Source organism: Aulostomus chinensis, chromosome 1 (assembly GCF_037954235.1).
Source record: "Aulostomus chinensis isolate RoL2024-O1b breed Wild chromosome 1, RoL_Achi_v1.0, whole genome shotgun sequence".
Taxonomy (NCBI): domain Eukaryota; kingdom Metazoa; phylum Chordata; class Actinopteri; order Syngnathiformes; family Aulostomidae; genus Aulostomus; species Aulostomus chinensis.
Genome location: NC_141320.1, coordinates 60,881,317 through 60,953,405, shown reverse-complemented (window position 1 = coordinate 60,953,405; position 72,089 = coordinate 60,881,317). Strand labels below are relative to the sequence as shown.

Below are 72,089 nucleotides of genomic sequence, written 5' to 3'. Positions count from 1 at the left end.
GCCATCAGGGTGAACTGCGCCTACACTGCCTCTGTTTTGAGCACATGCTGAGGTTTTTTTTTTCGGTGCAGTTTTGTTGACCACATTCTTGCTATTTAACTGAGAATATCAAATGCGGTGAAACATAATGTTCTCTATGTCTGTAAATTGCATTTAGATTCCTCGCATAGCGGCAAATTACAACCTCATTCGATCAAAGTTTGAGGTCTCCTGGTTCACTTCATACACAAGTCTTTGACAAAGTGGCTACACGTGTTCATGTACAACACATATAAAGAATGACAACGTCTCCAGAAGGGATCGTTGCTTCTATATCGGATTATGCCAAATGAACATGAAATTACTCTTGCCTTTGCTGAGTATTTCTCATCTCTTCTTTTGCAGTCAGCGCTGCTTCACCTTCAAAGTTCAGCTGAAGATAATTGAAGTCTGAGTTCGATAAACCACCCTTTAATGTCACACCCCCACCTACGACTAAACCGGAAACGTGATGCAGTTCGTTAATCCAAAAGGCTGTAATTGTCTGTGTTTTAGGATGTCGGCGTGTCGCTGTGACTCCTTAGCTTGAAATATTGTACAAACACAAATAGCACCGTGGCGTCGAAGGTATCCTCTAATTCCTGCCTTTAATATGAACCAAAATAAGCCAAAAATGTTTGTGTCGGTGATGGCAAACTTGAACATTTGCTGTACGACGCTGTCATCTGTAAAGACTGTCGCACACTAGCGTCACCATATTCAGCCGACTTGTGTTTTTCCTGCTCTTGTAATTTGCTCTGTATAGAAATATACTACAGTACAAATACGCATTTTTGATGATTTTCCTGATTGAAGACAGAATTGGCACAGAGGGAGATCCAAAACTGAAACATTGAACTCATCTTGAGCACATAATGTTCCAATTAACACTCAATAACTGCTACAAAATTGTCTCTGGCCACAATCTGGACAGGTTATTCTTGCATATGGATGTATGAATCAACGACAATCCAGTCCTCCTCAAAGTCACCAAACACTCTGAAAACTACAATCCTGCTGGCGGGCAGCAGGTCAAATTCAATCCAGTTCAAATTTTACAGCCATTTATGTGTAATGGCCTTGCCTGCATTGATTTCCCAGTAAATTCCAGTATTACACTGTGAAACACAACAGCTGAAGCCCGTAAAATGATAATGGCATTATTTACTTTGAAAGGCATGCAGTTTTGCCAAACCAGGAAAAAAAACAACAACAACAATGTTGACAATCACAAATTAACTTGAACCGAACCCACGCTTGTCACCTGTACCTTTCGCTGCCCAAACAACCCTCGCAAAAAGCCCCCGTCAACACCTCAAGTCATCATAAAACATGAGGCCATGACACAGCTTGTAGTGGCGTTATTAAAAGTCCACAATTAAAAGTTCATGTAGCATTTTACCTTGTTGCCTCAGCGCCATTGACCTGTTCAATGTCAATTTTGGGTTGGTATTTTAGAATCGCCTTTTACTATTGTAGCTCTGTTAATTTGTGCAAATGCCTCTATGGAACAATGAAAAAACATTTGTTGCAGTGCATTATCACCCTCTATTTGCAGCAGACTCTCTAATGGTCACAGTCATTCAAGAAAGTTGTGGATTCCTCTAAATGGGGAACGGTGTTTAATACAATTTATGAACTTCGAGATTACCTGACCGAGAACCGTACATTTGTCATTCACTCTCCTGTCTCGTCCTGCAGTTTCAGGGCATTTATTTAAGCCCGGTCAATTAAGAGGAGAGTACTCGCAATAGGACACATTTCACTGTCAAATCAATAAATGTTCCAGCAACAACAACAAAAAAAAGATCTCCATTCCATTCTTGTCGGGGCAGCAAAAAAAGTTGCATTTGAATAAGCAGAATGACCTCTACGCTCGGTGCTCTTACACTGAAAATCCTCCAGTGGAGAAATTGGCAGTAACTGTCACTGTGTGAAATCCTAATTGGTTATAAATCAGAATCCAAGCTTCTTGCTGACTGGAGAAATTGCAGCAAACTTTATTTCAGTGTTTTGGAAATTTCTCCTTAGAAAGACGAGAACGCCAACCTCTACGCGAATATTCTCAAACTAAAAGAATCCAAAGAGTTAAGGATCGAGCACTAAATAAAAGCTAAACTCTGAGATTATCGGCCATCGCCTCACCTGTAACTTAGAAAAACCTACGGTAGCCTGCAGGGTCATTCACGTCTGATGCACAAAACCGCACCTCCTTCTCTGAAAAATAGGACAGGAGCATCAACCATAGCTGAACTAACCACTTTGCTGCTGTTGGAAGTCGCAGATACACTTTCAGAGGCACTTGAACAGAAATATGTCAGCGAGATAAAAAGCCAACGACCTTTCAAAAAACTGCTGGTTCTCTGAATGGAGTTTGGTGCAGAGGTCTATTTCTCCATCAATCATCAATCTCCAAAGTCAGCCATTACTCCTTTTACAACCAAGCCAGTTGGGAGCTGGTGTCCTTATCTGGAACCAGTTCGTTCAACAACCTGCGAGCCATCACGACACTTAGCTGGTCTGGAACCAACCGTCTTCATTTTAAAGCAGGGATTCCAAAGCCAAGCTGTAGACTGTCGGGGTGAAGGGCTGCCTCGCTGTCTTGAGGGCCTCCATGGGAATCCTAAGGAGGGCGCAGCTTCTGGAACATCCAGCTGGAAACGGCTGTGGCAGGGTGCAACAGGACTGTGGAGCAAATACCAAGCTCAAAAAGTGAAGTGCAGGGACCAGGGGTGGGACCTGACACAAAGTGGCCGTGGTCCTTTGAGGGAAAACCCCAACTTGGATATTCTGGACTTTAACCGGCATGCTGATGTACCGGAGCCTCGAACATGGTGTCGGCTTTGTTCGAGGCTCTTGATCAGACGTTTTTGGAAACCCATGTGAATCCTGGTTTCGACTCCGTTGGTGTCGTGTGTGTTGTGCTGTGCAAATGCACTGAAAAGCAAACGCAACCGGGTTACGCAAGACAATTATTTTTAGGTGAATATACGCTAATGACAATACAGTTATGAATATTCTATTCAGTTTCTGCCTATTTAAATACTACAAACTGCTCTTTTAAGTGATAATTTGTCTCCTCCTGTGTACTGTGCTTTCTACTGATTGTATCATAAAGTATAGTGGAAGAGCTGACTTGGTGGAAAGTCTGGCCTGGAGGGAAATTAATATCACGCTGCACAATTTTGGCTAAATTTCTTATCTCTATGGAGAGCAGAGTACAGCTCAGTATATCAGTCAGACAGAAAAATGACCGGTATTCTACTAGGACGTGAATCTGCAAAATAGTTGACTCGGGGGGTAATTCCCATTACACATAGACACCTGTTCAGTAGATGGTTGTAAACTCTTGACATAAATACTGTCGACACTCCTCCTCGAACTGCTTGAGCAGGAGAATAAATTCATCGCCCCTGCACTGTTCTGAAACAGTAAATTTTCACAGCTTTCTTGTGTATCGTTTACCTCGTTTCCCCCCCCACCCCCCACGCCCCGAAATGTGCTCGTGTATTTGTTGCAAAGGTCCAGTTCTCCCCTGATTGCAATCGCACTTGGTCTCTATCAACCTCCCATACAAGAACCGTTACTTCTCATCCACAATACTTGACTTGTTGTCACACCGACTCGTTCACTGCTTACTTTTATACCATTCAAAGCCTCTTACAGACAGAGATCTTTATCACCGAGGGAATAATCTTGTTTAAGACCATCGATGGGATCATTAAACAGCATCAGGAAGTGAGCATTTAAGGCCATGGGTTTACTTCGGTACGGTCAAATTGGGATACTCCCTCTGGGATCAATAAAGCATCGATCTATCCATCTTTCTTTACTCTCAGATACCTCTGCACGTGGCAGGTTGTCCTTGGTTGCACCAGTCTCAGCTGTTCCCAAAGTCAGAACTGGGAGGTTTTTCTGCGCCTGCTGCACGGAGCCGTCTGACCTGAAACAGCAAAGCTTCGTGACCTTAAATGAGTTCAGAACTACGGTGAAATCCATTGAATTATGATCGATGTTGCAAAACTCTGCCGTATATTAGATGTTCGATCTTCCTGTTTGTGGCCAGGTCTGACTAAATCTGCTCCTCTTGTCTGTGTTGATCATCTAACACTTGTAAGGCAACTCAATCACACCGAGATGCAGACAGAAGGCGATTTTGACCTGACGTGACGGCAACCAGGGCCATTATTAAACTCTGGTTTTATGAGGATCATTTTTAACAATGGAGGATTCCACCTGACACACTTTTAGTAAAGTTCAAAGACTGGGGAGTTTGAATATTTCATGGGGGAAAAAAGTGAAATACAGTCGAATGAGAGCGACGCGTAACTGTTGGCGGTCCTCGTGTTAAGGTCAATATTGGGACTATTTTTTTTTGAATGGCTTTGAAGTGGTAAACTGAATAAACAAGACGAACCAACGCATTTGGCTCCAGAAAGTTCCTTGAATAAGTTTGTCGGCTGGTATTCAAACATAGAGGGGGTTGTCGTGACAGCGCACGTGTGTGTCGGTACTGTTAGTGTGAGTGTGTGTGTTTGTCTGTAATAAACAGTCGCAACGTCCTTGGAATTGCTTGTGTGTGTGTGTGTCAGTAAGATGAAAGAGACAACGTATCCCTGTTGGATCTGCACACACACACACACACACACACACACACACACACACACACACATCAGGCAAAGCACAATCGAACTCTCGCTCAGAGCGGATATGAACATGATTCAAGGAGTCACCTGGGAGTGTCATTTCTAAGTATCTCCAGTGGGACTCGCCTCAGGTAATCCATAAGCAATTATTCTGGGGAGACAACAGACAGGCCTGTCATATCCGTTCTCCTCTGTGCAAAAGCACTCAGGCAAGAACAAAAGCTGCCACAAGCGGGCTCACACCCACACACATATATTCGCACATTTGTATATGGATGTGCAAACGTGTGTATTTTTCCTCTCACCTTTCTTCCTATCTCCCTCACACACAAATGCACTTATCTCCCACACGCTCACATTGTTCTTCTTAGCACGCACAAATTCACACCTTTTCCTCCGGTCTTGCATTTCTTTCCCCGTGTTGTCATCACCTTCTCTTCTCACGCTCTCCCCGTGGTTTTTTTTCTTTTCCACTGACCGACACTTAGCGGCAAAGTGTTTATGGCTAATCGGGGCACCACCCGTGTTACAGACCAAGAGTAAAGCTATGTAGGCCCGTGTTGTATTGATCACCCGGATCGAGACTGAATCGACCAAATCCAGAACTGGCAGACAAACTCTACGTTCTTGGTCTGAACTGACTCCATTTTCTATGAACACGGTATCTTAAATATTGCTTGGATACTCTCTGGCTTTTAGCGTCTGAGTGTACCAATCACCATAACATGGCTGTGAGCGAATGACCAGTCAGACCAGTGCAGTTGCGTTAAGCTTCTCATATCAAAGGTGCAACATGTTTGCAAGATTTGGGGATTTTTTTGGGGGGGATTCGGGCCAACACGTGTATTTGATATTTACACACTGAACGCATGGAAACATTGTGAATATGAAGAAATAGTTTGGAAAAGCCCCCAAATTCCGTGTTTTACGGCATCGCTTCCTCACCCTCTAAAACAGATGGGCCAAAATGCCAAGACTCAAGCCAAACTGGGCTGGTAAACATCAGCCAGCAGACCGATAGCAGCCAATATCTGCACGCCCGTAAACACGCCACGTCATCATGTGACACATTTTCACATCCCACGTGTCCTTTTTTGTACATGTGGGCTTTCAGCTCACTATCTATTACGTAGTTATCTCTGTACATGTTGAGTCATTATTTCCATTATGTGTTTATGCTAAAGATCTGGTTGGATGTTTTAGATAAATGGTTAGGGTTTGAAGAAAGACTCTATTTTGTTTTAAGACACTTTCATGCTGGGAGCAGGCACCACCACCCCCCCCCCCCCCCCCGCCACCGCCACCGCCACCGCAATTAAAGCCTCATTATTTGAGAATTATACAGAATATTATACGTTCCCAGTTTGTCTACTGCTCAGCAAGACGCAAGTGAAATACTGTCCCTCCAAACATCACACGAAATTAAAGCCCTGTTTGTTCCTCCGCCTCGCCAGGTACCAAAAAAAAAAAAAAAAGAAAACCTCTAGTTGTTCCCTCATCAAAGTGAGAGGTGATGTATTGCTGACACAACGTTGCTCCCTTGAATCTTAAAAGCAGATGAAACACATGAGAGTCCTCAGACGACCTGCGCCGGCCAACTGGGAGTGCCTTCCTCACTCTGGACTAGTCAAGGAAGAAATGAGCAGAAAGTCTCAAACGTTGCCCAGCTAACACCCTGCCCTCCGCGTCTGCTACCTTTTTAATTCCTACTTTTATCTTTTCTTGTCGCTTGGTTGCTCTTCCCTCTTGTCTCCTTGTGTATTTTTCTTCCAATTACTCGAGTGCACAAAAGCGCTCGCCCTTTTTGGAGTGCCATAAATTATTGTCTCTTAATGACAGTAGTCGGCGTGGTGGTGAAGGCATGTCTGTCCAAGTTTGGTTCAACTAAACGCAAGATTTTGTGATTGAGAGGTGCAAACTAATTGGATTCTTGACTGTATGAAAGGATGAAATTACTAGACTATGAATGATTGATACGGCCAGGAAGATGAGCTTGAAGAAAAGAAACCCAGAGAGAAAAGAGAGGTGGACGAAGAGAATTAAGCAGGCAAAACACATGACAGTGGATCGTTTTTGAGCCAAAACTCTTTAAAATTTAGGAAACGGGGGTCGACACTCACGCGTGGTCTGGTCTGCTGGTGGGCAAAGTCATTTGACAGAATTTTAAAGTCTGCACACAAGAGGCCTTGCAAATTCTAACAGCAAGGTTATCGCTGCTATGTGACAAGAAATAAGTGAAACGCTCTCAGCCAGGCTCTCACCGAAGCCCTCCTGAAGGTCGTCTTCTTTAAAGACCTCCCAAAAAACTCTGTATCTGAGCCCTCCACGCTCCGCGGGGTGGACCGGAGCACCGGTAGATCTCTCAAACAAACATGTTTGAATCACTTGACACCTTCCATCTCGAAAAAGGTTTTTCATTTCTCTGTGTATTCACTGCCAAAGAAAGCAGAATAAAACCGGTCAGCCCTCCTTCTGATCTGATGTGGATCGGTAATCTGCTGCCCCGTGTCTGAGAAGGGAGTCGAACGACTTTGTTGAAGAAAAATATAGAGGGCACATCCATTTCAGAGGCTTCCATAAAACAGGACCTCACTGTAGCTTCTTGAGCCTAACAGGTTTTCGAAGACCTTTTTTTCCCCTCTTTAAAATTGAGCACTTCAAAATATCCTGTGCGTATTTTCGCTAAGGTCCAATATCTCAGTCTCGGTGACTTCATTAAATTTAGTGATGTTCCTTAGGCGATGTAATTTCTATTTTACCACAGTATCAGAGGTGGAATTTGCCCTCAAACGTACGTTCTTTGGAGGAAACTACGTTTGAAAGTTCAAAATCATGAAAATGATGTTGGAAACTTTGTTGTTGTTGTTTTTGTTTTTTTTAATGCACATTTCCAAGTTTTTGCAAAGAAACTGTTTTTCAAAAATTCCAACTTTCTCTCAGCAGAACCCCCCCTTCTGAGTGTTAACCTGCGCTCTCATTCCTTCATTCTGCCTCACTTCCCATGCAAGTGTTTGTCTTTTGCAAAATGAGGGCACTGACACGCTTCATGAGCTCAAACGCTGCACACTGTCCAGGTGTTTTTAGTTATTTTCTCTAGACTTCTCATCTTCCCCCTTTACCTTTTTCACATTCTCATCCGCCACATCCACATAATTTGTCCGACCACCAGCCGCTGCGCCGTTTCCCCTGATCTGTTCATCACACACCCCACTGTTTCCCGTCTCGTGTACTCACACACTCCGCTGTCAACCTCTGTGTGCTCGTCACACACACCACTGCATTTGTCTGTTTGTTTCTCCCACACACACACACACACACACACACACACACATAGCTGCTATCTGGTTCCCCTGGTGCTTATAGAGCCTGTGACCACCAAAGCGTTTTTATTTTTTGTTTTTTTCCCCCACAGTGAAAACACCTAGCTGGAAGCTCTTGAGAGCATGTCGGAGTCGCAGGAGAATTTTCAGCTGAGGTTAAAAAAAACGATGGCGCAAGGTTCTCGCTCTCAGTGGCCTTGAAGGAAGACTGGTTTTGTTTTTAGTCGTGCTGAACGTCAGGCTGAAGAGGCAACAAAGGGATACCTGCTGCCTCAAAATCCCCTCAGGGAAGCTAGGCTGCAATTAGCACAGACTCTGCGAAGGCTAATTGCAGACTGAATAAGCAGACAACCCTCCGTTTGCCTTTTTGACCTTGACGTATCAAGAGTGAGACAAAAAAGTGAAGGATTTTCCCATGTTCTAACTCATAGGAAAGTTCCATCTTGCAGCCAAAAGCCCTCGCCAAAAGGGGGTCATACTAGAGCCAGACCAGGCCCCGAGGCAAGCAGCAACCTGGCTGTCACGGATGTCAGTTCCTGGATTCTTTCTGGCAGCAGCTGCAGTGAGGTGGTCATCAGCTTGACCCTAAGGTGAAACAACTTGGCAACAGGATGTCATGAGATGATGGTCGACTGCCTTCAGCGGATAAATCTCCACCACATAGCAAACAGAAAAGCATAATGCCGTCTGATTGCTGTCAGACCTCGGCCAGAGAGACCCTCGCTAATGCTCAACCTGAAACCTGTTGCCTGCAATGGCGAATAACATCTCATTAAAATGGAAAATTACCTGACAGGGACCGTTTCAAATGTTATGTTTAAAAATGCCACGATAGTCGTATCATTCCCCTTTGAATAAATGGAATTATTACCTGGTACGCACACAAAAAGACAGGCTCCACAGAATTATGGAGGAAATGAATCAAGTCTGCGGGTACCCGTGATGTTGTCGTTACATGTCCTGCTTAAAATCTCCTCAGGACACACAGACGGAGACGATGCAGCAGGTTAAAAAAAGACCCCCTTCTCAGAACATGTCGCCCGGTGTACGTGCACGGTATATTTTAAGACTCTGACATTGCAGATCCTGCTTCAGACTCGTAGCCCGAGGACCCACTTTCACGTAGCAAGCGAAACTCTCTCTGACCTTACCTGGTTCAAGCCTTAAAATAGGCACCGAATGTCTTATCTCTCTAAGAACCAAACACATTAACAGAGATTTCAAGGAATCAGAGGGCTACGGAGCTCTAAATGAGTTTTAGTTCCTCCTGTTAATGAAACCTCAGTTCCGAGGATCTTTTTTTTTTTTTTTTTTCCTCTTCTTTTTTATTTTCCTTTTAATGATTGCAATGATCAGATTCAGCTCATTGGAATTATCTGTAAACGTCCTTCTTGAGTCACAGAGACATTCAAACACCAATTACTTCCTGTAATCCAATGACATTTCTGCAGGGCTTGATGCTTGTTTTACTGAATCGTAACAGTGACATCTGCTGGACGTTTTGTAGAATGAATTTATAGTGGAACCTGACAGCAAGACTCCTGCATAGCAATTTGCTTCAATAAGTGAGACGCCATGATTGTATTTACAGTTTTCTCTACTAGATAACGTAGAACTTTTGTATAATATTGTCATTTTGATCCTTTCTCATGTTGCTTTACTTTTTATTTTTGCCTTTTTGTCTAACAGGTGAAACATTAAACAACCCCCCAGTGCTCCTTGCCAGATTATCACTGCAGCATGTTGTCCCGCAATTTTCTGGGACTGAGTGTGTTTTCTCTGATTAAATTCGGCTGCCTTCCTGTGTACGACCTCTGGATGGGAGTCTTTTTTTTGTTGTTTTATGACAAAGAATCGTCGGAATCTATAGGCTTCATGTCATCGTTACTGTATATCTGCACCAATTCTGCCCCATTTTCCACAACCATTCCAGTGGGAGTTGTTGACTATTATTGCTCCCCTGCTTGTGTTTCAAAATGCTGCCATTGCCTATTTGCTTGAAATGGGCTTCTTGCTGGCGACAAGTCCACTTACACACATGAGGCTGTAGCGCACACACATTGCTCCCCTGAGGAGAACCGAGGTTGTCTTTCTCATGGTGCTGTGGCTTGTCTGCAAAAATCCCTTGGGGATTGTGCCCCCCCCCCCTCCCCCCCTCCCAACAGGCCATACAGCACACCGCTGCAGTAGTACATCCAGCAGGATACTCAAGCAGCTCTGCTGCTATGTACAAAAGTAGGACAGTGTTGGCCTAAAGGAGAGTAAAGTGGTCTTGAGAGGGAAGGTCAGTGGTTCAAATTCCAAGATCCGTGAGGGAAACTTGTAGCGCTAAAAGTTTTTGCCTCTTGCCAAAATATATTCAAGGTGCCCTTGAGCAGAAAAAGGTAAACCCATGACGCAAGCTGCCTTTTAATTGCTAACGCAATGATACGACGCTGTACGTGAGACGACGCAAGCTCAGCAAATCCTTCCCTCGATAAAGGTTAATACAATAGTTGGTCCTCAACCTTTAGCGATACCTTTCAGTCCAACAGCAAAATCCCAAGACGCATTAATTTATGTATTGATTGTTTAAAATGTCATGTAGAGTCTTGTATGAGAAGGCAAGAGGGTCGGTAAGCACATTTAACTGCTGAACTTGGCTGAAATTGTATTAACTTGGAGGAAAAAGGTCAGAATAAGAGGCCAAGAAATTAGATTTTTATAAAGCAAATGAAATAGCTTGACGGTTGCTTGATAAATTCTCACTGCACGACTGGCGATTACTTTTTTGCCTCACACTGAACTGGGCTTTTTCATTCAGTAACTTGTGATCGCACACTGAAAATGGGATATCATTATGTCATTCGTGTAAAATTTGTTATAATGGTTGTATCATTTTATTGTCATCCACATTTCATGCTTTCGGGGGGGTTTTTTTCCCCTCCTTTGCATATGAGATATTCGACGAGTCAAATTTAATTCACAGAATATGGAATAATAGTCACTTTATCCTTTAAAGCCCCAGATGTCAAATGTAGCAACTGTTATCAACGCACTTAAGAACAGCGTAATCTCCTTTTTGCCTTCAAAATACTTCAAGTATTCAATAATTTGCAGATGACGCCCCGTAAATTGTTGGAGAACTTCTCATTGCACTCGCTCACACAATTCAACTGAATGACGACTGAGTAATAAAACACTGACATCTGAAGAACAATTGCTTTTGGAAAACCAGGAAGTGCCCCTGATGTTTACAGGAAGTTTACATGATAAACCCAACTACTTCCCTTCTCTTCCACAGGAAATTCGTAAACTTGTGAACTCAATAAGTCGAGGGCTAAACAAAGACTCTGACACAGCACCATCTTTAACCGTGGCGTCTGTGGTGGATTGAGTTTCCGCTGATGCGATTAAATACAAAAGATAGCCAAGTGATGAGATGCCACATGTTTTTGTAACCAAATGTAGTTACTTAAACGTTCAACAGGTAAGGTGAAGAGGGTTCGAGCTGAGCTTCGAATGTAGGCTTCATAATTTGACCTCTACTGGCATTCATCTCTTGTCCCCAGAGGCTTCTCAAAAGATGGAATCCTAGTCAGAAGTTGGTCTCGTTGAGACCTCTTGCGTTCCCCAGAATGTGTTGTTTCCCAGAAAGAAAGGCTCCTCACATTCTCAGGGAGTGGGAGACATGGCAGACCAGGGGAAGGGAACTCAAAGGGGGCTGCAAATCCTAAGTGATTACTTGGGGGGGGGGGGGGGGGGACAAATACAACTTGAGATAGAAACGTCATTGCCGAACGGCTGCAAAGAAAAAAAGGGGGGGAGAAAACCCCAGCTCCTGAAAGGGAAGAGGAGGTGGACAGTATCAGAGGGGAAAAAACTGTGGGAAATTCACACACCACACAGGGGGGATGGTTTCTCTGGAAAAGCTGGATCTCAGGAATTTATAGACCCTTCCAAAACCTGAACCTGAGACACCTGTTTCTCACTCGGGGTCCTCAGTCTTACGGGTGCCCATCACACAAAAGAAACACACTTCAGTGTGAAAAGAAACATTTATTTTTTTGACCTTCCCATAGATTTATCTCAGACAATAGTGAGGCAAGCACTCGTTTCCTGTTTTCCATAAAAATGTCCAAAGAGACGGAACACACAATGACATGGTCATAATGTTCGAATGGAAACATTAAATTAAGCAATATACCCATATCAGATACAACGACAAACAGTTCAATGTATTGCCAAGGAACCACAGAACTAAACCATAAAGTGTTATTTATCCTTTGACATTTGCGTGGAATACCTTTTAAAGTGTACCAGAGACAAAAAAAACCAAAAACAAAAACCATTGAGAAATACAAATATTTCTATTTACACTGAGGAGCTCCAATACGCCTCTGTCGAACATATTTATGTAACAATGAATTGCCTCCCCTCCTGGTGGTTTTATAGGATTTTTTTTCTTCCATCAGGAGATTGTACTTTTATCCTGTTTAGTAGCACATCCTTTGCTCGGTTTCCATTCAAGTTTTTCCGCAATTAATCGATCATTTTCTCATAAACTGGTTGGAAATGCAAATCTTAGACTATATTTACCAGCGTAACCACATTGAGCAGTTCCCACTTTTTGTGTCCCTTTTTTAAAATGCATAATGATGATGTCAAATCCAAATCGTTTCTTCAAATTGGGCCGACCCCCCAGGTATTAAGTGGACAAACCCTCAAGGTAATTCTCCAGTGAAGAGTGAGGTACGTCTTAACGTCGTGCAACAAATCTGAGGACGGCTCTTTGTGTCCGGCTGTGTGGCCTCACTGAAGTGAAGGAAACTTGCATTTGCTACGAGATTGACTTCTATTCTTTGTAAACAATATCGATTAAATAAGACCTCAGTGTGAAAAGGACGTGGAATTCTTTGAAAACAAGAGACGCAAGCAAATTAAGTCCCTAGGACAACGTGGGGCTACAACTGCAATAAAACTCACGTTATGTGTCACACAAAATCAAAAGGAAAAAACTGACTGCCACAAAGGAAATGAACACAAGAAGTCGGACAAAAACTTCCCCAATATAAATGCATGTTAATTGCACCAAAATGAATAAAGATACTTAAGCGTTTTCTACAAAATAATTATGTGCAAAAAAAGAAGGGTGTCATCTACGTAGAGGGGAACTCTGCAGTTAAAACTTCTCAAATGCTATTTCCTCTTTTTAAAAATACATTTTCAACCTAGAGAACATTAGAGACATCTGAATAAACAGCAATGGCTACTTTGGTTCCTTTTTAAAAAGGGGGGGAAATGTGTGAATTATGTCTAGTATCCTTCCATAAGCTGTAGGGTATGTGTGTTATAGCATATTAAAGTGTATGAGCAGCTCACTGTCCGGGATTTTCAAAGTGCTCTATGTTATTAGTTTATTTCTGGCTTATTTCCTTGTTGCCATAGTACAAATATTCCCATCAAAGCCCAAAGTGCCTTCAAGTACGACTTTCTGGTCCTTTAGTCTTGTGTCCTGTGTCCCTAATTATCCAGGAGTCAAAAAAAACAACATAAATCACATTAGCTTTTGAAACTATGAGCCTTCGTACACGCTCATGTTTAAGAGTTGGCTGTGTACCAAAGTAAACCCAATTCAAAAGAAGAAAATGTTAGAGGTTTTAGAAAGACTGCTACTTAGGGAGACAGTCCTTAGTCTCATTAATTTCTCACTGCCTCTGGGTCGCTAAGTGCACAGGACCAGAATTAAATTTGGACAAATAGAGCAGATCAGTATGAATTAAAGACGATGGCTAAGTTCAGCTTCAATATAATTAAGACCAGTTTATGCTGATTCATTCTGCTGCATTCAGTCTTGAGGTTCCAGTCCCTCTAGATGGTCCGGGATGGGTAGACCGGTGAGAATTGTTAGACACTTATTCCACACGTTGAACACAGGACACACAGGTTGGACGAAGGAGACGTGAAACGTGTGCAGGTGCTGGGATCCCACGGCGTCGTAGAAGGTCAGGTAACCGGCGTCGTAGTCTAACAAGACCCCGACGCGCCGCAGGTGGGGTGAAGGCTCGATGGCCAGCTCCTTGCTGTTGTGGCGGACCACCCAGGAGTTGTTGCAGCGGCAGAGCACCCAAGAGGCCGAGTTCTTTCCGATCCACTCGTGCTTGGGAGCTGACTTATATGCTATCCCTACGGCGTACCTGAGGAAGAGTGCGGAATTTTGTCGATTTTTAATATTTCAAAAACATCCCTGACACGTTCTTGAGAATTAGTTTCTCACCATGTGCTCCCTCCAATCAGAGCCTCCCAGTAGTGTCGCCCGCTATCGATGTAAACGTTCCCCACCACACCGTAGCTGCTCTGGCTGGAGAACCGATCCTGACTGTGTCCCTTTTTGGACGTGGTTTCATCCCGTTCCACTGTCAGGTTATCGTGGGAGACTTTCAGCTTCTTGTGAGCAGATTTGGGGTCCAGCTTGAACGGCTGGCCTGGTCGTTGAGAAGGGACACTTTAATATACAAAGCCAGCATCGTTACGGGACAGCCTATTTATTTTCTGTTAATTTCGTATTTGCAGATGAGGGGGGAAAAAAAGAAGTTAAAATAATGAAGCTACATCTGCGTGCGTGTGTGGACATTAATTTTCGTAATTGTCTTACTGTTGGTCTTCAGAGTCCCCGGTTCACTGCTTCTACTTCCCGCTTGGTTAATAGCCTTGACAACAAAGATATACTTGGTTCCACTCTGCAGACCGTGAACTGTGTAGTGGTTCTGCTTGATGTTGGGAACAATCATCCAGCTCTCCAATGAGTTACACAAACCTGGGGGGAGGAGAATGTTTCAGAAAAGATGGACGAAGGATTCAAGTTTAGGAAAAAAAGTGTGCACCCAAAAACACACTTTAAAACAGAGTGAGAACCGTCCTTTTACACAATGACAGTGCAGGTGAAAGGGTGCAAGAGCCAGCCATTCACACCCTGTGGACTTCACAGCTTTCATAGGCTCCTTCCGTGTGTGTGTGTGTGCGTGTGTGTGTGTGTGTGTGTGTTCACCACCTCTGAAGGCTAAATGCAGGCCACTTAATCTTTTCCTTTCGAGGCCGTCTTGCAGAATATAGTTCGATTTTCCTTCCTGGTCTCTGCTGTGCGTTTGCTTTCATGCAGGAAGTTCCAGTCTGCTTTTTGTCGGCCACCCAGAAACCGTACCGCCAAGAATAACTGTCCAGATTCCATAATGAGCGCCCTCCATTCTTACATTCAAATATTACAATGTCACATGAACATTTATCGGCCTTCCCTCTTTGTGGTGACATCGGCTGCTTTGAGCCAGAAGCAAAACACATTAACTTGATTTATAACACTTGAAGAGCAACATTGGAACGTTCTTTGTTGTACTTGTTAAATAAAAGAAATCAAGTTTCATTCAGTCTCCGTGCGTGAGTGCAGGTTAAAGACAAATATTAAGCAAACACTGGAAAACAGCAAGGAAGCGTGACCACTAACCCGTTTGGATACCGTTCCAAAAATAATCTCGACTGGGCAAAGAAACGCCGGAAAATAAACGCAGATATTTAGTGTATGGAGTATATGGAGTTACTCCCAGTTGGACAAGTTGAATTGTTCATCGCCGGCTGGTGTCGGCCATGTTGCGCACTGCTCGGAGGCCAAGAGGAACTTTGCAGACGGTGAAATCCCCTCAAAAGCCAAAGTTTTTTGTTTTTGTTTTTTTACGTCTTCAATCTTATTTCACCAATACAGTCTTTTTTCCAAAGGCAAAAACCACCTCATCCATGAGGCGTACTGTGTTTCCAGGGCACTACAGCTGGAACGCTTTGTCCGGAGGGGGAAATTCTGTTGCGTGACTTCAATGCCAACTGCAACACCTGACATAATCAGATGTGAAAACAGGAGGAGGCAAAACGCGCCGCATATTTGGGAGCAGACGGATGTGAAAGAAAGAGAGGAAAGAAAGAGAAAAAAAAGGGGGGGGGAATAAAGAGTCGCATTAGTTTAATGGCTGCGGCGGGAGGGCTTTAAACCGATGTGACACGGGGAGAAGGCGGTGACGAAGGTGTTACCTCGCAAAGATTTGAACTCTTTGCATACAGAGTGAAGAAATGAAGCAGAAAAGAATGAGGGGAGGGGGAGTTTAAGAGAAAAGAAGGATGCTGGCAATGTTTGAATCGAGTAAAAAAGCGGTTTTGATTGAAAAGGGAGCAGGGAGGAGAGCTCGTCTTTAGATGCCATGACCCCATTTCCTTCCTTGTAGTTTTTGCTCACTCACTCGTGGTTCGTGTGTGCGTGTGTGTGTGTGTGTGTGTGTGTGTCGGCTGCACTGTGCCTGCAGTTGTTCTACCAGGCATTGTGTCACTATCTGGGACACATTTTACAGCTGTCATCTCTCCTGGTACGACGTCTCACCGCTGGTGGCGTGTAAAGACATAAAAACCACTGTATATCTCCAGCAGGAGTCTCAACACTTGCGTGCAGTCGTCGTCATCATCATCCGCTGCCTCGAGCTGTCAAAGCAGATCTCATCCTTCACATGCTGCGCTCTTAAGGGCCTGTGGGCTCATTTCAAGAGGCCTCATTCCCAGGTTCAGCTCCCAACTGTTGGGCCAATCATTCCAAAGAGTCTGAGCGTCGGCTCTGCTTAGGTTTAGGCAAAAAAAACACCAAAAAAAAAACAAACACGAAAGAGGTAGAGGAAACATTTTGGCTTGGTTGTCACGGTTACGGATTACTTCGTTACTCACATCCCCGTCTCCTGATTACATTTTGAGTATTTCTTTTGATTCAGGGTGTGTGGCTGTCAGTGTTTATATCAGGAACCTTTGGTTGCTTGGATTTCTCTGCCTCTTACTGGCAGGTGTTTTGAATTCAGCGCTGTTACAAACGTTTGTTTTCATCCTTGATGACAACTGTCGACGTTCTGGTGTTGGTTGGCAAAAGATGTTGATGTTTGAGTTTCGGTTGTCAAGAACCGTCTTTCTTTGTGTTGTTGAAAACCGTTGATGTTTTAGTTGATGAAAACACTGTGGGGGGGGGGGCAGGTGATTTTATTGAGTTCATGTCTTTTGATGAAAACGTATTTGATTTGTTTCTCTGCGAATCAACTAAAAGCAACACCGTTTTCCTCGTGATCTTTTTTAGAATTCTCTTTTTTATGAAAATCCTCAGCGGACGCTCGGGTTTTATTGATAACTGACAATGTTTTGAATCATAATCATCTCTATTTTCAGTTTCAAATAATTGCATGTAATTTTTTTTCTAATTAGTGTGATGTCATACAAGAAGGCTAAGAAAACATAATGACCTAAAAAGGGGGGGGGGGGGACTCAAAAAAAAGAGAGAAAATGAGGGTCTTTAGTTATGAGGTTCTTTTCCATCCATCTTAATCCCCTTATCCTGTTTCAGAGTCGGGGGGGGGGGGCTGGACCTGTCCCAGCTGTAACTGTTCAAGAGGCGGGTTCACCCTAGAGGCGGATTCGGCCCACTCCCTCACACTCGTTTTTACCCTGCTGTCACACATCTCTCATGATGTTACGAGACATTAATATCTCATCTCTAAGATAATAAAAATAAAGGTCCGCCTCCACAATAAATCTGCTCCTCATACGTACTGGCGATGTTGGACTGTCCGGTGAAGATGGCGTACTGGAGCTCGTAGGAAACCACGGTGAATTCATCATCGGACGTCCAGTGGACAGAGATGGTGTCGTAGGACGCCGTGCACAGCTCTTCCCTTATGCACGGCGCGCTCGGTGCTGCAGAGAGGAAAACAAAAAACAAAATGGAGGCGCGTTATTTAACGTCTCCTCCGGAAAACAACCTCAAACCCAGTGAAAGTTTGTTCCAACAAACATTTGTACATTCGAGCCTTATGGCCTCATTACACACAACATTAAAGATGTTCTTTCCACTCCGACGCTTGAATGAGCATTGAAAGCAATAAGGGAGGCATAATAAAATATTCAGCTCACATTAATGCAGCAGTAACAAATATCCCGGCCGTTTTTATTTATTTCTTTATTTTTGAACAAAACAAATGGGACTCTTTGCAGCACGCTTCGGTGAGTCTTTGCTGTTCGACAGTGACGTGGATAAAGAAACAAGCCTGCCTCTCATTGAAAACACAGAAGAGTGAGGTATAAAAATACAAAAGCGCCGCTTAAATTGATTGTAAATCACTTCCCATCTCTTTCTCTGTGTGTCGCTCTCTCTGTCCAGCCTTCTGTCATGAGTGGCTGCACACAGTGGAGTGATTCAGACTGATTCACTTAGCCAAAAGACCCTCAGGCTACACCCCCCCCCCCCCCCACCTCCATTGTGCATCCTGCAGAATAAATACGAACCAGCCATTTTCCTTCACGAGGCCTCGTTCTGCGCTCTCTAATTGACACGTGACATTTGAAGAAACCCCTCGCAAACTGAGACATCAAAAAGTGAAATATAATTAATTTTAGAATTAAAAGGTGGCGGCGGCGGCGGCGGCGGTGGGGGGCGGCATCGTGCACTTCAAAGGAATTAATTTCAAAGAAAAACAAATCTGAATGTAAAACTGTTATAATCATAATTAGTCAGTTTCAAAGTCAGCGAGGACGAAGTAAAGCATCCTTGCGCCTCTTCTGGACAGATTACCTCACGCGCTGAAAGCTTAAAACGCAATTTTTTTTTTTCAGGTTATTGATCACAAATTAATCAGACTTAAATTAAGAATTTAAAGTGTACCAGTGAGGTAATCCAGATTCTCCAGCAGCTTCTTCTCCCGGGTAAAATCCAGGGCGAAGGTATCGAACGTGTCTGTTAGGTGTATCTCAGGGATCAGCACTTGGGTTGATGCAGTCGCCATGGAAACCCTGTTATTAGAAAAGCAACATTGGAATATGTTGAGGTTACACTCGGGAATATGCTCCTCTTGATATCAGAAAGGACAACAGGAAACCAGGAAAAAAGATCTCTTTTGCATCTCCCTAAAACTTGCGGATCAGTGGAACTCCTATTTCGGCTCGATTTTCCTCACAAATCAGTCATCAGAAAGCAGGAAGTGGAGGAGTGGGTGCGGTCTGCCTGACCTCTCGTTGAGGCTCTTGGCTGTCTGCAGGAAGCGAGCGTGGTCGGTCTCTTTCAGCGTCTGATCGGCCTGCGTGATCAGCGCCGAGGACCTCTCGATGCACTGCTTGCAGTTGGAAATCTGCTGGGCGAGTTTACGAAGCCTCTGCGCCTGGATGGGAGGATGCGAAGGGACGTCTGTTAGAGGATTTCAGTTTTGGGATTATTGGCAATCAGAATATACAGGAAATGACCGTAAAACCTTTTGATTTGCAACTGTAGAAATACATTTCTTTTATATCTTTTTCTTGAAAAGATCATCTCTGACACCCAAATCTCAGATCGCATCGCCATCCTCGTGAGTAGATTTAAGGGACAGATTGAGGGCAGTGTGGCAGGACTGAGCTCAACCGGGGAAAAAAATACAAACAAATCCACTGAAATTCGCTTCACTAGAATCCTGTGAAAGTATAAGGAAGAAAATAAGAAACAGAGACAGAAACTTAGCGCTACTGATCATGTAAAATTAAATCTTCCCTGATGCAATCCCCAAATCCTACTACGCATTACACGGCGGGAAAAAAAATCCCTAGAGTGTTCCAAGTCTCATTAGATGCAGCTTTAAAAAAATCATCATGCTCTAAGAGTAGATTCACTTGGCCATATGCTCTGAGGTTCTACTTCTGGCCGCTGCGTCCTATTTTTTTTTTTTTTTTTTCCCAGTGTCGACTTGGAATACGTTGAAGAGTTTTGCATTCCAGGCTGCTGAACAGTACACCGTCTGTTCACCATAAAAGGATCCGGTCAAGTACTTGGAACAAAGTATGGCATTTTCCCCAAAATGAGGTCAGATGGTAGCCTGGAGTGTTTTCAGTGCGTGTTTATGTAGAGATGAATAAATGTGATGACACTAACAATCCAATCATGCTGATTTACACCGTATTCGCGCTGTCGTGAAAGAACAAGGTTGTTAATTTGACTGGAATATGAGATTAGCGGCGCGTCTTTGCCCCTTGATGGTTTCGGCATGCTTTTATTAAGATTTTGCTGTCAGACTTTATTAAAAGTACTAAATACAAGCAAATACAACGGCGTCCCGGCCTCAGAGCGTTGGCCTCACCTTCCCCTCCTTGATCTTACTGCCGATGATCTGCCTCCTCTGCTGGATGATGTCAATCAGAACGTCGCACTCATCCATGAGCTTGCCCTCCTGGCGGGACGCATTCACCTGAGAGACATGAACAAAGAGAGAAAGAAAGAGAGAGAGATGAATGGAGGGCTGCAGGCTGGAGGATACAGAGGGATGTTTATGTTTGGCGGCGCTACATCATGTCTGCTGGGAGGACAGGATGTCATTTTCATCCATCAGTTTGACATTAAGATGTGGTATAGTCGCCTACTTTGCTTCACATTGGCTCGAATGACACAGGAAGCCCTGTGGTTATGAGAGACCAGACGTGAGATCTGCTGAGCAGCAGGGAATGAACCCTGCAAGGACTAAAAAGACGTGTAAAGTGCATGTTTTGTATGAAAAGCAGGATTAAGACCACTGTGCCAGGTAAATAAACCAGGAAAGTAATCCACAAAGAGGTTTAAAAATATCAACTATAAAACTCAGCCTCCCCCTGCCTTCGTCTCTGTCTTGACTCAGCCTCCCTCTGCCTTATTCTCTGTCTTGACTCAGCCTCCCTCTGCCTTATTCTCTGTCTTGACTCAGCCTCCCCTGCCTTATTCTCTGTCTTGACTCAGCCTCCCCCTGCCTTAGTCTCTGGCTTGACTCAGCCTCCCTCTGTCTTATTCTCTGTCTTGACTCAGCCTCCCCCAGCCTTCATCTCTAGCTTGACTCAGCCTCCCCCTGCCTTTGTCTCTGTCTTGACTCAGCCTCCCCTGCCTTAGTCTCTGTCTTGACTCAGTTCCACCCTGCCTTAGTCTCTGTCTTGACTCAGTTCCACCCTGCCTTAATCTCTGGCTTGACTCAGCCTCCCCCTGCCTTAGTCTCTGTCTTGACTCAGCCTCCCCCTGCCTTAGTCTCTGTCTTGACTCAGCCTCCCCCTGCCTTAGTCTCTGTCTTGACTCAGCCTCCCCTGCCTTATTCTCTGTCTTGACTCAGCCTCCCCCTGCCTTAGTCTCTGGCTTGACTCAGCCTCCCCCTGCCTTAGTCTCTGGCTTGACTCAGCCTCCCCCTGCCTTAGTCTCTGTCTTGACTCAGCCTCCCCCTGCCTTAGTCTCTGGCTTGACTCAGCCTCCCCCTGCCTTAGTCTCCGTCTTGACTCAGCCTCCCCCTGCCTTAGTCTCTGGCTTGACTCAGCCTCCCCCTGCCTTAGTCTCTGTCTTGACTCAGCCTCCCCCTGCCTTAGTCTCTGTCTTGACTCAGCCTCCCCCTGCCTTAGTCTCTGTCTTGACTCATTTCCACCCTGCCTTAGTCTCTGTCTTGACTCAGCCTCCCCCTGCCTTAGTCTCTGTCTTGACTCAGCCTCCCCCTGCCTTAGTCTCTGTCTTGACTCAGTTCCACCCTGCCTTAATCTCTGTCTTGACTCAGCCTCCCCCTGCCTTAGTCTCTGTCTTGACTCAGTTCCACCCTGCCTTAATCTCTGTCTTGACTCAGCCTCCCCCTGCCTTAGTCTCTGTCTTGACTCAGCCTCCCCCTGCCTTAGTCTCTGTCTTGACTCAGTTCCACCCTGCCTTAATCTCTGTCTTGACTCAGCCTCCCCCTGCCTTAGTCTCTGTCTTGACTCATTTCCACCCTGCCTTGGTCTCTGTCTTGACTCAGCCTCCTCCTGCCTTAGTCTCTGTCTTGACTCATTTCCACCCTGCCTTGGTCTCTGTCTTGACTCAGCCTCCTCCTGCCTGAGTCTCTGTCTTGACTCATTTCCACCCTGCCTTGGTCTCTGTCTTGACTCAGCCTCCTCCTGCCTTAGTCTCTGTCTTGACTCATTCCCACCCTGCCTCAGTCTCTGGCTTGGCTTATCATGCCATCAGCATCTGAGTTGATTGCTGTATTCACACAGGCCAAAGCAAAAAGCAACAATCGAGTAAACGAGTTTGATTCAGACAGACTGAACAAGATGGGTGTGAAAACGTCTTCAGTCTTGGCCTCGACATGGCCTTGCACTGCCGTGGCCTTGACCTCTCAAAGTCATGAGTATTGGTGCTGGTGTAGTGACACAATCAGAGCACTAGGTGGCAGCAGGGCTTCTTTGCTGCTGAAACGGAGTGAATTCCTAACCAACAGCATCAGTTCGACAGCTTAATTGCTTCCTCCCAAAACTCCACTTCTGCTGCAGGTGCTAACATGATGTGTCACTCCTCACGGGGGGGGGGGGAGGCACTTCCTGGTGGGCTTGCCAGCACATTTTGAAAGTGTTTTCTTGCTGCGACAAAGTGGCAGAATGAAAGGGAGTGTCAGTTATTCACACACTCCTTTCCTTTTTTCATACACAAACAAGCTGACGAGCGGTTTGATACCGACATCAGAGGACAGGACTTCCCCAATACCATGGATATCCTTTGCTTAAAGTGCATTTATGTGAATGTCTGCAGGATAATGACGCAAACAGATGGATGCTTCGCTTATGGAGAAGCTGTAGCGACGCCGTTTGTCTTCTCAGTGCGGCTAATTGGTTTCTCTAACATCACTGTGACAGCTCCGCATGGATGCCATCGTCTGTGCTATTTTGTACGCCGATTACATGGATCTCAACGTGATGGTTTGAATTCTGCAAGCTGCCAGAAAAGACCTTACACAATTTACTGGCCAAGAAACATACATTTGCCTCACAAATACATGAATATTAAAGTATATGTGTATTTTTATACACTTACATCAAAACACTCAACTTGTCAACACTTCAAATTACTGTACACTCATACATTTTGATGCTGATATTATTATATATATGTATATCTGTAAAAGGCAAATCACAAAGAAGGCGTGGATATGTGACGGTACAACAGTGTATGAACATTGGTTTTATTTGATTATTTTCATTTTTTAAAATATTTTTCTTAAAGTGGAGGTGTGGCAGAGATGGTTTCCACCATCATTTTTTTCTTAATAAACTGTCATGGCTCATATGACTCACAATGACCTTCTGTCGTATTGCTCATCTCTCTGGAACAACCGCCAACAGGCTTTCATGGAGAGGATGTCTCACACACACACACACACACAAATCAAAACATCCTACAGCCCACATTACACATTAAAGATGTAGAGCTTCTAATGACTCGTCGGAGCACATGCCAGATTGAATCTTGGGATTTTAAGCACTACATTCCCTTAAACACACACACACACACACACACGAGTCTGAAGGAAACTTTCCAAAACTTCTGTGAACGCTTTGAATCCTTCGAATGATTCTGTTCAAATGAACTCGTAGTTACATGCAGAGATGAGCACTCCTACACCAGCTGTACCCAAGTTAAAAAGGCGGCGCAGTTCCTAGACGTGATGATGAATCAGTTTTGAAGTATCCGTGTTATCTCATCCAACATCTGGAGCCTCGAAGATGTCGGCAAATCTCAGCAGCCATCTCCAGAGAGGCTTTTGGAAATGGATTAATGTGACGTGAAATATTCTGAGAGCTGCCTGCCTCTTTCATGTGGCATGTGAACTTCTAACAGCCTTCTCTTTACACGTTTATTTTGAGGTCACAATCAAGTTCCATCACTGTTTTCGCGCAGCATGACCCTTCTCGCCTCGTGACAACTTGCTATCACCGGACAGCTATTTTTAGGCGAAAATTCAACTTGCAACCGTAATGCAAAAAGAGGACCACAAAAAGAAAACAAAAATAGGTCAAGCAAGTCTTGCCTTTCGCATCATTTATTCATTTCTTGTGTGATGGTGAAAAGTTTTATTTTAAAAAATTCCTGCATCATCAGCATGGAAAACATCCCTGCGTGATGTAGACATACTGAAAAATGCATAAAACACGACGACAACAACCCAAACTGCATCTTTCCTTTCTTCTTTTTCCGTGTAGTTTGTGAAGGCCACGTCAGGCTGTTCTCCATTAATTCTACATTAAGACGTAGCTGCCTCCTCTAAAGCCTGTGGCACTGCTTTAGTTAAAAGCTTCTTAGCGGGGCAGCATAATATGAACAGGCAGGCTTAGCACAGACGAGAGCTAAACACACACATTATTCTAATCACAAAAGACACAAAACCTCTAATTGCAACACAACGGCTGCTATTGTTCTTGCTTCTTTCTGTGCACGCGCACACACACACACACACACAAAATTGAAAATATCCGGTTTTACAAGCGTGGAGAATTGACTGATGTTGTTGTGACAGGAGTGGCAGATCTAATATTCTCATCACAGACAACAAAAAAACATACATGTTCATCGTCAGGTACTAAATTTCCTTTCTTTTTTGACCGTGAAGTGTCGGAAAGTTGCAGCAGCTAATGCTAGCATTGCATATGCTCTTTTTTTTAATGATAGTTCAATTCTAGATTTGCTTATTTACCGCTAAGACAAACAAACACAATGAGTTAATGGTATTTTTCACCGCGTGCAGCTAGCAGACTGTTGGTTTAGCTGCTATGCTAAGCTAAATGATCCATATCTCAATGTGAGGTCATTATCTGAGCCACACATGAGGCTCTGTTTTAGAAAAACAAATGCGTTTTTATTCAAATCATCCATCAGTTAATTGGAAGTATTGATTTAAATCTACAATCACGAGACAAAATAAGCGGATAATGAGAAATTGCTTGAGCGTAGATCCAAACATGAAGAGGGGAGGTTCTGGTGGAGCATCCCAACATCTCTGGGTGACTCACCTCGACGTGCTGACAAGTCTGGATCAGTTTCCCCATCAGTGACTCCAGCTCGTTGTTCCTCTTGATCAAATTACTCAGGTTGGAATCCAGGGCTTGCTGTAGCAAACACACAGCAAAATATATATATTTTTTTTAAAAAGAGCAGAGTAAGAGAGGATTGATGAAGATTAAAAAAAAAAAGGAGGGGGGGGGTGCAACAACGACCAAAGCAGCAGCTTTTTAGAGAGTCAAAGTTTGAAGCAATGTTTAGTTTTCTGTCTCTTTTCTTGTTTGTTTTTTTTCCATTTCCTGTCCACGTACCTCTGAGTGCGGGTGATACCCTTCATCCCTGTACTGCCTCCTCATCCTGCCCCGTCCAAGCCTCCGACCGACAGTCCTACACTAGCAGAGGATGTGACTGGGACATCCACTCCACTGAGTACCAAGCCATGCGCAAACCCAGCCAGGCAGCAAATTAGGCATCAAAAGCCCCCCCGCCCCCACCCTCAACCTCCAACCTCCTATGAGAGCGTGCAACGCTCTCGGCTAGCGAACCGGCAAACAGGTGACAGTACGTCAAGGCTGTCCCATAGCACTCCTCCTCCTCCTCTCATCCCTTCCGTCTTCTGCTGCTTTTCATCCATCTTAGCCTTTCCTTCCAATTCCGTCACGTATTTGCCAAACGGTGCACGCTTAAGCTTCTCCGATGCTACGTCTCCTCCAGATTAATCTGAGCTCAGCTTCGACGAATCCGGAGATTTCCCTGCACGCCTCATCACTGCAGCAGAACTTTACCAATTAGCTTAATGTGCAAAATTAGGAGCTAATTCACTTAACCTTTAGCAAGAGAGCAAACACAGCGGGATCTGATGTGTTTACTCAATATTCCTCTTGCCTATTTTTAATCCGCAGCATAACAGTAAACACCAAAGATGCTAGGATTTGTGTGTGTGTGTGTGTGTGTGTGCTGTAGTGCCACAAGGGTGGGGTGAGGGCTTAATGGATGGCCTTAATACGGCGCTGACACACAAAAGCAGCATAAAGGTCGGCTCTGAAAGAAGTATGAGGCCGCCGTCACACTATTCAGAGAGATCAAAATAAACGAGAGGATGGCGATGGACGACAGCCGCAAGTCTGGATCACGGCCTGCAAAACAACCCACGCGAGGGGGGAAATGTGGACGCGTGTCTGCATGCGACCGTCGTGCAAACACGTATGTTCGAACCAGCGGGAGACGGAAACGAGCCGCAGCCAAATGTTCAATCATCAGATATTTCGGGACATGTAGTTTTCAGTCAATGTCGTTTTTCTACGACATCGCCACCTCTTCAAACCCAAAAATGAAGAAGATAAAACTCTTTCCTTGCGTGTTTCACAAAGTAGAAAATAAGACGAAGGCATCTTCAAATATCCTTGCAAACTTTTTTCCTTCTGTTCCAAAATCCCTCAAAATACACTGAAGGGGTAGATTTTTTTTTTTTTGTCCTCGCAGAGCTTCCGTAGACGGAGAGGGGAAAAATAAAATAGATGCCAGCTTTTCGGAGTGAAACGTAGCAAAGTAAATCTAATGTCCTTGTGCTGTTCAATGCACCATACAAAGCTACTTGTGATACTTTCAAAAGAAAAGCTTCAGTGTGCGTGAAGAAACACGTGCAGAGACCATATCTCCTCTTCCTGAGGCTCAGCTCAATCTGCTCCGGTGTTTCAGTGCATGATACGAACAGCTGTGGGTGGCACCGAAATCCCCCCGAAGCAGCGCTGATGAGCTACATGTCATATCTCTCTCTCTCACACACACACACACACACACACACACACACACAAAATCATAACAGGCAAGAGACAGGTAACTCTACTGAATAAAATTTAAATTAAAAAAAAGAAAACACTTGAGAGAAACGACATCTTTTTGAAATTTACTGTGACGCTGAGCAGGATCGTCTACCCAGGAATCCTTGACGAGCTGCCAGGATGATACGACATCATGTGTGAAAGTGTGTGTGTGTGTGTGTGTGCGTGTGTGTGGACCCAATCTTGAGCTGTCACACAGAGTCAAACACTGGAGTTCGCATTGCCGCTTTCAAGTGTTTTTATTGTAAATACCATGTAAAAAAAAAAAGGAAAGAAATGACGGTTTAATGTTAGTGTGCATTGTAGCTGCAGCTGCTGTGGAGATTATATTTAATTTATTTCACTTTAAATTGCTTTTTGCATGCACCTATCATGTCCTTTTCTTCAAAGAGTGTATTTAATAGAATTCTGCCCTTTTTTGTCAGGTAAATGCTGTTAAAACGGTGTGCGGAAGTTGCACAAATTGGCTACTCAACAAAGAACTGAAGTTCTTTTTTTTCTTTTTTTTTTAAATATGCAGGATAAAAAAAAAAAAGATGAATTTGAGAGCTGGAGGTCAACACGGATGTCTGAGAAGGCTTCCAATCAAACACCTCGCTCTGTTTTCTTGTCCGCTGCCACTCGACAATCCAAACTCAGTGTTCAACGCTGAAGGGCAGCTGATTAAAGCTCATAATTAAACCAGATTTTTTTTTTTTTTTCAAAGTAAAGCCCCATACAACTTTTTTTTTTCTATCCTCAAGGATTCCTTGATTCCTTGGCCCTACAAGGACTTTGAAAGCTATTTCCAAACACCTTCTCCATCAATTTCCTGTGACGGGGGTCATTTTTATCTCTGAAAAAATGCGGGGTGTTCCCACAATAACCTCCACGGCTCTTATCAGACGCACCGCCGCCGCGACTGGAAAAAGAAACTATTCCAATTATCTGATATTCTCCTCCTTTTCCTCTTCTTGGTGGACTGAGGGTATCTCACATCCCAGCCGCACATCAAGGCAAAAAATAAATAAATAAATAAAATAGTGATACGCTTGAAATGTTCTGGAAAACATGACAGCTTCAATGTATCAGCCTCTCAAAACGGAAAGAAGAAAATCATATCTCAGAAGAAGCGGCTCCGACATCTCCAGTTTGTCAAGTGTACCTGACAAGTAGAAGCTTCCATGCATGAATCAAATGTCGCAAGGAAGGTTCCCCGTGGCAAATTAAAAACACAAAGGAGGCGGGCTTTGTAGAAACTTTAGCTGTCGCTGTTTGGACATTAAAATTCAAAAAGACTGTGTATGACTCAAACCCACATCTCTGATATAGTTACTGAATGATACGGGTAGTTTTTCTCTCTCCTTTTTTTTTTTTTTTTACAGCGCTGAATTCAAATAATAACACACTTTAATTTTTTTTAGCATTTGAAGCTAACGTAGGTCAGCTGAAGCTAACGTAGGTCAGCTCAAGCTAACGTTCCCTTTCTATAGTGCTCCTGTTAGCTGCTGGCGTGAGAGGTTTTAGGGTGTAACAGGTGGTCTCTGCTTCGCGTGTGTGGTCTTGGCTGAAGGCCGTCCTCCATTGAAGTGACAAGGGTTGTGTGTGTGTGTGTGTGTGTGTGTGTGTGTGTGTGTGTGTGTGTGTGTGTGTGTGTGTTGTCCTCTGCACTTCTTCTGCAAACGAGAGTACATCCAACCGAATTTCATCAAAATCTAGCCACAGTTTTGTGAATCCTCCTGCTGACAAACAAACTAGTGCCGGTGGTCACATGACCCCGAAGTTACTCGCTGCACATAGCTTTATTTCAAGTGGCGTTTCCGACACACTTTTATCTACTTTTGTAAAAAGAAATAATTTGCTGATTTACTTTGTCCTCAATACATCCCTCGTCTCTTTGGGCTCTACATCTTTAAACTGAGCACGTCCTTGTATCCCTACGCCTTTTCTTTCTCTGTGCTTCTTTTACTGTAATTCCACATTAATTTTTGGAGCTGTGCGCACACTCACACACACACGCCTTCTTCTGTTTTGGAGGAACATTTGTTCATATTATTATTGCTGCACTATTTTTGTCATTTATTGTTCTGTCTGTCTCTTTGTCTGGGTTGATGTTGGTCCTGAGCAAAAGAAATTTCCCTTTGTTGACACGAAAAGCGATTTTAGCTGTGTAATCTCATCCAATCTGATGTGTTCCGCTCTGATCTCATCTGCTCTTCTCATATTCTTGCACATGATCATTTGATGCGAGATGTTTCCAGGTTTGTATTATTACCTTTGCAGTCACAGTCGGGCTGAGGGAAGCACATGCGACGCGCGGAATGTCTCATCTCTCAACTCTGACCTCAGCCAAGAGGTTGCTGAGACATCTTACCTTCCCTCCATGACTAGTCAGACATAATCCCCGCAGGAAAGTAGTCGGCTGACGTCTCACGCTGTCATTTTTTGTCTTTTTTTTGGGGGGGGGGTTAAACTCTCTGATGATAAAGTCACGGTGAAAAAGAGAGGGTATCATTCGCCGTTTTCCCAAATACGACATGCTTATTATGTAAGTGCGCCCCTGCGTGTCTGCTCTTTAATATTCTGAAATTCACTCCGGCTGATAATTAGCCCGTACGCTAACTGACCCGTGCTAGTCCGTCTCCAGTTGAAGGGCGGATGAGGAAGAGAATAATTAGATGATGCAATGACCTGTGCAGCTTTCCCTGCTAATTATTCCACCCCTGCTGAAATGTACTGAACCACTCTGATGACTAAGGAATATTAGACCCGACCTGAACTGGCTGGTTCAGTTTAGTGGCTTCTTGCAGATTTGAAGACGAGCCCGGTGGAATAAATACAATGCAGGGTTTTTTATTCTCGAGGAAGATAGCACTGAAAATGATACTTCTTGTTTGTTTTCTGTTTTTTTGGGCCTTTAAAACAATGTTTTCCTCTCGTGTTTGCTTCTAATCCCACTTCTTCCATTACATCACGAAAGGCAGGCGGATGTGTTACTAATTCCCACTCAGGCATGCCTTTCAAAGCTCTTGGAGAAGTAAAAAGCCGTTTAGAGTCACACCACTTTTTCTTTTCCCTCTTCTTCTTTTAAGGATGCTTAGCAAGGTTGAATAAATACTTTTGACTGTGTCGGCGTGCGGAAAACAGTCCTCAGGGTAAACGACGCTTTTGGAAAAATGACAGTGAGAAACCTTTAGGGTTCAGGGATTGTTTTTGTGGGACGGATTCATCAAATGTGAACCGCTCCCACTTTCTTTTCAATGGAGGCGTCAGTGGAACCTGCACGGCAACTGTAGAACCATAGAAATACAGTCCTCCATAAAGGTCTTGTTCTGTTCTGTGGTTAGAATTCCTAGTTTACCTGAAGCCCCTGAAAGCAGCACGGTAGAGTCAAGCAGCTCCAAATACTTGCTTTTTTTTCCTTTTTTTTTTTTTTATCGTCCCAAATGTTTCTGGAGCTGCTGCAACGTGTAAATTTCCTCCGTGGTGACTGAATAAAGTCTTAGTTTGTCTTGTCATCTCGTCATATTTTATCTTACTCGATTTGATCTTATCTTATTTCATCATGTCTTGTCTTATTTTATGTTGTCTCATTTTATCTTATATTTTGTCTTTTTCTATTTTCTCTGATCTTGTCTTAGCTTACCTTTTCCTACCTTGTATTATTTGATCTTATCTCATTTTCTCTCGTCCTCTTCTTTCCTTTCTTGTTTGATCCTAATCTTCAACTTTTTTTTGCGAAAATATGCTTATTATTGAAACAAAAACAACCCTGTTTTGCATTCGTTTTTTTTCAGGGTTCATGGTCTGACTTCTGGAGTTTAATCTGAAACAAATCTTGTCATCGTTATACTTTGAGTGTTTTATTGCTAAATACACAAAACATTGTGTCGTCAAGCAGTGTGCCTGCCATAAACTGTGCGAAACGCTGCAAAAAACTGAAGTTGGATTTCATCGCATGATTCAGATTTAAAGTACAACAGAGCAACCAAGGTTTATTACAAATGTTCCTACTTCTCCTATTAATACCAGAGTAGAATTTCATTATCCGTTGAACCGCACGACTTTTGTCCCATTTCTCTTCCCATACCATCCTGCTAATAGAAGTCCCAGAATTCTGGCTAATAGCTCTTCAAATGAAGTTTCTCCCTATCACCCGTGATGAAATACACACACGCGCGCGCGCGCACACACATTATATGGCCATTACCAGCACACTCTAATAGCCATGCTCAATTAAGCCCACCTACACCCGGCAGGCAATTGGTTCTCATTAACCTGCAACCTCATTGAAGACGCCATGCCTTGTCGCTAATGACACTCCCCATATTCACTCTGCGTGCACGCCTCCGTGTGCACCCCTGGCACACCGGCATGGTTTAGTGATTATACTAATTGCTTAATAATTCAGGAGAGATAATAAGTCATCAGGAGCTGATAGGATCTCACTTGATAATCGAGTTAGATGGAAAATTTCATGCTGCAGAGTGGAATAAAATTCAAGCCTGAAATCCATTCGATAGAGGCATCCCGTAACAATCACACGGAGGGGAATGACATGGTTAAAGAAAATAATTTAAAATTTTGGTGCTTACCCGAAGTTTTTCATAGCGGTCGCTCAGTGCTGCCACCTGGTGGTCTTTGTGCCTGCCCACCAGTTTGCACAAGGAGCAGATGAGCTGGTCGTCAGTGACACAGTACATGTTCACCTTCTCCTCCTCGTGCTCCAGGCACTGGAGCCCTCGGAGGTGGGAGTCTGGCATGGGCTCAATGAGCCGGTGACCGGTGAATGGCTTCTTGTTGGGGTGTGTTGCGCGGAGACACTCCTCACAGTACGACACCTCACACGTCACACACGTTTTAACTGCATCCTGGGGTGGGTCCTGCTCACAGAACTGGCACTGGACCGGTTCCGGTGGTGTGCCTGGGCTCGACATGGCGGCGCTGACGGGAACCAACGCCAACCGATTGCTCCCTTCCTCCGCGGGAGAGTTGGGCCCGCTGTGGGGCGCAGGCAGCGGCAGCGGCAGTGGCAGAGGGAGCCCAGCCGAAGATGAGGCCCGCTGAACTCTATCGATAATGTTCTGCAGGGTCACGTTTCTCTTAAGTCCGTCTAGTCCGCGCTCAGGACTCAGGGAAATGACATATCTACAGGTGGGGCACTGGAAGGCGTTGATGCTCTGAACAGATTCGTTGGTGGCGCAGTGAGAGACAAGGATACGGTGTGCACAACCGAAACACAAGCTATGGGCACAGGGGAGCAGCAGAGGGTCTTCAAAGAGCTCCAGGCAGATTGGGCAGGTCAGCTCTGACTCCAGAGTGTCCATCCTGCTCAGAGGAGGCCAGGCGGGACCGGGCGCAGCGTCAGCGAAATCCAGGAGAGCCGCTCAGCCGTCTGAAGGCCAGAAACAGAGAGATAGAGTAGAGAAGAAAGAGAAAGCAGAGGGATTTGTGATTAAATGGTGTGAGACAGCTTAGTTCTTCCTGCCTCTTTGGGAGGGTTCATATCTCAATGGAGCAGACCACTGAGTGGACCCGAAGAATGGCAGCGAGCTACATGCTGGATTTTCTAAGTCGGTGTGAAAACTTAAAGAGATATATCACACAAACGGAACAGCAGACATTTGATAAAGCAAAGTAAAACGGTGTGTGTTTGGGGAGTTTAAATTCCTCTCGGTCAAAGTAGTTTTAGAGAATTCTGGATTCCTGGACCAGACAAATGAGGGTTATGCAAAAACTTCTGAACTGAATTCAGTGAAACTTGGTGGAGTTTAAATTTGCATTCAGAGGGCATTTAATGAACACCTAAAGCAAATAAAGCCCCTTTCACACTGCACCAAAAACGCAGGTGAACGCAGGTGTTTGGGCACTCTGAAAGGGTCGACTCGGCATTTCGACCCGCGTCCAAGCGACCCGGGTGTTTAGCAGGTCCGATCGGCTTTGCTCGGCTCGCCTGCAGTGTGAAAAGGCAACCCACGTTGTCGCAGGTTTCACGTGAACCTTCCTGTCGCAATCTGATTTTGGCGCTGTGCCGCCTGTCAGGCTGTCATTGTGGAAGCGCCGGAAAACATTAAATAGATAAATAAAATTGGGCTGGGCTGTGAGAGCTGCCCACTCATCTCTCCATAAAGTTTTGGCCTCTGCCAGAAGATCAGTCTTCCTGTTGATGTCTATTTCACTCTTTTTCTCAAAGAATTTCCATGTGTATGATCTTAGGTGAATTAATCTCTGCTTGGGAACTCCCACCAACCGGGAACCCTCACGTGACCTGCGCAGGCGCGACCGTGTTTATTAACAACTTGCATCGCCATCGTCACATCTTTTTATCGATCATGGCAGCGCACTGTTGCGTTGACACGTGTTGTTCAGTGTGAAAGGGGTGATAGAGGCTGTTACATTGTCCTCTGACATTGTTTTGGCTATTTTCAACTTTGCCGGTGAAGCACAGTGCAACACAGTACATATTCCGGACTGTTGCTGGCAAAAATGTGAAATTTGCATTTAAATTCTTTGACATTTTTTCCACGCAGAGAGAGGAGACAACGTGCACGCGTCTATTTTCCTCCTCCAGCTGAGCATCCATGCTGTCCCACAGTGACAGATGGTGTTTGTCTGACTTCATCAAAAGTTTAAAAAAAAAGGGGGGGGGGTAACTTGTGCTTTTGACGGTGAAAATTTTAAAAAGCAGATTTGAAGTCTGTTTAAAAAAAAAAAAGAAAAAAAAAGGTGATTCTTTTGTGAGCGTGCCATTATTTTTTTAGGCCAAAAAAAAAAGGGAAAAAGCTGAAACCACAAATAAACTTTGAGAACATGTCATCACTGAAAGCTTGTCTTTGCAGTACAATAAAGAGGATATAAAAAAGAATTCGAGCGGAAGTAAGCAGGCAGCATTGCTGCTAATTCATTCTCATTCTAAAACCACAACAAGTGCTTTGGTGATCACGGCCAAGAAGTCGCTTCCCTGACGGAGGAAAGACGACCACTCCCCCCCCACTGCGAGCTATTTTCAACAGATGTCACTGTTTGCTGAACTTCAGCGGACTTAAGTGCTCCTCCTATTTGTTCACTGTCTATCTTTGATGTCTTTCATCCTCTCAAGAACAGAAAAAAAAAAGAGAGAGAGGCAGATATCCTCACTTGAGCTCTCAGCACATTGGGCAGCTGTGATATTTGAGGCCAGATAATTTGCTATGCCGAGCAGCTGCAGGGGCAGGAAATAGAGATTTCACATCCAACGAAACAAACAGATGAGAGTCAAGCAAGTTTGATCCCTCGCTTCCGAATCAAAAAGATTGAAATATCAAGGCTAATATGAGAAGATAGTTGAAGGATTGAAACTGAAGAGGCTCGGCAATCCTGCACTTGGGACTGCAAACGCAACAAATCCTCAGACCCACGCAGTCACACACACTAACATTTATATATATATGGACACACTCTCACACACACACACACACACACACACACACACAAGTATAAGGTGCAACGGCAGATATTTTGTCAGCGGACAGAAGCTTGTTGACAGTTCAGAAAATTGGTTTAATGCGTAAAATGCAAGTAATGAAGCGGTACAAGGAAAGAGACCGGATATTAATGTGTTGTTGATGTCCGTAGAAAGTTAGGAAAGTAGTAAAATGGAGTGAGTACCCAGAGCTAAAGTCCACATGAAAGGTTTGGAACAATTTCCAGAATCACTACATTTTATAAGGAGAAACTGGAAGGGACGGAGGCACATTAACACGGTGGTGGAGTCATCGTATAGTGATGTGGACTAAACGGGCTCTAATGATTTGGGAGGAGAAACAGAACGTGCAGGGCACGTCTTGGATTAAATTTATATGGTCGTGTGGGTTGGAGGACATCCATCTATCCATCATCAACCGTTTATCCAAACCCTCTTCCTGAAAGCAGCAGCTCCAGCGGGAGAACCAAACTTCTCTGCCCCGGCCAGCTCTGATCCTGAGACCTACCCAGACCAGCGTGGAGAAATAATCCCTCCAACTGGTCCTCAGTCTGCCCCGCTGCCTCCTCCCAGTGCTTCCCTAGCGAGGCACCAAGGTGGCATCCTGACAAGAAGCCCAAAACCCCTCAACCTGCTCCTGTAGACTCCAAGGAGCAGCGGCTCTACTCTGAGTCCCTGACCTTTTCACGACGAAGGAGACGCCAGTCACCCTTCGAAGGAAACCCTTTTCAGCTGCACGTATTCCTGAGGTCATGTCCCATATTTCATCAGGTGAGAGTAGGAACAAAGATGGACCCGTAGATGGGGAGCTCAGCTGTCTTTTCATGCAATATAGAACTAACTCACTCCTGATTCTTGGGTGCGGGAGAGTGCTTAATGTCTAAAAATGTTAGTAAATGAGATGTTTGGGTTGTTAGAGGAGGAAGGTTCCTTTGTCTGTGCTGGATGTGGAACTGCAAAACATGCTGCCAGTGGCGGCGAGTGGAGCTCCATTTCAATCGATTCAGTATACAAGAGTTGAAGAGGAATCTATTTACTGAGGCAAATGTGTCCCAGTAGCACTCTCACCTTACGGCTGGTTGCAGTCTGACTTTCTCTCAGTCAACAAACAAGCTAGCAAGCAACGTCCCTGTCTAACGGCAGACTTTCAGAGTCTGTTACTGTCGAGAAATGCATTATTTTCACCTTAGCACCTGCCAACTTCCTTTGACCGTGCTGTTCCACTTCTGAGTCAAGTGCCACAGCAGGATCTACGGCGGGAGAGAACACCTGGGCTAATTTTGGGCCACATGAGTAAATCAACCTCTGCAACTGCAGAATCCAACTTTGGGCCAAATCCAAAGACAGATGATAGTTTGAAGTGTATTTAAAGTGTTCAGCTCAAGCCGGGTCTGTCACGATTGCGTCTGTCCCTCGCGTGCGCGTACAGTCAAGCAGATTTTTTTTTTCCCGCTCAGGTGTGCAGTTTATACCCGCTGCATGACTGTGGCTCCTCTCAACGCAATGAGGTCCAGCGGTAGCCGCCTATGTATTGGCAGCCTGCCTGACCAGCTGTATCGTACCGTTGAATATTTCACCCTTTCCTGTAGGGACTACTTTGCCTACGGGACAACTGAATCCTTGCTGAAATGTCCAGATACGAGCAGCGGTTCATTAATTCCTCACTGTCAAGGTTTGAACTTTTAACACGCTAACACCCCTAAATGTGTTTTTCCTTCAATTCACGGTGCAGAATCATGACTCTAGAAGGGTGTTTTCACCCTTTTTTGTGCTGATTTTGGAAAGTTCCACTGTGCTCAGAAGGGCGTGCACCTCCAAGCATGCTTTGTTTTTTTTTTACAAAAATGAAGTCTGGAGCCAATGCGTCGTGAAATGAACAGTTGTAGGGTGATACTTTGTTTTCTCGAAGAAGGTATGAGACATTTAATTACTATATTATGCAAAACAGAGTCTTATTTGTGTTTAAAACTCAGCCCTGCAGCACAATATTCAGATATGGCATCCCAGGAGTATCCGTCACTTGTTTATCACAGTACTCAGAGTCGCAGCAGAAGTTATAGTAGTTGAGGGTGAAGTAAACAGTGACGTGTCAATGATTTGAGGCGATTCAAAGATTCGACATGACATAAAGAAGACAGGGTGGCAAATTGTCAGATGTTTGAGGCTGCTGACAGGTTACTGCCTGACAAAGAGGGACACCTGGAGGCACTACAGGAATAAGAGTATAAATCCACCTCCCATTTATGCTGCTCAGGCATACGTCATCTCACAAATCCAAAGTGGCAGGCTGAAATGCCTCTCAGCACACCGTAGGTGACACTGTTGAACCATGCAGAGAGATGAAACAGAAGGGAAGAGAGAGGGAATGAGGAGTTTACTGAGGAGGAAAAGACGAGAATGGAAATAAGGGAGGGAGCGGGGAGTGTAAGAGGCTAAAACAGAACTGATAAAATTCAAGTTGTTTATTTTCCCTCCATCATTTTGTGGCTGTCAAGAGCTGTCTGATATCTGAAGCGTCAGTACCCAAACTCATCAGTGGGGGGCGATACGAAGCCAGATGAATCATCCGCTGTGCATTTTCTCCCTGCTGCTTCTGCATGGCAGACACATATTCAGACTTTTATTGTGGATTCTGCCTCCCATATCATAGCTCAGCAAACTGCAGGTCCTCTGGCATGTGTGGGAATGTGAAAATGAGATCTGTGCCTCATGTTTTTAGCAGAAAAAAAACAAATCAGTTTTCTGGTTGTTGTCAAATCAGGTTGACTTGTTCAATACGCTGGTTTGAACCTAAAGCAGCCACACATTTCTGGGCTGATACCCAGATTCCTCCTGTCATCCGAGAGCAGGGGTGCCCAAACTATGTCCCTTGGCTGGCCAAGACTCAACTTTGAGTTTCTGGCCAAAAGAAAACACATTATCTTCTTAATTTGCCTTTTGTCTGTCTACTACTGTCTCTGGTGCCTCTTATTCTTTTCTTTCACTCCTCCAAAACTGTTATGCTGTATTTCACTCTTTGGCCCTGATTGAAAATTAGGAACTAATGTTTGGTGGGAAATAAAGTTGACACTAAATTATGACTTTCTAAAAGTGACACCGATTTTATTCTGACGCCAGCGCTGTCCTGAGGTGTCACGGACGTCACACAGAAGCCTTCACAAGTGAGACAGAATTCATAATACAGGTCAAGGTTTTTGCAAAATCTAAATTAAACATTTAAATCACGATGATGGAGAACAACGAATCGTCCGAAATTAAACCACAACTTTTCATCCCCTCCTGTTTATATTTGGGCCTCCCCCATTAGCTCTTCTTCTGAATCTTTCATTAAACTTGCCTCCCCCCCCCCCCCCCCCCCCGTCCACTCATAGTTTAAGCTGCTAAAATTTTCATAGCAGCTCTTTCTATCCATTTTCTAAAAACTGATTCAACAAGATATATAAAAAAGAAGAAAAAAAAAAAACGAAGGCGAGGCTGGTGTTTTCCAAATGGGAAAAGAATGTCTCCTACACTTCTACATAATAGATGGAGCCGCTCATAATGCTGATGCACCGCTAATAATGGCTCACACATTTAGAACCACGATTTATGAAGTTCTCTATGGCTGCGGGTGGGGGGGGGGGGCTTCATTTAATTTCTGATTTGACTTTAAAGTGAAACAGATCTGGAAACGGTTCAACAAGAGCAACACTTGCAACAGCAAAAGTAATTCTAAAAGGATCCCTGTTGGGGGGGGGGGGGGGGGGGCTTCCATTTGGTGACTCGACATGAGCGGCAGCGGCAGTCCACCGTGCTGAACTGAGAAGTAGGTCATCCCCGTTGACCTGGCTCACATAATCAGCATACACCCTGAGTAAGTGCACGTTTGGGACGTTTGAATTTCCGCCCTATCGTAGAAAATGGCAAAACAACGCACGCGCGCACACACACACATACACACGTGATTTGGAATATTTCAAGCATAAACATCTACCTTCACATTCTGAGATCAATAACAGTTAAAAAAAAAAAAAAAAGGGGGGGGGGGGGGGGACCAAGTCTGGAGCATCAAATAATGGCAGGAGACGTTTCGAACAGAGACATTTTTGTGAAAATGACTGAAATTCTTAGGGAATTACGCAACGTAACGTCAGCTTGTGCGTCTCTGTCTATCTTGTTTATCCGTATTCATTTTAAAGGCGATTTAGTCAGAAAAAGGGGGGAAAAATGCCGGCGGCTGGCGCGCCACTCGAGATTAACCTTTGACCTCACGGCGAACAAGTTGTCCTTTCAGGGTCGCAACCCCGAAACGAAGGATGTAAGCTGATTCCTCTCGCAAACGCAGACAAAGTGCAGCGACATCCAAATATTTCTTTGGCGCCGCTTGTGTGAGGATGATAAATCTGGAAGGCATTAATGTTAGCATGTGGTTGATACCGCTATCAGAGGTGTCGCAGCGCCAACTAGAACAGAAGAAGTAAAAGTACACGCCAAGAGAAGTTCCAAACGCTGTTTTTCAAGTGGGATGAAAAAAAGATGGAAGCGTTGGATGTTCATAGGAGTGTTAGATACCGTTTATTCTCCCTTTTCAAACCCCCCCTTCCTGAAGAGCCACATTTCATCCTTCATACGTTAACAAGTTAAAAATGCCACACACAAACACACACACGACGTCTTTGTCTGATTACGCACACACACACACACACACACACACACACACACACACACCACACCACCATGATCTCTAATCCTGCTGCGCATGGCTGTGACCAATCAGGGCGTTGCTTGATCTGAAGCGGTCAGTCACAGCTAATGGGATTGGCCGGTTACTACCCGCACGTCTGAGGCTATTAGTGATTATAATAAAGGGTGACATTTGTGATTGGTGTGTGCGTGTGTGTGCGTGCGTGTGTTTTTGTGTGTGTGTGTCAGGATTTGTCTGACCCAGATTTATTAGAAATTAGATGTGATGTTTGGGAGCAATAACAAATCTGCTGTTGTCAAGGACACGGGTGAAGGATTTTGACACCACACACACACACACACACACACACACACACACACACACACACACACTGACGGCACCAGGTTCAAATACTAATTAATCATTGTAGCTTGAATAAAGCAGCATGCTGGTGGAATTTACTGCCCAGCAACAGTTGAAATGGCCAGTTACTCTCAGAGAAATTCAGATCCGTGTACTTTTATTGCAGTAAAACTGTGTACTTTGGCCTGTTTTAACATTCAGTTCATAAAAAAGACGATCTGAAGCTTCAGATCTTAATCAATCACAGTGCTCTGTGTGTGATTTACTACATCTTTTCTTTTCTTCAAATTTCAACAAAATTTGCCTTTTTTTTTTATACACTTGAATTGCAAGAACTGTCGAAAAGAATCCTACTGAACGACTTCCCGTGATAAGAGGCCTTCATCGCTGAACCAGCAGGGAATATTTTACTTCTCCATTCATTTGACTTTCTGAATCTTTGGAAAAAAGGCACCTTCTGTAAAAACAAGCTGCTTTTTTGTCCCCACAGTAACCAAACACAAAAACAGCGTTTTTGTCAAAAAAACGAACAAAAAAACTGTCACCAACCACAGCCGTGTTTGCTCAAAAAGCAAAGAGTCTCATGGAATTCAGGAGAGGTTACAGCATCCTTCATCGTTTTCAAGTGAACAGGATGATGACGTGTCGTGTGGCGCCCGGGAAATGATGTCACTTCCACAAAATGGCAGCCCCCGCAACAGCGAAAGATGCAAGAATCTTCCGAGCTTTTAAAGGTAATGGGAAAACAACTCTGCATACTCGGCTCAGTTTGACTGATTTTGCATTAATTTATGCGACTGCAGGATCATCCTGGTTAATGTTCACTCCTGTGGTCAAACGCTGGGGTAAAAGCAAGGAATTAGTCTTCCCTGGGGGCTGTCTCACAGGATCACGCATCACTTATGAGCCTGAGTGCAACTATTTTCCCTTTTAATCGACTAAAAATGTGCAAAACAGTCCCACCAATGCATTTACATTTTAAAAAGTCACCTCGCCCCGAAATAAAAGTGATTAAATGTCCTTTTTTTTCTTCCTCTTTGGACAGAATAATGTCAAGTTTCTATTTCAGAAAAGAATTTAATTAAATAAGGATTCTTGAGCCCTGTGGACAGCGACCTTGGTCAAGAATGACCTTATCACATCCACTGAAGGTCCTAATGCCAAACATATGGGCAGCTCTGGCGTGTGCTTCCAATTACATGCGTGGTCGCGAACGCCGGCGTGTTTCGGGGGTTTTGACATCTCAGAGGAAAAGCGACTCTCGGCGTGATCCGTGTTTACACGGAATCAGAAGGGAAGGAACGCTGTGAAAGCACACCAGCCTTTGAAGACACCTCTCAAGCGACGGAACTTTGAACATACGCTGTGTAAAAAAAAAATTAAAAAATAAAAACCTCCGGTGACTCTCCGCCAGCGCTCGCTAATAATGAGAGATTCATCTGTTTCTTAAAGGGGAAAAAACATTTCCCAAACTTGTAATTTTTTTCATTTTTTTGCTGATTAAAAGTATTCCTCTCTTTAAATATGAATGACTTCTGACCTGGCATGGCGGCGTGATTAGAAATGTGATGCAAAAATTCAAGTTAGAGGTGAAAATAGTGCTGGAATAAGCAGTTAGTGAACCAAAATCTAGTGTTTGTCCTGCTTTAATCTCTGAATTTGTGAGTTGTAAGCTAATTGGAGCAGGAATGGACTCGCCGGGCGTCTGTAGAGCTGCCAGTAGGGGTCCCTGACTTCTTTTCATAAAGTTTAAGCAATCACGTATCCTGTCCACATGACTGCACAAACTCAACCGACTGTGCTCACGATCACAATTCCCAAAGTTTCCATGGCAACATTTCACTGTCATCTTATTCAGTGAGTGATTAAAGAACGCGCCGTGGATGAATCAAATGAACTGAAGTGGAAATGGAGGGGGGGGGGGGGGGGGTTCGAAGTGGAGAAGAAGAAGGGGAAAAAAATCCCTTTGTCCTTTTTTGGGGGGGGGGGAGAAGATGTTTAGATAGCAATTAGCAGTTTTCCCTCAAGCGGATGAAGTGGTTGACACTTTGAAGATCAAATTAAGCGGCGAGAAAGAGAGAGGAGTTGTAAACTTCCCATGCTGGTTGGGGATGTGGAGAATTTACACTCACAGGAAACTAGATGCCGCTGTCCAGTGTTTTATTTATTTACTGGTGGAATGTCGTCCCACAGTCAGGTTGGGAATAAAGAGGAATCTGCTAGGATGCTTTTCTCAAGCTTGGTCTGGTTGACAATGCTGGTGGAAGGTGGTGGGTGGGGGGGGGGGGGGCAGGAAGAGCAACAATAGCACTGATGCTATATCGGTCGTGAGAACTGTGAACATGCCAGTCAAAGTCTTCGTGCTTCCTCTGAAACCAGCAACAACCACACAAAAAAAAGAAGAAAAAAAAAGCAAAAACTTTTCACGCAAAATTCCACTTAAATCGAAGACATCATGTTTTTCGCATGAGATTAACACAAATAATCCCATAAACTTGCACCAGGGGCTACTCTTTGCCCCCCCCCCCCCCTTCCATGAGCAGGTGAGAAGGATCAGCATTGAGCCCTTGCAGCATCCCAGCTGTCACACACATGCATTCACACACACACACATTCTGAACATGCCTCAGCACACACGAGAGATGCTGTGAAATCAAATAAGCTTGACCTCTTGGGGATCGCTCGTAAAAACAAAAACACACACACACACACACACACACACACACACGGTGACGTTACAGACGCTTCCTCTCCATGAATTAACACCTTCAAACTTCCTGTACCGCAAACATCCACCTCTGTCACATTTGAAGCATCCCCCCAAGGCACCGTCTCCAAACACACAGTGGCTCTTTTGGAAATTGGGTCACACTTCAACGACACGCGACATAACCTCCCGCAAACACTTTGATGTTCTCTTTTCTTTTTTTTTTGGGGGGGGGGGGGGGGGTTGGGATTCCGCACACAAAAATTAAAGTTCTACAATCGACCATACGGTTAATAGTGGAGAAGTTTCTCCTGCGTCTGACACAGATGGCTTGGTAACAGTCATTGGTGGAGTCCCAGAGCCACAGCTCTATCATTATCATTCCAATGCTACTGCTTCCACTCCTCATTCCCACTGGGAATAAAGTCGGAGCTGAGATGCAGGGTGAAAGCATGCCGGGATCCCCTGGAGACCCACAGACTTAAGTAAACTAAGAGGAGGCTCAAACTCCCTCTGAGACAGGCCCCTACATAACAATGCACCCCCCCCCCCTCCTCTTACCTTCCACATGATTAAAATCCCATCATCCACAAACAAAGTGAAAAAAAGAGAGAGAGTTGGGGAGGGAGAAGCTATCTTTGGCTCTCTCTTTGGCTCTCTCTCTCCCTCCTCTGATGGTTGGAGTAGCAGCGGCGGCGGTGGCGGCAGCGGCGGTAAAAGCAGCAGTGGCGAGAGTCAGTGAGGATACGTCTCCGTGGCTGTGTCATCACCTCTCATGACATGTTTCCTCCCCTTGCCTGTGTAAGCCTTTCCATCCTGACCTCGCAGAGAGAGAGAGAGAGAGGGAGAGAGAGACCGCCTTCATCCCTCCTCCCCTCCTCCTCGCTGACCCCCACCCCCCCCCCCCCCCCCCCCCCCTCTGTTTCCCTGTATTCAAATCTGCCAGTAGGCTGCCCTGCCTCTAAGTAGGCCAATCGCTGGACCACTGAGGGTGGAGTCTCAACTGGCAGTCAGATGTGTTCATTCTCTCCCTCTCTCTTCCTTGTTTATATGCTTGCGTGCACTCTCATATGTGCACGCGTGTCTGCACAGGCTGTGTCTTTTCTTTTCTTTTTCATTTCATTTTGCTCACCCAAAGGTGCACTGACATCACCTTTAAAACAAAAAAAAAAAACACACACATTTTTGTGCAAACACTTTCGCAACGCCAGCAGGCTTTGATTTTACCTCGTAGCCAAGCTAACATATTTAGCAGCAGTGTTTCCACAAACAAACAAGCTAACCCCCAAAATCCAGTAACGGAGCTGGTTCACTTGCTGCTATACTATACTATACTGCTATTGATACCTTGTATCAATGGATGGTATAAATATTCCAAGTACTGTGATGAGTACACATCCACGTCACGCCTGTGCACAAAAGGCTTTTACCATGAAAGTTCCGCTCGAGGAGCTGAAGTAAAGTCACTGAAAGTACGAACCGGATATCCGTTTTGCTCCCTGTTTGCGACGACTTTACCAGATTAAATTTCAGCTGGGCTTCAGCAGCTTAACCTCAACCAGCGTCATTTCCGCACTTTAACCAAGTGCTTTCTGTGCCTAAACCTGACCAGGCCTTCACCACGGCGCTGTCAGAACGATCACTAGATCGTGCGCCGAAAAGAAAAAGGCATTCCCTGTTTCTTGCTCTCTCGGATTTTCCCGGCATTCTGACGGCCTGTTCGATCGACACGTAACCCTGGAGCCAAAACTCTTGAATGCTACCCTGTGACATGTGACAGAATGGATCTCATCGTCCATTCATGACATCACGTTGAAATGCTACGCCAGTGGAGGGCGCTAATTTAGGAAACGCTCCACTGGGTCAAACCAACAACCTGTCAGGTGGAGTTGCCAGTTTCTGTTGAAGGGATGACTTCTCTTTTCAAAGACGAAAATAATCATAAAAAAAAAACAGTACAACGGATTTTTACCCGTCTCAAGCTCCTTCTTAATTTTGCGTAATTACAACACATAATAATAATAATAATATATATCTTCCTCATATCTGTTGCTCTTAAAATAAGCAAAACTCAGAGGTGAAGCGCAGTAAAGACATACAACAGCAAACAGTGAAAATGACCAACATTGGAATCATCGCTAAGTTGTTCCCAAAACCTACTGAAGCTAAGTGATTGTTTTCTAAGCGTAAATCTTCACCGTTGCTTGGACGCACCAGGAAACACCAAGAAGAGGTACTTCCAGGTCCCATCAGACAGTCGGAACTCTTCGTAGTTTCAGGTCGAATTTGGTAGGACTTCTTACCGTGTACACGAAAACGAGAGGGCTTTTTTTTTTTCTCAAGAAACTAAAGCAAAATCAAGTTGTATAAACTGCCCCCCCCCCCCCACCACCCCCCCATCTCTACTTTGGTATCCACGACACGTCCTCAGAAGGAATTCACCCTCTAATTTTCAAAGTCTCCCCGCTGTCTTCTGGAACTTCAGCTGTTTTGGCCTCTCCTCTCCCCTTTTTGTTATGCGCCCCTCAGGGAAAGCAGCTTAAATTAATCTCCGAGATGCAAGTCAGTCATTTAACCACCCACACAAAGAACGCTGCCCTGCCATGACTGTAATCTTTGATTAAAAAAAAAAAAAAAGAAGAAGAAGAAGAAGGAAAAAAAAAAACCTCCAGCATTCACCCGTCACCTCGTAAGAAATGATACTTTATGTACTTTGACTGTGGATTGCGGTTTTAGTTATTGTGCGTAAAAAGCGGCATAAGCCAGATAAAAAGGAAAACCGTCAGTCTAAACCATTATTCAGAACTTTATAGGTCATGTGAACGCAGACTGCTCGCGACATTCCAAATAATCCCGAACATTTGGCCCGGGGGGAGCGAGTCCTGTGGTTGGCCGTGTATTTAGAAAGGGTTTAAATCGTCCTGCATCCTGTTCTGCAAATGGTACATGAGGCAAAAATTTAGTTTTATGCATCGCTGAGAAGCCAAGTACTGACAGAGATTCCAATTAGATAATGTAACTTCAGCCAATTAGAATGTGCTTTTACCACTTAGGCTCAAAGATGTCTGGGATATGGAGTCGTAATCTCACCTAAAAGACGTATCTGGACAATTACATCTATGGAGCCAAACTTTCTCGACAACAACCCCTGATTGAGTTCCTGCATGGTTCTGTACTGTTCTAGTGTGGGTCTGTTCATGGACAGTGTCAGGATTAAGATGTGTGTGTGTGTGTGTGTGTGTGTGTGTGTGTGTGTGTGTGTGTGTGTGTGTGTGTGTGTGTGTGTGTGTGCGTGCGCTGTGGGGGAAATTCTGGCGGTTGCAGAAAGATCATTTGGGGTGAGGCTGCTGCTAAAGAATGTTCTCCTGGAAAAGGGAACCAGGAAAGTTTCCATCTCTTTTTTCGGTGCGACCAGAAACACTCTTCACCGGTCTACAAAGAGATTAGACGCAAGAGGAAAAGTGCATGACAGGATTTGAAAAGAGAGAGACCTTCAAAACCCTTTCAAGACTTCCTAATTAGATTCTGTTTCAGAAATCTATTGTGTACAATCACACGAATCACTTTTCAAATTAATAAAACGGCTTTTGAATGTCAGACATTCCTTTTTGTCGCCAAAGTTTCTGCCGATTTCTATAACTCCTTGATCGCACAATGTAGATACTGTTGCAATCTTCAATTATGTTTTCCCTTGGATATTATCCAGCAGCACTCTTTCGAATTAAAGTAGCCTCTATTCATAGGAGTCTCAGCAGATGCGGCGGCTCAAGCTTTTGTCAAGTGTCCTCTAACTCAGTACTGCAAAGTTGAGCGACCAGATTTCACCCTGTTGTACCCAAAGGCGTGATATTTCGATTGTGCTTCAAATGACATTGTGCAAGTAGAGGTAGAGGGCACTGAGTCCATTGTCAGTCTTGTGCGATTATGGGATCTGATGATGGAGGCTGAATAAATGAGAAAACATTGATTCCCATGAGCCCTTTCTTCTCATTTTTTTAACAACCTGGAATGAGCGGAATGTGGCGGAGTCCGTCGGGGTGAGACCATTAAAGGGACAGAGCGTGACGGGGTTACGGCCGAGACCTTTAATAGGGGCGCCGTCGCTGTGGGTGGACCTGGATTTATGTCACACGTCCAGATGACCAACAGTGGATTTCGGCACGCTTTTACGAGGCACCTTTATGACTTCAATATACAGCATCTTCCTGATGATCAGCGCATTAGCAAAACATTCATAGTGCATGACTCACAAGGGGCTGGGAGGTGTTCTGCTCTTCATATTTGCCTCCGAGTGCGCCCGGCCGTGTGCATGCGCGCGACCTTTTCTAGAGCATCTTGGCAGTCATAACGAAGGCCCGCTTGGAAAATGCCAAACACATTTCCCCTCGAACTGACCTCCAGCCTTCTAAGTGAGTTTACATGCTGCATGGAAGTGGAGGACTGGCTTGAATTAGCGAGGGTGGGGGGACGATGTACAGCTGGTAGCGGCCGAGCAGAGACACATGGCAACTGCTTTCAAGCATAGTTTGGGATTAGGAAGGAAGGAAGGGAAGGAAGGAAGTACAAAGGTTGTATCCAGGATTTCACAAGCACAGAATGAGCTACAAGACATACTTAACATGTTAAAAATACGTCAAAATCCGCTTCAGTGGAACGGCATTTTAGCATCATGTTGTTATACTTATTTCTGCTTTTCATCGACTTTTTTTATTCTTTTTTTGGGGGGATATTATTGTTGATGAGGGACTGTTTTGGAGTGAAGTGACCTTTGAGGACAACGAATGCAGAGGACAGCCCTGAAAAGCAGATTTTAGGAGTGGGTGCGTGTGGGGCGGGGGCTCGATTCAGACGGATTAAAAGATAAAGAAGGAGGGTCGGGGAGAACGGGAGATAAAGAAGTCTAGGTGGTAAACCTTTTTGTAGCAGCAGTATATGAGCTGAAATGGATCACTCTGGTCAAGTTTCATGTGAATTGAAGCTTTAAATTTATTTTGCCACAGTTTTGGCACCACACAAAGTATCAATGTGAGTGAATGGGACGGTGTGCGTGCGTGTGTGTGTGTGTGGGGCGGGGGGGATACAGACAACAAACCTCACACGAACGTTTTCTCAAGTGCAAGAGTGAGGCTGTCTGAGTTTCTCACACGGAACCATGCAGCAGATGCGATTAAGAATGGCACTAAGCTGTTGTTCGCCATCTGGGTCCGTCCAACTCGAATGTTCTTTAAAAAAAAAAAAAAAAAGGAGGATGATGAAGACAGAAATCAGGGTGCTTTTGTACGTACAGCAGCACTTCCATCGCCTGAATGTGACGTTTTGAGGAGCAACTCAAGGTCTCGCTGTCGCTCTGCAGAAATTCAGTGCAGCATCATGTGAGCTAAATACGCTCGCAGACAGAAACACACATTTCAGTGCACGCGGATGAACAAATACACGCTGATACACTTGCACACATCAACACATGCATATACATATGGGTGTCAGGCAGTATTAGCTGTGGATGGGCTGTCCTCAAACTGTCACCAAATGTCCTCACTGCTTGCCCTCCACCAGCTGGCCAACATGAGCTCCTAAAATAGGAATGGAAACGGTGTAAAACTGTGCAAAAGATGATTTTGCTTTTTTTTTTTTTTTGTAAAGAGAGCAGCGCTTCTGACGGCGCTCACTGTCCAACACAGCTGCGTTAGCTTGAAGCTAACGTGCTAATTCAGGCGTCGTCTGTCACCCAGAAGCCCAGCGCCATGAACGAATGCAGTAAAGTAAGGCTGGGATGAGGCACAACATGTATCCAAGCCTGTTCTGAGCCAAGAGAAAAAGCAAATTCAGTTAAGAGTCTCCACCTTTATTTTTTAGCAGAAGAGATATTAGCATGTTAGCGCAATCGTATATGTTTAACTGCTGTCACCCTTCATCGTGCGGATCATGAAGGATGGCAAACATCTTTAGCTTTCAAGGAAAATCCCGCTCACGAATGTCAAATCTGAGGGTTCTTCGACTTAAAGGGGTATTTCACCCTAAAATGAAAATGAACTCACTTTGTTCTCCACTTCATGCTGATGGAAGTTCAGGTGACTTTCTTCTCTCTTTCTTTTTTCACTCCACAAATCACTGCGTGAGTTTCGCGGAGAAAAAGTCTGTGTGCAGTAATCTCGCAAACAATTAAAGTGAATGGAGATCAGTTTTGGAATGTAACATTTCTGTAAATGTCAACATTTATTGCCTCCATTCTGCTCATGTGAAGTAATCAAAACGTCCAGAAGCCTCGACATCCAAAAATCCCTCTGACACCATGTTTTTCGTGAAGAGATTCTGTCGCCGTGTGGGTGAGAGGATCACGACTGAATCTTCATTTTCGACATCAGGAGTTTTTCTACGATAGAGGAACTACGGATTGAACCACAGATCAAGCCCCAGTACGCTGGTGGTTTCGGTTTGATTCTCACGCTGTCACATAGCGATTCACCCAGCGGAGCTTTAAACTACTCCAGTCAGCTCCAACTGTAGCAGCATCCAAAATACAGTGCGACTCTGTCATTTGAAGCCCTGAAGGAAGTAATAGGAAATTCTATGAGACGTTCCAGGGCCAAGTTGTTATTTTAAAGTCACATACTGCTACTTTGGATGAGACTTCCCACTGTGAAAAAGATTGACTTTTTCCCAGGTGTGCCGCGTTAAGCATGAATAAGTTATAAGTGAGAGTCAGGGTCTTCTAACCTCCCGTGTTCTCGCCGCAGCAGAGCGGCGCACCTCGGTGGGTGTGCTTAATGTTATGCAATGGTTAATGTACTGTAGTCCACCTGGCAGGGAAAATGTAGTCTGATTTATGGGTCTGCCATCACCTGTGACAGGCAGAGTGCAAAGAAAGTGAGGACATCGTCCTCCTCTGCTGCTGCTGGTTAGTATAAAAATCATAAAATGAATGAAGGATGAGTGAAATAGAGTTGGGGAGGGGGATCGAACACCGGGACATTAATCAAAGGGCATGCATTTTGTATGAAGGTGGCTCGGTACGGTGTGTAAGAGGGCGATGAATTATAAATGGAATAAATGAGCCGGTTCATTAATAGTCTGAATTATTAATTAAGGTTATTGGCTCAGGTGGGACTGGTGGGACCTTCGATCAGCCGATTTGTTGGGGCTTTAAAACATGTTAGTTTTTGGTTTGAAAACAACAAAAATTTCACGCTTTTCAGACGTTTGATGGTGCTGCTAAGAGTCAAGAACTCTTGCACTTAATGCTAAAGTAACCAAGTAGCATTTAAGCTAGTTTTATAGTGACGGAAATTTGATATTCTACTAATAATCCTGGAGATGAACATGCAAGTGCGCTCCAAACTTGAGTCATGATGCATTTTGGGAACAATTCTGTATCAATGTCCAAAGAATTCTCCAGTAAAACCCCGCTGATATCAACGTATCCCACATCCCTGAATCGGAAAATGAAAATTTCCAAACATTTGACTGGAACGTGGTGACTTGAATAAACTTTTTGATTATTATTGCAACTGATTTCGGAATGTTGGAGTCCCTCCATGCACACAACCTCCTAAAAGATGCTTGACGGATTATTTTGGCACTCTCGGAGCTTCTGAATGGCAGAATCAGGGCATCGTTGCACCTCTTGATGAATGCTTCTGCAAACTTTTCACCGGCAACTTCCAACTTCAATTTAATCCTCATTGTTAGGGCAAAATATGCTCGTTTCAACTCTCCAATTCCACGGGAGAAGCTTTGGTAGCTCTCTTTTAGCTGTGTCCTTTAACCCGTCATGTAGGGAAATGTGAGAACATTACCGGTTTGCTCGCTCCGATTACTTCAACATATGTTTGCCTCGTCTTTCGCAACGTTGGCCGTGTTTAATATGAACATGTAAGATGATATACATGAGAGGAAAGTAAAGAAAACTCCCCCTTTAATGTGAATTTAATACATGCAGCTCATGTTTTCGGAGGTTTTACGTGGGTGTGTTACGAAGTGGAAAGCCGCAAACGTTTCTGGTAAGAATCAGACTTCGAGATATGTACAACTTCCCCACTATAAATTAAGCTCCCATTCTCACATCCGCCCAGTCGCCGCTACCTATAATGTCAAGGTTTCTCAAGCATAGAAAATACCCGTGTCATGTCATTTCCTGTTTTCTGATGGTTTCATAACCTCAACCTCTGGGTTTCTGTGCCCAAACCTGACCAGATTAACCACATTAATGTGTAAAATGCAGCTACACGCACTCAGATTAGCCGTAACAAATGACTGATGTCATTTTTGGCATCCACGGACGGCCGTTGTTTGCTCTGTTTTCTCTCACACGATCCCTCACTCCGACTAGACACATCAGAGTGTTGTCTGGTGGCGTGGAGTGTGACCTCATACCAGATGTCTTTGAGATAAAGTTTGACAAGAATGATGGGAGATGAAACACTGCGGCATAATAAAAAAAACAACAACATCCAGATGCGATGGAGGTCCTGCGCGATCGGGTGGCGCGTGACAAGTTGTACACGTGAGCTCTTTAATTTAAGACAACACATTTAAGCATTCTACACTTTGATGGCCTTGAGGCTTCAAGGAATTCATATTTTTTAGAAGATCGTTTTGGGGGGGGACTAAAAACTGTTGCATTTTAGCCAGAACATCACATACACCTTTGCGTATTCAGCCTTTATTGAATAAAGTGACTATATTCTATTACAAAATGTTAAATAAATCTCGATCTTAAAAATCAATCCCTGATTAGTTTGCCCCGATTGTGAAAAGGGCTTTTTCTCTTTCCCCATCGGCTCGAGGTGATGTGAATTCGCGGTCATAAATGCAAAATATATCAGCTCCCAGGGTCGACCGCGCTTTTATGTCTCCTCTGACGTCAAAATCAATCCTTCGCCCTTGGCCGGCGAGTGTCACGAAGGGGTTTTTCTTTCAGAGAGGGAATATTCTTTCAGTGGTCTGTTTCTTCAAACCAGACCTGCAAAAAATGTTGAAGTTCTTGCAGAGATGAAAATGTCAATATTTCTTTCAGCATTATCCATCTATTATTTATTGAAGCTTCCCTGAAAGGCCGCTGAGGTGTGACGACAGGAGAGTGCTAACCACAGAGCCATGTCTGATTCCTTTTTTACATTTTTTTTTTTTTTTTTTACTTTCAACAAAGCGGTTACACTTAAATATTCAAACGCAGCTCAAGATCCGGATGACAAAGTCTGTTTTAATTTTGCGTACACACACACATACACAAAAATTGTATTCTGGCAAAGCTTCTTCAAGCAAACAGCATTTGCTTCCAACATGGCCGCTTGACCCCCCCCCCCCTTCCCCCCCACCTACGTGTCCAGCGTCTCTATCAAGCTAAAGTTGTTCCCTCAGGCCGGCCAAACACCTCGTCTCTATTCTTCCAACATCAGCACAGATAAATACCGACACACACACACACACACACACACACACAGGCTGACCTCAAAGGTTCAATCAATAAACCACCCGCAGCACTTTTCCAGAAGCTTAGAGGTTCATTTTGGCGTCGACTGTGTGTGTGTGTGTGTGTGTGTGTGTGTGTGTGTGTGTGTGTGTGTGTGTGTTTTTACTGCTCTCCAAAGCAAACAAAGCAATCTATTCACCCATTAGTGATATTGCATTACCCTCCCTCGGACTCTTTGTACATCTCACCACATATTATCCTCAGAGGAATCCTTTTACACCGATGCTGCTTGAATAAGAACCGTGAGGACAACACACGGGAGGCCGCTGGTGATCAGTCAGACTCGATTCATTCAGAATCTGATGGTTAATCACACTCCGGTTGACTGTGCGTCTCAGTGCAGGTGCGTCCGCGGAGATTTTCCGAGAACTAACAATGTTCCATATCCCTGGTTTCAAAAACCAGCTCCTATCTGTGTCACAGCACCACAGTGACTGTGACAACCCTAAAGAGGGTTTTCAAGGCTTTTCTGTCTGAGCCTGCGAGAGCCAAGTATCCTCTCTGTCAGCCGCGGCGCCTGATTGACAGCCAGCACTGACATATGCGTATAAAAAAAAAAAAATTTAAATAAAAGCTTCACCATTTGGATTTGCGAAGATGCTAAGTTGTGTTTGTAGCCGCGGAAGGATGGATGCCAATTTTGGAGGGAATTCCTGGTCCTGAACTCTGGGGAATCTGGAGGGGGGGGTACTGTACCAACATGAAACAGGTGGTGATAAAATTGCTCATTTGTAGACACCTTGTTGAACTAGAGCGACTCTCCCAGTTAATGATTCTCCACGAGGACTCGCCGATTTCACTCGCAGGCCGGCTATCGACTCTGAGCTTCAGCTAATCAAAGAGCCAATTCACGCAGACAGCAGATCGCGTGCCGAGCTTCATCAATGATGTTCCGCGCTGCAGAAACTAAAACTGGGGAAACTGGATGACACGACCAGTGTCATCAGATCGGCACTCCAATGACAATACTGCATCAAGAGCTGTAATCTCTGCAGCTGATTTAGATTATTTAATATTATAGATATCTACATCTACAGGCCGAGGCACCCCAAGCATATATGGACCAACGGAGGAAATGAAAGAAACGATCCAGTGAACAAAATCAATGAGCCAGTTAAAAACAGTTTGTCTCCTCACCTGCAGTGCTGCTGCCCCCCCCAAGAAAAAGTGGAAATTATCAGGAATAAATTGAAAGTAGTCTTGTAGTTAAACTCTACAAATTTGTGTCTTTCAGTCTGGCCGTCACATCATGCGTTCATCCGTCACGTTAGTTTATCCCCATAGCGGGGAGAACCCCAGTGCCTCAGCTAACATGAGCTCACTGGAGACACTCGAGGGAAGACGTTTTACTACCGACAAGCTGTGTGGTTGCTACCATGATACCATAATGTGTCAAATTAATGGCCTCTGCTTCACACACACACACACACACACACACACACACACACACTTCTGCACTTTTATAATCACAGCTGTAATGTTAAGGCTGATTTAATACACACAGTCTCTGAAACACATACTTGCTAATGATAAACAGACACACACACACACACACACACACACTTCGCCACCATTCACAGCACATGTGCGACAAACACATCCGAGCAGCCACACGATTTTCAACTCAGGTCGTAAAAGTTGGATGATTCGCACTGAGATTAGAGTCAGGGATCAAAGCGGAGAGCCGTGAGATGAAAGCAAGAGCTGTGACACCAAAATCATCAAGAGGAAATTAAAATTTCATTCAACATTGGCTTAATAAGCAGGTTATATCAGACGTTCAGTCTAGGCTTACCCGCTCTTCTTCTTGCCATGCAAGAATCCACTAAGTGTTCAGAACTTTAGACATTTTCAGAACAAGGTATAATTACTCTAAAATAACGACAAACGCGCAATGCAGGCTATATCCCCACCAACCCATTTGTTCATGTCTTTGCATACGTATTGTATTCTAATCTATTTAAGCTAATTGTCCCTCTGAGACTGAGTCCTTACAGTCCCTCTGGAAAAGGTTCTCAGCACATATTAACAGAAGTAAGACTTCCATTATTGTCCTGTATTGGCTGGTACAAATACACACCACGTATTGAAAGAAGTTGGAACGTCAACGCTGCCGTTGCGCCAAAGCTGTGTGTTCAGCTGAGACGCAGTAGAAAGGAGGCACTTGACTAGTTCACGGTCCATCTTATCACAGAGTGTCTTTGGCGCTCTTAAGCTTTGTCATGGTGGAGATAAACATTCAAGTGCCATGTTTGGTCACCCGTAGAACAAACCAGTTTATTCATGCACTCCAATGCCCGCGGGGTGACTGAATGAGGGGTATTGCAAATATAATGCTTCTACTTCTATTTAAACTCCCCCTATTTCTCTGTAAACTCTCCTCTCTATCCATTCTCTCTATTCAAACTCCTTTCCTTGAGCTCGGGTATGAGAGAAGGAGGTGGCGTGGAGCCAGAGCTCTGCTGTTGGGAGACTGAAACTTGAATGCCAAGCTCTTGAGTCCTCAACAGAGAGATGGAATTTTGGAGCTGGAATGTGGGGGGTTTGGCTGGGTATGAAAAAGATTAGGCAGTCGCTGGTGCCAAGGCCTTGGAGCTTGAAACACTGCTGAGCTCCAAATATGGCGAGAGGGGTGTGAAAATAATTTGAGCATTCTGCAAATAGTAGAGGTAAAAGAGTGAAGTTTTTAAAGGTTGGTAAACCATGTTGAAGAAACACTGCAATGTCCGTTTAAAAAAAAAGAAAAAAAAAAGAAGGAAGGATGGCTTCAGATGCAGAAGAAATGATGGATTTTATAGCTGACAGGAGCCTTCTGAAGAATAAAAGAAATGTGTAGGTAGCAGCTGCTGAGCAAATAGCCCCCAGAAATAAGTCTGACCAGGTCTGCATGGGCACCGATGAGAAACCCAGAATCTGCAGGAAGATTTTTCTTTCTTCCTGCTTTCTTTGGCTCCTTCCAAAGGCTTGACTGGAACTCTCACGTGTGCTCCATAGGAAGTGTCACGTATTCAAGCCCTCCTCCACACACTACTTCACTTCGTTTTAGCACAGCTCGAGTGGCTCCAGGTATGAAACTGTCACATCACGCTGCATTCACCGACACTTCCCTCTCCACATGTCGGCAATGATAAAGGAATGGAGTGTGTGGGATCCGTAATGGGGGACTGGAAATATTAGGAACAGTGAATACCTCCACACCACAGAAGCAATACTGTCTACTGGCTTGGCTAGAAATGCATACTGGAAACATGTCATCCATCTTGAAACAAAAATATCAAGACAAAACCAACACAAGAAAAACACACAGCAAATATACACAAGCCGTGTACAAAGTTGTCGTCAATGCTGGTTTACCGTTATCCAGGCTGTTGTCTTTGATTTCGCTGAAGGCTTCTGACGGTGCAGAAAATGGAGCGGAAAAAATGGAGTTAAATTCCTTTCTTCTGAAAAGTTTCGATTTATTTAAACACGGACGCCTTCTTGACACCTCAGCAAGAGTCTGAAGTCCCAGTATAATTTAAAAACTCAATCGTTTTTCATCGCTCTGAGTTTTAGGGTTAACTGGAAGATACCATACCCAACGCAAATTTGTCCCCCAAAAGTCCAGTTCGCTCGACTGGTGCGTTTGCTGGTATGGATTCAAACCCTGGCGCTGGCACGGGTGGGAGAGGTGGGCTTCAGCATGCAGTGGCTACACAGAAGACGGACGACGTAATCAGGCGTTGGCGATGTTAGCGGCCAAAATAATTCCAGTGCTGTCCACAAAATAACTGGCCTGAAACCAAGTTGCGAACCACTAATTAAGGACTGCAGTCTGCTCTGTCAGATGGACGGGAGCCCTTATTAAGCTAGTAACGTTAGCCGGTGCTAGCTAGGTCCAAGTCCGTCGCCTAGTGTGTTCGGAATGTGTTAGCAGCCATGTCAAGTGAGAACACACCCTTCAGAGTACCAATACTTGCTATACCACAGTAGAAAACCTAATAAGTTCATCGCCATGAGGAATTAAACAGCCTTCAACATCATTATTTAACACCGTTACTATGACAACCACGACATAGCAGGTGATCATAAATGTACACAGCAACACATGTTCATCGCAAGCATCAGCATCCGGCTCTGCAATGTTGTTCATAATTGATAACAGCATACATACACTATTTGTATTATTCATTTAACAAAGTCAGGTGGAATTCACTGCAGACACATCCTACCGCACTGAAGCGACGGAGGCTGTTTGAACCTCCCAGAAACTCATGAAGACCTGGAGGAATTTCCACTGCTAATCATTTGATTGATCTTTGCTGGGAGAGTGAATACATATTTGCATGCATTAAAAAGCCAAAGTAGAGGAAGAGGACAACTTAGGAGGAAAATATGAGATTTGGGGAGAAAATGGATTCAATAGAAACGGCACAACTGCAACGCAATAATATCCTGCCATCAATCAAAGTTTTTAAAATGTGTTGCAACTTTAAATAGCTCATCCTTTCGACCCTAAATTCATTAAAACATTATTTGTTTTCTTTTGCTGAAACTAGGATCACAGATTTAATTAAAATAAAATAGATCCATTGTAAAACTTTTATTTATTTATATATATATATATATATATATATATATATATATAAAATAACGTGTCAAAATACAATTTTACAATAATATATCGCAATACAACATGATTGCACGACTCAAAATAGAGCAGAAATTCCAACTTGAATGCTAATTCACAAACTACTGAAAAGTAATTTAATTTAGTCGGTTGTAAAATTTAATTCATGTTTTTCTTGTTGTCATCTTTAAACAATGATTAATTTGCGACTCCATGAGGCTTTTACATATTAACCCAAAAGTCAATGAGCACCACATGCAGCAGTTGGAGGCTGAGCGAAGGAAAAAAAACCAAACACTGAGACAATAACAGCAGCATACACGTGCATTCAACTCCCACGCTTTGGACCACATGGAGCAATAAAACCTCCTTAACACCCCCCCCAACCCCCCCACCCCACCCGACGCGGACCCCCTCCATCCCTCCGATGTATGACAGCCCATTGTGCATGTGCCACGAGGAAAAAAAGACCCTAAACCTATTGCCTCTAAAGGAATGGTCCCAATGAAAGTGAATTAAGCAACAAAGGAGGCACTTACATTCAAGAGCCTCACATGGTCCTCCGACAGAAAGGAAGAGAAGCGTGCAATGATTCCCGTCTGAGAAAACAATAGTGAGTAACCTTGGAGAGGAAGTGAAGGGAAAGAGAGAGGGAAAGAGAGAGAGAGATGCAGAGATAGAAATGAAAGGTGAGGGAGAAGACGCAGGTTCATGCATCCACACACCCGGCACATAGACGCAAATCAAAACACTTAGGTTCTTTTCTTGCATGTCCCCTCCTCCGCCTCCTCCTGTTCAGCTTTCTCACCCCCCACCCCCTCCCCCTCCACACATACACACACACACACACACACACACTCTCACACACACATCCACCCCTCCAACCCGTGCCTTTGGGTTTTACTTGTCATGTGTTCAGGCTCAGGCAAGCGTGAAGTGGGCTGAGGAGACCAGCGCTCCAAGTGCTTTGTCCAGCAGTTGGAAAACTCCTGTTTGCATTGGTGGAACATTCAGCCTCTTGGCCCCCGCATGTGTGTTTGATGCAGAGCAGACGGATGGAGAGGCAGGGGATGATATCCAGGCTCATCCACAGTATCACACCTTCCTGGGATCTCATCCTATATATGCATATATCTACATCTATATAAAATATATAAAACAGAACGCACATCTCCTGTGGAAAATTCCTCTCTTATTCATAGGCATGGGTGTCCAAAAACAGCTGGCAACAACCGCACTATTTAGTTAAGAACACAAGATATTACATTACACTCGCTCTCTTTTTTTTTTTTCCCTCTCTAAGTTGAAAAGCTGAATCAGTTGCAAATTTCTCCAGCTTCCTGTTGCTGTGCAAGCCCGTCGTTGCTTCTAGATGTCAGGGACGTAGGGTAGCGATCAGGGTTCGCTTCCTCTCCGTAAGATCAAATTGAGGGCTAAGAACGGCGCGTAAGAAGACATTTTGTTTTCGTTTGGTCACCTGTGGTGGGTTATGAAGGTGCACTGTACTCCCGCTACTTTGAGTTGCAATTCTTTGGATGGCCTCTAGGACATGAGATCGTTTCAGCAATTGTCGCGTGGTTGTCTTGCTAACGTTTGGGTGAAAAGGCGATGTGGGGATTCATATGCTCGTCCATCCAGCATCTTCCAATGGGAGCAGATCCATCCAATCAAAACAGTACAAACTTCAAGGAGCTTCCCCGCAGCCTGTGGCGTAAAAACTCAAGTTTGACACGCCGCCGCCCTCCCGTCAGATGTGTCCGATGGCTGGAGATCAGGCTGCAGGTTGGTACACAGTTTTATACCACACAAACCGGGCCGGTGACATGAAATAACACTCATCACCAATGGGTGAACGACGCTCTTTGATGATTTTACGGTCATTATACTGTGCAGCCGGCGTAAATGTGTGCAGGATTCATATCACACAGATGAACCAATTTGGCCAAATTCTGCCCCCCCCCCCCTTCCCTTACTGAGAATGTGCACGACCTCACTTGTTTGAACAGCTTTAACAACCCGATCAGCAGCTAAATCGAGGGCGGACATGCCCAATCATCTGCTTCACTGCTGCTGCTGTAAGACAGAGAGAGAGAGGGAGAAAAAGAGAGAGAGAGAGAGAGAGGGAAAAGGATTAAAGTGAATATTGAATGTTCCGCGACTATTTCAGAGCAAGAGGAGCCGCCGATGCTCACGTCTCCTTCTCCCTCACATTCGCAGATATGTAGGATGATCTTCTAAGCCACCCAGGAGAAGCTCTTTGTTTGTTTTTTTTTTGAGTCACATTATACATGTGCAACCATTTTTCCTGGAACGGCGCGATGGCCCTCTTTCTGCGCACTGCTTTGATACAAGCAGTTATTGTGTACTCTAAACAATATTAGAGAGCTGAAAGAAGGCCTAATGTGTTCCACACCAACCCCTGGCACTTTGTAATCCTTTAATTCTCTTCTTTGTTGCGAGGAGAAAACCTGTTCTGTCTCACATTACTTCAACATGCTTTCATTGTTTCTACCAAGAAGCGACTTCTTGTTGTTGTTGTTGTTGTTGTTGCTGTTGTCAGAGGTAATTAAAATGGGGAAGACATTCTGCAATACAAAGCTGCACTGCGGATTACATACTCAAATAAATCACCTGTTCTGTGACCACCCCAGAGACTCGTACTGGGTGTTCTGAAGGATTAATGTTCTAGCTTTGGTTGATCAACAGCAGAACATCCTTCATCAACGGCCGCCAGCCACGAGATCCAACTTAAAAGCTTAATAACGTCATGTTCGGCCACTTCTGCAGTTTACATTTTCACTACTCCCCAGCCTCAAGGTGCAAACTTCCTCTCATCCAGATGGAGTTTAGTTTGTAACCTCCAGAGTACAAAAAGGGGAGGGGATGATTAATGGGATCAATATATGAGCATACAAATAGCAGCTGCGCTCTGTATATAAGGAAGGCAAACAGGTCAGGGCGTGTGTTTTTTTCCCCCCTTTTTATTATTATTATTATTATACTCTGCTGAGTCTACACAAGCAGGAGGTCAGCTCTCTACCAGGAGGGACTGACCCATTTAGACCATCTGTACACCAGAGAAAGCCAATACCCACTGAAATTATGACTGTTTCCTCTCTTCTCCTGTTCAGACAACATAGAATAATAAAACAAAAAAAGTTCAGCTTTTGTACACTAATGTGTATAATTCTTTCCGGGCTGGGCATCATCCTTGCAAGTGAGCTATTACATCACCTTTTAAACCAATTATATAGCCTCCACTTACATAAATCACTATATGAGAGCTGAAGTGTAGCGCAGAAGCTGCAACATCCTCGGGGATTAATCACGGTAAGAATATTATAGTAGAGGACAAATGAATACCCAGATTTTCACGAGTTGCCTTCAAGCCCAAGACTATGGCTGACCTATTTGCTCTTACGAGTGCAATATGCCTTTTATTGCATTACCCTGATAACCCTAATCCAATTACACAATATTTTCTGATCGTGGCAACCCAGAGGAAATCAATGGCGGCGCCCCTCCCTCACCCTATAAATAGAAGTTGCTCTCAAAATGTCTGACGATCGCGCGGGTTTTAAACAATCGCACGGGTCTGCCCTTTAACTCCCAGGCAAGTTTTGGAAATCTTGCGTACAAACACAAATTGCCGTCAACTGGTTTAATATGGGGGGGGGGGGGGGGAGGCCTCTTATTGCGTGTTTTTGTCAGAAGATGGCAATAAAGGCGACGGTTCGGATGCCTACGTCCTACCGGCAAAACATAAGGCACTACTTTCAGTTGGGCAAGTTCAGGTTTGTTATATTGGCGAATTTATTGTTGGAAACCTCACTAAGAACCACATTAAGTCTTGTTTTGTGTAATCTGGCTGATTTTGTAGCCGCGCTCATATGTCACGCTCCATCGGATGTTACCCAACTCTTTTTTTTGTCTGACGTTCTTGTTGAATCTTCGCCATGGAATATGAAAAGCCTTGAACACTTTGTCTTTCTTATCTTGATGCTTGTGAAATGATCTGCTTTCACACCGACTTCACAAAGTATTTCATACTCTTTTTTTAAATTTTTTTTATTTTTTTACCAGAATGTGTCCATTCTCCTGTTGGGTTTTGTTAGGGTTTATGTCCTGGATGTCCTTCGGCCGCCAACGTCCTTCAACATGTTCTAGTCCATGTTCCTGCACCATCGTAGAAGCTGGCATTTCCACTTTGCATCTTCATGCCCACTGTTCTGTGGTGGGTTTTTCTCCCGCATGTCGTATTACTTGGTATGCATCTGCCACTTCTCGAAGCCTTCAAAACCTCCGGCGATGCCTCAGGGCTTTGGAAACATGCAGGGGGAAGGGCGACTATGTCATGACCGCTTATTCTTTCATGCCAGCTTCAACTCTTGGGCTGTCTGTAATTATGACATACACGCTGTACTAACTGTAGAGAGCCAGCTGTGTGAGGCAAGCGTGCGAGCTGACCTGGAAAAAGAATGCCTTTGCTGCGACAGACCCCAGAGGGTTGAAAGGGTACCGTATAGGAGAGTGGCTGGCAGGGCTGAAAGCGTCGGCGGTATCGTTCCCATCAGCCGTATTTTCAGCTCAGCCAAGAACTTTGCATCACCCTATACTACATCCAGACATACGTGAAGGAGACTTGGAGCGTCTCTCACTCTCATTAGATAAGTTCTACGGGGCTTTTTTCCCCCTGCCTGCGTGCGTGGCAGTTTAATTAAGTGCACTGACTTTTCTAAAGGGCAACCGTAAGAACCAACACAATTAACAAAATGGACGACTCGTCTGCTCTTTGTTGCTCTTTGTTAGACTTTTTCCTCATTTGAGCTGCTCGGCAAATCCCCCCCCCCCCCCCCCCTTGCCCTCGTCACTAGGTTTGCATTTAGAGAAGCTGCATCCGGCCTTCATCTATGTAAATAGCAAAGAAGAATACAGAAAGCGACCAAATTCAATATTTTTGCTCTGCGACAAGCGATGCTGTTGCATCAGACGGCGGCCACAACGAGCCCGTGCTCCCTCCAGATTCTACCTTTTGAAATGTCAGAGTTGAACATACCAAAATTGTAGCGTTCCTCTTTGGGATTTCTATCTAACACCACTGCGGGTTATTAGCTGGCTGGCTGGGGCTCCGAGATCCCAGAGGACAGTTCAAAGTGTAATGAGGTTAATTGGCAAGAATCCCGACCCAGACTAAAGAACACACTTTAGAATTCATAGTAGTTCTTTGTGTCAAGGCTTTTATAAAAGCCAGCCAACAAAGCTGGCATCAATGTAGAATGACATCAATTAAGCGTCTTACAAAAATATGTATTTTGCTGAAAATAATAGATTTGCTGTGGCGTAAGACTTTATGATGCCGTGTTGTTTAAAATCATGATACCTGATAAAAGAAATGTTACATCACTCTATCACTTTAACATTATTTTCAAAACGAAAATCACATTAGGATTAGTAATTTTTTTTTTTCAAGTGGGTATGAAGTTGTTATATAAACCCTTTTAAGGCTGAACTGTGAGATTGGAGTGCATAATCATATCAGTGAGTTTAATCCAACCAAGACCACAAAAACTGGACATTTTTTGATGTGGATCATCACGCAGATGTTGTATTTAAACACCAAATTGTATGAAAATGTAACAATTCTCAAATGAGCTGGAATATCAGGCAGTCAGCTTCTCATTTATTCAGCATAATCCAGCCAGAAATCTCTACCCGTATGCCCCCCCCCCCCCACACACACACACACACACACACTCGACTGAGTCCAGAAGGGGTAGTTTGAGGATACATTGGTCATGCCGAAGGAAGGTCAGCATCTAGAGGACTTCTCCCCGTGGCGGTAAAGAGAAAAGATTTAAGGTCAAACACAGAACAAGCACAGAGACAAAGGAAGGCAGTCGGCGGTGTGTGTGTGTGTGTGTGTGTGTGTGTGTGTGTGTGTGTGTGTGCAGGAGGCAGCACATGCGTGTGTGTATTAACAACAGATTAAATGCTGCTGCACCTACACATTTATTTCATTTGAAGCATTCCTCCGAACATGGCAGTAAACAAACCTTTCATCCGTATCGTATCACCTGCTGTTATCACAAAAATGCGACCCTGCGTATCTTTCTTTCATATAGTTCACGGCGAGGTTAGAATACTGTGAATTCTGCGGGATTATACTGCATAAATCACGATATTTATTTGCCTTTCTTCCCCTCCTTCATGTGTTCTAACAGCCCTCAGCGTCTTGGCAGTCTGTCGAGATGGAGGACCTTTTGTTTCTGCGCGAGCAAAGGTGTCCTGTTATCTAATAGCATAAAATAGCATTTCTATATTTGCACCATCATCTACCTCTAAATTCCCAATTGTGATCATGTTGAGAGCTTTTCAAATAAAAATGAAAAACCCAGGCATCCACTTCCCTTCATGTATATTTTACGCTCTCCGATTGCTGTACTGTATTTCTACATCTGTAGAAGTCTATATTTTTACTTCTAGCAGGCAAAGTCTCTGGACAATGCGGCCTTTAGCTCTCAGGAAGCATTAAGGTGTGTCATATGAATCAGAAAAAGAAAAAAAAAATTCCAGCTTTGAGAGGGAATGATGAGCTCTCAAAAGCCCCATGAAATCTTAAACAGCTTCTTCTCTTTTCACCCGCATTGCAATATGGTGCTCGCGTCGGGCGAACCCCCCTCGCACAACACTTTTTGTCCAGTCTGACACTGTCAACAAGGCCAAAGCTAAAAAGTGAGAGAATGCAGTTTGGAAAGAATGCAATCTTATCACAGAAGAAGCGTGATTACATCTGATATTGTCGCGCTTTCAGCCACATCAATGGCTTATTATCATGGCCACATTATATATACATGATCCTGACTCCAAGCTGACTGAGCGCTGCTGTTTTTTCCCTCTAAAAGGCACTCTAGCCGTACTTAGCCACTCACGTGCACACCCAGATTAAAATTCCTGCTGCACTCGTATCTCCCTTGTTAAACTCCAAATGAACCAGACCTTGGAAATTGCTAACACATAAAATTAGCCATACTGGTGGTAGTTGTGTCGTGTTCTGGTACATTTCTTCCTCGTGATGTCAACTCCGGTCTCTGAATTTGCTTATTAGATACTGACATCTTTACCGTATTGTTTGGAATATAAGAAATATATCATCTTATATTTTGAACAATAGATTCATAGTTGGTGCCAAATAGCTGAGCGTGCCCCCCCCCCCCCCCCCCCAGGAGTGAAGCCGCCTGTTCCACCAGTTAGCTTAGTTTCTTCAACAGAGCAAGTCAACTAGCAAGAATGTTACGTCTTAAAAATGCTGACAGTCCAAGAAAACAGCCTGCCTTGTTTTCAGAGATGTGCTTTGATTTTCAGATGAAGTCGTTTTCAAGAAAGTGTTTTTTTCCGAGTGGCCGTCTAGCAACCAAAGGGTTGCTGGTTTGATCCTCCCTTCCACTGGTGACCGTGCCCCCAGAAGTTCTCGTGGGTGGCAATCGCATCCACCCCCTGTGGCTGTGATCAAAACCAATGATTGGGGGCGGTGTGAAAGCCCCGTAAGCGTTCCATTGCGCTATTTTTTTTTTTTTTCGTTTAGAAGGTCAGAAACTGGTGTGGCTTCCAAGCGTTTGCTCTACAACTTCACTCCTTCTGCACCCATAAGCCTTTGTGCCCTTTTTGTGAAAGATGCATGACCTTTTAGCAGCTCGTGAACAAGCTACAAGCACATCTGACACAGTATCCCGATGTGCTTTCGTCTCCTGTAAAAACTTTACTTTTATTTAACGCTGAATTGTACTTCCACCGGCTAATCGCTAACTTTGTCAGGCAGTTTATCAGGCGATCGAACCGCTTCGAAGCGGAATGCTTTGGCCAGAAATCAGTGAGCTGAAAGAGGCTTGTGAGTAGGACAGTAAACATTGAATAGTTCTCTGAGCCATTATTTAAATAAACCCGCTGATTCACTGACCGAAATCCTTTGAAATACCACAACAAGCTTTCAAATGTCGAGCAGGTCACACAGAGGGCAATTTATGCAAACCTGTCCTAAAAAAACTACAAAGTTTTGCCGAAAATCCTCTTGCAAGTGTTGATTTAATGAGCTTATATTTTTGCACTGTTTCCGGCGATATGCTAATGTCTGGCAGATGGAGCACTTGAACATATCTCTCTCGCATGCAGGGTCCTGTTCAAATGTTAAAGATCATACACACACACACAGACACACACATGCATGAGTATGTTCGCCTGCAGGAGAGAGAGAGAGAGAAAGAGAGAGAGAGAGGCAGATGGGGTGTGGAAGTAAACGCTCAAATGAGGTAAATGTGGAATTAATGTTCGGATCTGTTTGGTAAGAGGCAACCCTAACCAGCAAAACGTGGACCCACAGCGGAGACCATGTCATGCAGAAAACCAGGTTTTAAAACGAGGTGAAATCCTTTGGGTTTTTTGTTTTTTTTTTTATCTGAGATCTGACCACGAGGGCTCTTCATTTTGAGGTTGTGATCTTTGTTTCTGGGCAGGACTCAAAACACACCCACACACCAGCTTAGCCACTTTTTCCACTGTACCTCTAAGAGCTTGTGGCTATATCTGACGCAGCTTTCTGGCAGGTTTAAAGCCCCTGAATTGACTTACTTAACTTGCTCCAACTTTCCAAAAGTCGTCTGGTGTCTGAAAAGTCTTAAAATGATGAGGATATTGCAGATGTCAGTTCTTACAGCAACGTGAGCAGATACTTAGCAGCGCATTCCTCCTCCAGGGTGTGAGATAAATTAAAATCGGAAATGAATAAAATTGCCAATGAATGAACGTGGTTTGAATATTTTACTACAGTAGTGTTTCACAATATGTATTTATGAGCATTTTCATATTCTAACAATTCAAATTATGTCTCAGATGGGTAAAAGTGTGTATTTCATACTCTGTGCACCAAAATCACCTAGTGGCCAAACTGTGCAATTACAAATAGGGCGTTGGTTTGCACACTGGCTCAAATAACACATGGAGACTTCATTAACTTCATTTTATGATGCAAAATGAACTTGCACCAGAGCCACATGACATCCGGGGGTTTGGATGGGGCGGGGGGGGGGGTATGATATGTTAATGTGAATTCAAGACCCTTTAATTTTGGGAACGGAACAGAAAAGTTTGTTTTGGACCTGTTTTTTAACAAAAATAATGAGGAAGAAGATGATATCATCTCCCCCGAACAAGTCAGATTTCTGATTGTGAGAAAATGATATGAGAAAAAAATGATTAGTTCCTGTCTATTTTCGATGAGAAGGAAATATTGCGCCCACCCAGAATCTGAGCTTGCCCTTGTCTGTGCGGTTATCTTCTTTATGCACCACAATTGACTGTCCATCAAACATATTTCCAGCACATGCATAATTTTGTTAAATGAAGGGAGGAAAAAAAGAAAAGGGCATCACCCACAAAGCCTCATTCATTGTAAAACAGATCCAGAATGACACAGCAAACAGAGGTCTTTGGGAAAAAAAGGGGGGGGGGGAGAGAGAGAAGCATCCTGGACGCAAATTGATGGCAGATGTGACTTCAGCTTTGACGCTAGAAACCAAACGTTCACTTTAGATTTCCATCAGCGATTGAAGGTTTTGACGTATCCAGAGTTTGGACCGTCATGTGCTTGTGGTCATGGTGAAAACAATAAGACAGTTGCACTCTTGTCTGGGAAGATTGGGAAAGTCTGGATGCTGATGCAGTCATTCCTGGCTAGCTGGGAGACCACAGACCGACACACCCTTCTCAAACCACACTCTGAATAGTTCCCCTCACACAGCACGGGGAGAATTGTAACTACTTGAAGCAAAGGAGAATTCACTTTGATACAATTAATGATGCGGTAGTGAAGCATGAATGCGCCTTGAGCGAGCTGCAGGACGGCATATTTACTTCGGCTCTGGTTTCCTGTCATTCATCATCCGAGAAAGAAATGCCGTTCTCATGAAAAACACAAAGAAATGGTTCAAAAGCATGCGTGACCATAAACACCACGCCATCCTCCATCAGCCTTGACATGATTCAAGTGTCCCGCAGGTTCTTTTGGGCTCTTCTACCCAAGAACGGACTGGCCAATTCTCAGTATATTCCGAGGAACGCTTTGTTGGTCAAGGCCCACTTCGTGGAGGTGGACAACTGAATTGCGGTGTTTCTAGTTCAGCTGTGAAATGTAAAGATGTCAAACAGAATATAAGGAGAGGGTTATTCCTGAAACATTAGATTTCCACTCCACGCTCTACTTTTCTGCTCTCACGGTCAGATTTTTCTCAGTTCCCAGGGCGCTGACTTTCAGCTTTCCATGAGCCGACTTTGTCCTTGTGAGTCCACAGCCAAAAGGCTTTTGTCATCCAGCTATTTAAAGGAGGAGAAGGGACGTGCAGCCTAAACATTTGTTCAAAGAAGGTCATTTATGGGACTTGTGGTCTCATGAGGATCTGACAAGCCCAGAGGGGAAAGTTGGGGACAGCGACGGAGACGGAGGGGTGATATTTGATTTTCTCACCAAGAAATTGACATATTTTCACAAAAGTCAGTCTAGAGCTTCACTTTTAAAAGTCAAAATCCAAGATTTCTTAGGGTGGTTAATGTTTGGAAAGGATTAAGGGGAGTGAGCAAGGGTTACGAAGGGTGTTCCGATGGATGGTCTGACAATCCTAATCGCTGGATATGGGCCCTGCAACAGCTGATCAGAAGAGCTGATCCAGTTACACAGAATTTGCAAGGTCTGTCATTTTTGTGCCGCAAAAAAATGCGAGATGAGGCGTCGGAAAGAGATAAAATTGCGATGAGACGCATTGCGTTTTGCTTGTCAAGCTTTGTTAACTCGCTCGTTGTCTCTTGGTTTGTGTTTTCTACCTGTGTACTAGAGTGCGTTGTTACATTGTGACCTTTTTTGACTGTCTGCGCATGGGGTCTTATTTTCAAAGTCGACCGGACTCACGAGTTGTCAATTAATTCCTCGCCACCGGACGTCAATTACCGGCCGAGGACGAGCTCAGAATGTATGTATGTCCTCAGGGTAGCGAGCATGAAGGGATTCCTCCCCTAGATAATGAATATCTTCAGCAAACGTAGTGAAATTAGTTGTTGTGGATGTGTCAGCGTGGACCAAAATGATTCCAGAAACAGTCATCATCCACCGCTTTTACCAGTGCTAGAAATAACAGCTAAAGAATCATAAAAGAGATCATATCCCAGAGGGGGAAACCCCATGACAAGTTAGATGTGCCATAACCAAAAAGCTTTACGGTGGATTACGAGCCTCTGTGGCTTCTGTGCCTCACAGTTAAGTAATTCATGAGCAATTTTACTTCTTTCCAGTGAGACAAAGATGGAAAAAGTAGAGACAGACAGCCCGACAATGAAACATTAATATGCCTGCTGTGTATGGATGGGCACCTTTTTCTGTGAGACTCATTTCCTGTTGTAAAATGAAATCGTGCTGCATATAGAAATCACTTTCAAAGATTTTCACAAACCCTACTTTTTACTCAAGGCGCTTTTATATAATTTTCTCAGGCTCCATAAACAGAATGCTGGCTGGATGTAAAACCATGAACATGTCAGTAAGGCACCCCCCCCTCCCCCCTCCCCCCCATCAAAGAAACGCAAAAGCAGACTTCTCCCCCTTTTGAGAAACCAGCAGTATCCAGCGGTCATGTGCTGGAATGTTAACTGCAAATGTTAAGCGGCACTCGATTTGTCTGATAGGCTGAAGAGTGGGAGGAATTGGCAGACGAAGATGTAGGAAGGGTTGCAAAAATAGAGGCGAAGATGAGCATGAGCTTATATGCTAGTTTGCATGAGGAAAAAAGGAACTATTTCTGCATATTTTTCAGGAAGAAAATGACAGCATTTCCATCATTATAGACTAAAAGATTAGAGGGTGGCAAGGAGGAGCTGTTCGAAGTGACAGCAGGTTCGCTTGTTGTATAATTATAGCGCTGCCTCTCTTCTCCTCACCTCCTGTGCTGCTGCTCCTCCTGGTTAACCCTCAGCATCCCGCCTCTCTCCTGCGCCGTCATCTGTCACTTCCACTTCTTCCTGCGACTCTTGGAGAGATCTGCACCACATAAGTTCACAGGGAAGCCAAGTTATCTTAGCTAGCAGGACCCGAGCGGAGGAGGACCCACACAAAAACCACTCGATTAAATTCAGGAAAAAGATCACATTGTGGATTAAATAGTTGTTTTTGTTTCGGTTCCTTCTCAAACTCCACGCAGCCACATTAGCCACGGGTATGTGCAATACGCTGGAAGATCAAGTGGAAAATACACGCACAACCGCTTCACACATTGCATGGCGGCACCACGGAAACTAGTCATCTTGCTGGGAACAGGAATTCCTTGATCCAAGAACATCGGGCCGAGTTTGCTAAATCACAGACGAGTCCATTTGGACGGGTCATCCCAGAGAAAAGACGGCTATCTCGGGGGATAGCGTGCACAGCAAGTTATTAACTGCACTAAGACATGCCATGTCAGTGAAAATGACCCATTGACTGTCCGTTAGCATCGTTTCTGTGGTGTTTGGATGCAGTTTGAACACAGGTGGTGGTTATTTTCATGGTCATTTTGAGTATGAGTCATGAGCTCGGGATACCGCGTGAAAAACACTCATTAAAAGAGAAATTCAGCATTCTTGAACGACGTGCGACTGCACAATTGAATCGTCTCTGAAAGCATCCGGGATTTCTTTGTCCGATCGAGCACCCTGCAGAGATATGCAGAAGTACGTACGATTTTTTTAAATCAAAAATTATTAAAAATGAATAGATAAAAAACAGATAAAAATCAAATGAAAATATTAATTAAAATTTTTATTAAAAAAAATCTTTTTTGAATGTGCAAAATATTTTGCACCTGAAATTGTGACAAAATCTAAATTGCAAATGGAACTAAGAACATTCCAGCAGAGAAATGACTGTCGCGCACTGCATGCCTCGTGTCCGTGGGGTGTCTGATGTTTCATTTTGAATTAAAGGTCAAATCCATGTCTGTCCAGAGAAGAGGATAGAAATCTCCTTTCTCTTCCTCCACAACAGCTTTTAAGTAGAGAATCAATATTTCACAGAGTCTCTTGTGCTGGCTTTCGGCTGCAGAAGGGTCCTGGCAGAACAATAGAATCATCACCTGCATTATTCATCACTCACTCATTCACTCTTCTCTTAGTCAGACACACAACACACCAGGGATTCAACTTTCTCCAGCTAAACTTGGAGTAAATACAACCTTTGAGAACATCTGCCTCTCCATCCTTAAATCTCTGGCCTGTACCATCCCTAATAATGTTAACCGTGGTGAATAATTCATAGCTGATTCACATCTCAGTCAGGCCACGCCAGAGGCCACCGGGTTCGAACAAATGTCAGTGAGGGAAGTCGAGGAAAAATTTGATTTTAGTGATAATTCAAATAAACTCCTGGAAATAACTGTAATTGATCCAAACTCTATTTACAAGCACTTCTGTCTCCAACTTTAGGGATCCAATCAAACTCAGCAGATCTTTAATGAACTTGACACTTAATGCTTCTCATCTTTTAATTAGGCATGGATTTTAAATAATATGGGCCCGGCAAAAGATGAGGAGATGAAGATCATTCGGGCTTCAATCAGTCGACCGCAGACAATTACTGAATTTGGCCATTTAATTTCTGGATTAGACGTGGGACTGATTGCACATTAGAATGGTTCGGTCAGTTAGACTGAAAGAACACACACACATCAGTCTCCTGTTGGGGTAAATTATCTCGGGGAAATTAGAATCAGTGATAGAAAGATCAATCTCAAATGTGTTGAGGCTGAGCTATGGTCAGGAATGACCTAGTAGAAGAATCGGTTTTGTCCTCATTCGGCTTCAAAAAGTTTATCATCTAGTGTTTAAAATCCACAGTGCACTGAATGAGGTCATTAATTGGGCCAAGATGATGAAAAGATATAACTGAGTGTCATCAGCGTAGGAACGATATGAAATATTCACTCACGCTGCAAGTGGTAGCAAAAACAAACAGAAAAGGAGAAGACCGAGAAAGGATCCCTGTGAGACTCCGCATTGAAAGCTGACATTGTCAAATTCATAGCTTCCAGCTGCTTCAAAACGGAGAACCATCTCTAAAGAGTTCCGAATTTTTCGAAAAATGTGGGTGTTTTTGCTTTTGATAAAGTGGCACAATCAAACTGCATTATGGGACATGTAGGATCATGAGTTTTATGGGCCAAGTATAGAAATCTCAGCCTTTGCTCCAACATTTTTGATATTTGTTTTTCCACAACTTTGATGGCAGTGTAACTCTACTCTCTCCCAGTAATCTTTACAGATAGTTGCTGAAAAAGAAAGGAGTGGAACTATGGAAAGGGTCACTCACTTTTTGTGCTGTTATTGCTTTATGAAGTCACATCAGTAAAGTTAACTTTAGTGGACATTTCGCATGCGCGTCCAGCAATTTTAGGCTTTTACGTAAATACGGAGTATCATTTAAGAGACGGCGAACCTGTTGAAATTAAAAGCGCCAAGAAAATAGAGAAAAAATATTTGTGTGCACGATGACGTGAATGCAAATTGTCAGTCAGTGAGTGGGGAGACCAGACTCATCTAAAATCGGAAGTAGGCCAACTGCATCATTGAGTATGACCAAATTAAAGTCCTCCGGTGACGCACAACAAAAGAGAATCCATGATTCAGCTGCCATGGCACCAGTGCGCCTCTGTGTCCCGTAAAGCAGGTGAAAGAGGGGTGAAGGGACCTCTGTGGATCTTTGTCTGGACGCCTGTATCACAGGACACGGCGTGAATCAAAGCCAAACGGTCAGCTATGATGGCGTGCCAGAACCTGACACTATCACAGCTCTGCACACAGCTGAGCACCGAGGAGAGAAATTCAGCTGGCCGCCGCGCTCACACGCTTATCCCCCTAACCGCATATTTGTGAGGAGATTTACAAATGGTGCATTTGGCAATGGGAAACAAATAAACCTCGAAGAGCTAAACGGGCATAAATACACCTCAAATAATTTATCTGCTCACGCTATAAATAGCATCTCTGCAAGTGAAGTGTCAGTTTGGTTCACATCAACATGCAGCTGCATAATGTTGCATCTTGTTTCCTTTAAGTGCTGTGGGAACATCTTACATTTCTCATCTAAATCCTGAGTTTAGACTCAGTTGTACAGTAAAATTACTGCTGATCTGATGTGGCGGTACTGGCTCTAATCCTGCATTCCACTCATTTAAAGTGCAGATGTGTAGTTCCCATGTTTTATTCAGCTTCTGTTATTAATTCAAAGTAAATTACTGAACTCTCCATCACACATATTTAATGTATAATTCACAAGACGCGAGAGTTAAAGCAAATGGAGTGATTCCCCGGCTTATTTCCGTCTGCTGCGCAACATTTTTTCCTCCCTGCTGTTCCGACAGACATTTAAAACATGAATTTGTTTCTTCGGCTCCACACAAATATGGCTACCCTCACGCGTCACCACCTGTTGCTCATTTGGTGCAGTTTTTATTCTCGTCACGTCTCTTGGCCACGTTTTGCTTGCTTCCTCTTTTGACCCTGGCTTTATGGTTTTGTTTGCTCTTTTCCTGACAATTACCACTTTCCCCGACCATAAAATGTACCATGTTAAATACTTAAAAACCCTTGAATGTAGGGTTTTTTTGCACGGTATTTTGTCCTCGGGTTCCTATTTTTGCACATTGTTGTGTTCCCTGTGGCCATTTTGTTTGTTGCACATCATCTCTGATAATTTTCCAGCAAAAACAACTGAATCGCATCAGCTGAATGGGTGCTACAGCGACGAACTGTCAGGGTTCCTGTAGTGAACTGGGACATGCAGTCAATGGTCCGTCCCGTTATTTTCTATACGTAAGTCTGTATATGACTATTGATGTGTGTCTGAACACATGTGCCTGTGAATTTCCACCCCCGAGGGCGGATGACTACACGTCACGGTTGGCTGGATGGTAGTCCCCTCCCGTCACATGGTCACACGAGGAAGAATACAGCATCTCCTTCCTCCTTCCAGGGGCTTTGTTAAGGTCACGTGGAGGCTAATATGAAAAATCAAGCTTGCTAGTTGTGATATTGGTTGAATTCACCAGCGATTTGAACAGATTGCAACCCCAAATGGTTGTACATGAGTGGTTGAAGGTTGATGCCGTAACGCGGCGAAACAGTGAACAGACAAAAAA

At 44.1% G+C, this 72,089-nt stretch overlaps 1 protein-coding gene across 3 annotated transcripts; it reads right to left on the bottom strand.

The window, feature by feature from the left end:
• Window positions 1-12,007: 12,007 nt before the first annotated feature.
• LOC147272617 (E3 ubiquitin-protein ligase Midline-1-like) lies at window positions 12,008-67,937 on the bottom strand. Of its 3 annotated transcripts, none has more exons than XM_086198421.1 (10): window positions 67,861-67,937; window positions 31,210-32,009; window positions 24,806-24,901; window positions 20,131-20,238; window positions 19,034-19,182; window positions 18,690-18,817; window positions 17,582-17,725; window positions 14,619-14,780; window positions 14,241-14,448; window positions 12,008-14,160 (listed from the first exon to the last, which is right to left on the bottom strand). In XM_086198421.1, exons 2-10 carry the CDS (start codon window positions 31,939-31,941, stop codon window positions 13,812-13,814), a joined length of 2,076 nt encoding a protein of 691 aa, XP_086054547.1. In that variant the 5' UTR covers window positions 31,942-32,009; window positions 67,861-67,937; the 3' UTR covers window positions 12,008-13,811. The 3 variants fall into 3 exon arrangements, with proteins under 3 accessions (XP_086054547.1, XP_086054537.1, XP_086054527.1); XM_086198411.1 differs by lacking the exon at window positions 67,861-67,937 and adding an exon at window positions 56,427-56,563; XM_086198401.1 differs by lacking the exon at window positions 67,861-67,937 and adding an exon at window positions 42,371-42,640.
• Window positions 67,938-72,089: the final 4,152 nt, after the last annotated feature.

Coding starts and splice junctions, on each gene's coding strand:
- LOC147272617 (XM_086198421.1), bottom strand. CDS start 31,941: ATGGACACTCTGGAGTCAGAGCTGACCTGCCCAATCTGCCTGGAGCTC. Junction 18,818..19,033: donor GCCAAGAGCCTCAACGAGAG/GTCAGGCAGACC, acceptor TTCTAATAACAG/GGTTTCCATGGCGACTGCAT. Junction 14,781..17,581: donor CGGACAGTCCAACATCGCCA/GTACGTATGAGG, acceptor TCCTCCCCCCAG/GTTTGTGTAACTCATTGGAG.